This window comes from Acipenser ruthenus, chromosome 4 (genome assembly GCF_902713425.1).
Source record: "Acipenser ruthenus chromosome 4, fAciRut3.2 maternal haplotype, whole genome shotgun sequence".
In the NCBI taxonomy this organism is placed as follows: domain Eukaryota; kingdom Metazoa; phylum Chordata; class Actinopteri; order Acipenseriformes; family Acipenseridae; genus Acipenser; species Acipenser ruthenus.
In genome coordinates this window covers 96,761,472-96,833,560 of record NC_081192.1, presented here as the reverse complement: position 1 = coordinate 96,833,560, position 72,089 = coordinate 96,761,472, and the positions used below count along the sequence as shown (strand labels likewise).

General features: G+C 36.6%; 5 protein-coding genes across 5 annotated transcripts; 2 read left to right on the top strand and 3 right to left on the bottom strand.

Moving 5' to 3' along the window:
* Positions 1-3,070: 3,070 nt before the first annotated feature.
* LOC117399789 (uncharacterized) lies at positions 3,071-6,727 on the bottom strand. The gene is made up of 5 exons (XM_033999161.3): positions 6,443-6,727; positions 4,882-4,990; positions 4,501-4,620; positions 3,973-4,051; positions 3,071-3,892 (listed from the first exon to the last, which is right to left on the bottom strand). The coding sequence occupies exons 1-5, from the start codon at positions 6,535-6,537 to the stop codon at positions 3,801-3,803; spliced, it is 495 nt and encodes a 164-aa protein (XP_033855052.1). The 5' UTR covers positions 6,538-6,727; the 3' UTR covers positions 3,071-3,800.
* Positions 6,728-13,522: 6,795 nt separating this feature from the next.
* On the top strand, positions 13,523-18,662 carry LOC117400139 (metalloreductase STEAP1-like). The gene is made up of 5 exons (XM_033999596.3): positions 13,523-13,810; positions 14,780-14,897; positions 16,313-16,828; positions 17,312-17,476; positions 17,995-18,662. Exons 2-5 carry the CDS (start codon positions 14,805-14,807, stop codon positions 18,253-18,255), a joined length of 1,035 nt encoding a protein of 344 aa, XP_033855487.1. The 5' UTR covers positions 13,523-13,810; positions 14,780-14,804; the 3' UTR covers positions 18,256-18,662.
* Positions 18,663-19,789: 1,127 nt separating this feature from the next.
* LOC117399544 (metalloreductase STEAP2-like) lies at positions 19,790-33,790 on the top strand. Its single transcript, XM_033998806.3, has 5 exons — positions 19,790-20,152; positions 23,500-24,015; positions 26,062-26,589; positions 27,283-27,447; positions 32,692-33,790. Exons 2-5 carry the CDS (start codon positions 23,506-23,508, stop codon positions 32,974-32,976), a joined length of 1,488 nt encoding a protein of 495 aa, XP_033854697.3. The 5' UTR covers positions 19,790-20,152; positions 23,500-23,505; the 3' UTR covers positions 32,977-33,790.
* Positions 33,791-37,032: 3,242 nt separating this feature from the next.
* Positions 37,033-46,179, bottom strand: LOC117399660 (Y+L amino acid transporter 2-like). The gene is made up of 10 exons (XM_059023129.1): positions 45,990-46,179; positions 44,733-45,241; positions 40,369-40,494; positions 40,109-40,253; positions 39,756-39,879; positions 39,172-39,275; positions 38,924-39,020; positions 38,666-38,815; positions 38,093-38,276; positions 37,033-37,426 (listed from the first exon to the last, which is right to left on the bottom strand). Exons 2-10 carry the CDS (start codon positions 45,217-45,219, stop codon positions 37,332-37,334), a joined length of 1,512 nt encoding a protein of 503 aa, XP_058879112.1. The 5' UTR covers positions 45,220-45,241; positions 45,990-46,179; the 3' UTR covers positions 37,033-37,331.
* Positions 46,180-49,895: 3,716 nt separating this feature from the next.
* Positions 49,896-66,087, bottom strand: LOC117399479 (receptor-interacting serine/threonine-protein kinase 2-like). Its single transcript, XM_059023128.1, is given in 14 exon segments — positions 49,896-50,521; positions 51,308-51,517; positions 52,038-52,121; positions 53,810-53,915; positions 54,349-54,447; positions 54,912-54,997; positions 57,333-57,494; positions 58,554-58,603; positions 59,478-59,635; positions 61,430-61,585; positions 63,665-63,729; positions 63,732-63,817; positions 65,289-65,746; positions 65,850-66,087. Coding segments are annotated over 13 exon segments (1,806 nt in total). The 5' UTR covers positions 65,480-65,746; positions 65,850-66,087; the 3' UTR covers positions 49,896-50,168.
* Between the last annotated feature and the right edge of the window lie 6,002 nt (positions 66,088-72,089).

Here is a 72,089-nt window from a genome sequence, read left to right as displayed (position 1 = left end):
AATGCCAGTGTTATAAAAATTGGATTGTAAAAAGCAACAGGTTCTCTCGTGGTTCATGAGAGGCAGCCCTGTTTGTCCTTGAAAGCCTATATCCAATGTACCTTTCAGAATGATTTATTAGATGTTATTGTTGCAGTTTTCAATATTGTTCAATACCGACCTGCTGATTACCACTCTCCACTCTGCTTTACTTCTATCATGCGCTTTTATTTGCCAGCTCCTGAGGCTAAAACAGTTTAATTGGTTTAGAGAGGTGTTTGCACCCTTTTATCTACGGCAAATTTTATCAAATTAAAAATAACCCCAGAGCTAAAGGTAATCCCCAGTGTTTTTCCACAGAAGTACATTGTGCATCTCAACTATGATAGGACTAAAAAACCCTCCACAGCCCTGCTCTAAGTATTCAGCAAGTTCTTGCTGCTCAGATATAATAAGGAATTGTTATGTCTTGTGCACTCTGTAACAGGTTTTTCAATGTTTTCAGTACGTTTTACTTTATTGCTCATTCTGTCAGAGATAACATATCTATATACTGTACATCCTTGAAATGGATTGTCATATTTTAATTTCTCCATAATGCTTTATAGCTATACTAAACAATGAAGTATTGCAGTAGAAAACAAAGTCCATTTAATTTTGACATTTTCCAACTTGCAAAAATATCAGCACACAAAATATATGTAATATGATTTTATGCCTTTTGCAGATTTGAAAACATTGATAACTCATTTTATTTTATTAAACTTGTAAATTCCGTCCCAAAGCATTAATACTCGATAACTTCATATCTTATTTCACATACAACTGTAAAAATGAAAAAAAATGGCAGCAATCTGTAAGGTCCTATTTAATAAGTTAATTATAACATTGTTTGAACTCTCCACCAAGTTCCTTTATATGAATTCTTTTTTGCTGTGTTTCCGGTTCTGGCTTCTGAAACACATGACATAATGGAAGCATGGAATCCTCTTACAGGAACCCACACTGAGGTACAGCGAGGTGGTGAGATGCAGGATTCTGAAAAGTCCTACTGTGTGTTATTTTAAATTGTGTTCACAATCTTGCCTTTCATTTACATATCTATAAAATACCTTCAAACAAGGTTAAAACTATAATAAACTAGAAGACGACTTCTCAGATAAAATGAAATTAAATAAGGTATCATCTGAGGAACATTGCATAAACAATGTACTGGGCAGCAGTGTGGAGTAGTGGTTAGGGCTCTGGACTCTTGACCGGAGGGTTGTGGGTTCAATCCCCAGTGGAGGACACTGCTGTTGTACCCTTGAGCAAGGTACTTTACCTAGATTGCTCCAGCAAAAACCCAACTGTATAAATGGGTAATTGTATGTAAAATAATGTGATATCTGTATAATGTGAAATAATGTATAATGTGATATCTTGTAACAATTGTAAGTCGCCCTGGATAAGGGCGTCTGCTAAGAAATAAATAATAATAATAATAATAATAATAATAAACAATGCTGAGATGTCAACAGTGTTGGCACCTTTTCTGCTGGGTGCTTTGCATTCCCAACCGCCTTTGAGATCCTATAATAATGATCCGTTGGTGGTCCTAAAAAGTTGTTTAAAGTTACAGAAATGCCAGCACATGTGTCTTTTTTAATGGAGATTGAAACCTGCTTTTAACTGAGACGCATCTTAGGGATGCTGTGTAGGAAACGTCTCAAAGTGTGTGGGACTGGCATACCTTCTGTATATTTTTGCAGACTTTAACCTATCATATAAGATTTAGTTTTCACTATTTCCTGCATGAAAAATACAGGTTCCTCCATATACCTACATGAAGATCAACTGACAGACAGGCAGGTTCAAACACACCCAGATACTATACTCTAAATAGATAGTACTGTGATAAAGAACGTTCTTGCCAAGTTACATCACAATTTAATAAATGGTTATCTCTATATATGTAAAGCTACACAATGTGGCATACTGTATATACCTATATATATATATATATATATATATATATATATATATATATATATATATATATATATATATATATATATATATACTGTATATATAGTACTGACAGAAATTATGGAAACAAGACTAGTGGTAGGGATTTTATTGCGCACATTTCTTCACTCACACCCTTCACTAAATATCTTGGTATCTCAGAATAAACCATCATCTCCTCTTTGAAAGATATGCACAAGTATTTTAATGAGTGTAATAGTACCCCAAAATGTTCTGCTATTTTTATTAATTAGTGAGTGTTTCGAATTCTGCATTCTTCAGCTATCATGGATTAAATGCTGCTCACTTTACTTAGGTAGATCGGTGGTGTTCTTCTATTTTTACAGTTTCACATTGACTTACGAATGAAAGTTGTATCAGCACGGTGACACAGACAGCTCCTGGGTGAAGTCTCAATCCTAAAAGTAATGTTTATAGATGTGTTGTCTTCCTGGTTCGTTCTATAGGGAAATAGAGACTTATATCTCTGAATCGGGATTGTTTTCCCTTTTGTCTAAGGCTGGATTGTACACCTCCTCTTGCGGAACAATCTTTAGATATAAACATTGCTCCACACTAACACCAAACTGAATCATTGAAGAATATAATCAGTGTGCTACACCTTGATGGATGAGGCTTGCCTGAAGCATATATTTTTGTCTTAAGACCCCAGGTAGTCTCATTCGTGTTTCTCATCTCTTCTGCATTCTAGAAGTTACTATAAACCCTCACGACACATTTGAACCATTTTTATAACTAGAACTTAAGTAACATATCTGCAGGGGTCAGGTCGGTCAGGGTGTCCTCGGCTCACCGCGTACCAGCGACCCCTGTAGTCTGGCCAGGCACCTGCAGGCTTGCCTGGAAGCTGCCCAGAGGTGCATTGTCCTCTGACGCTGTAGCTCTGAGGTGGCTGCACGGTGAGCCTGCAGTGTGTAAAGAAGCAGGCGGCTGACGGCACACACTTCGGAGGACAGAGTGTAAAAATAATTGGACTTTCTAAATTGGGAGAAAATAATAAAGTAATTGGTCACTTCTAAATTAAAAAAAAAAAAAAAAAGTAAATAAAAAGCAAACACAGGTGTTATTTAAACATGTTTTATATTTGCCAAGCCCTTTCTTGCTTTAGTAAACAAACACAGAATCATCACAGCATGATATGATACAGCAGGTCTTGGTAGAGCTGAGCTCAAGTCAAGAAACACAATCTGTAACCTGACACATTTTTTTAAATCCAGTTTCACCATTAACACAAGACACCACAGCATATACATATTTTTTAGATGTCTTATACTTGGATTAACAAATACTACAAAGGTAATGTACAATCACCTATTTTTATTGTATAATGATACATACTGTTAGCACAGGTATTAGAAGATTATAGAACTGACATCAAGGTAATAATTGTTACATTTAAAACACAGTAACCCCAAACACCTCACAGCAACAATAAACTGATCACAAGGCTAGGGGAACATTGCTTTGTCAGCAGTTTGGGAAATAATATATTTGTTTGTGCTGCAGCTACCTTAAAAACATCCTGATTTTGGAATCACTGCTCTAAAAAATTAAGTTTTAAAAAATGGGTCTAAAAGAAAACAAGCATATCACGATCACATGGAAGAATATCATTACTTCTGAAATATTACTGACCGCCTCTTTCTTTTACTCATAACTCATTTCTGTAATGGCAGCAGTGTGCGATGCAGATATATTGTAAGGCAAAGAACTGGGCTGTGAATAGGTCTGAGTTATTTAAAAAGCTCTTCATACAATGTGTCACATGTTTAATTATCACTCACAAGTGAAACTCAGTAAATGGTGCAATTCGCTGTAGAGTGCTGAGTGCATATAAAATCGCTGGTCACTTCTTTGTATCCTGGGGATTGGTTTAAGCCACTTCCTGTCAAGAAAACAGAACAAACAAAAGTGAAACAAATGTTTGTGCGATCAATGTTACAGATAGAGGTTGATTTTTCGTACCTTCCACAAGGTTGAAGAGGTTGCAGTAGTTCGTACCATAATCCAAGATTGCATACCAGGCTTCAGAAACTGACAAAGCCTAGATTCCAAGAGACAGACACAGGGGGGAAAAAGTATTGTCTATGAAACCAAACAAACACACACACATATATATATAAGAGTGGCTCCTCGGGTGAAGGGTTGTCTTAAGGGTTCATTAAGCTACTTTGAAATGTAATTTAAAGTTGTCTGTAGATAAAACTATAGGTTGTGGTAAGAAATAAAAACAACAGTTACAGTAAAACATGGCATCAGATATGAATTAATTCAAATAAAACAAAAAACAAACGCAACAATTGGCAGTGATTGAGAGATTTAATCTTTCCTGTTCTGTAATTCCAGTCTGGTGTTATGTGTGGTCTATTTTTATTAAATGGTTCTGCAACACAGATCATATAGTTTGTTTGGACGTATTGGTTTGTTGTTTTAATATTTGCTATAGCCCAAGCAAACCACAACTACATAACAGATTGCTAAATAAACACTTACGACGACATGGCAATTGGTATTGGCCGGGTAGGGAAGCAGTCTGAAGGTGAGGTCATCAACATATTTCTTCACTGGAGTGGTGTGCTTTGCCTTTATGAAATGTACACCAGAAGACTCCAACTAAAGCAAATGAAACAAAGTTATCTGCACCACAATATTCTACATGTCAGAGCCCCTTTGCACTTCTGTGTCATATTACAAAGCCATGTCATTTTCAAACTTTTTCTGATCAGTATTTGTCAACCTTGCTACAGTGACTATAGCAGGATTTTATTTTTACATTCGCCCTGACCTAGACATGTGCTTTCTTTAAAATTACCCTTCCAACCCAAATACAGCAGGCATTGAAACATTTCTATCCGTTCAACATACTGCACTTACTTTGTACAGACATTTCTCTCCTCCATGAGCGCAGTTGTCTGCCGTGGTCCACTGTTTTATCTGGGTTACCAATGCGATAAAAACATCATGACAAGGGATTCCAAAGAACCTAGAACAGGAAAGATATCTTGTAAGTTTGATCTCATGGAACAGGACTGAGGCTTTTTTTTTTTTTTGCAGAGCATTATTTAGGATCCTTTCCTTGTAACTCAGCACCATCTAGTGGAAGTCTTTGTAAGCGTCAGCATTACACAGTAGCACAGCCTTTGACTGACCAGCATCATGGGGCCGACAGCAAGGATAATTGCCATTCATCATGCAACGGAATGAAGTGTTTCACCAGCAAGGAGAGTTATACAGGGTGTCTCAATATTACTGTGAGTCCACTAATACCACCCACAAGGACGATGATCAAATCACTGTAAAAGTATACTGTGTGATGACATTTTAAATTATGGTGGCGCTAACCTTACACAGTAGCTGTTTTTTAAGAAGCACAAAACAAACAACCACTGTGTAAACAATATGACCTTTTGTGGAAGTGTTAGTGTAATATTTGCAATTATCTTCATCACAGTGTTTGTAACTTGGTATTTCTTTAAAGCACATCTAGTTTTACAAAAAAAGATTTAACAGATGATAATTTGTCCTTTCTGAAAACTTAAATAAAGGCTTTGAAAGTATGAGATAAAAAACTTAGTAACAAATGAGTAAATATGACCCAGGGCCCAACTGTCAGTAAAGGAACTCCACAATGGACATGGTAGAGTTTAACTAAAAAAATCTAAATTGCTTTTCAGGGAGCAAAGCCACATCAACTACTCTCAGACTACCAGATTCAAACTTTGAGAACATTATACTGTAGTCACACCTAGTTTCAGGAAGAAGTCTAAATCGTGTCAGGAAAACTTACATGTAACTGGACTGGACTCTATTATTATTATTACCACAAAAGTTTGAATTGTGTTGCATACATTTGCATACATGTATGAAGCATATAATCAGATAACACTGTGGAATATACACTCTTAAAATATATAATTTTCCATACACACACACTACAGCTAAACTTCAAAATGTGGTAGTGACATGAAGCCAAATGCTTGTTTAACGCTAGTCTTTACGTCACCTGACCAGCAGTTACCTTGCACAACCTGTCAAACACTCAATATATAACACATTAGCTTTAAGGCTGCTGCTATTTAGAATATCATAGTTAAGGCACTGAAATGTTTAGAAACGTATGTTAAATAAAGTATGACGAAGCGATCCAAATGCATACTGTAAATATTTTCCAATTGGGTCCTAGTAGTAACATGACCGCAGTCCAATGCACCAATAACGTAACTTCCATCAAGTACAATACCACAATAGCAAAGTATAATATATAGATAGAAAACCCAACTAACACAACTAATATAATGTACAGTATATATATATATATATATATATATATATATATATATATATATATATATATATATATATATATATATTAGCTCAAAGAGCTAAAATATATTATTATTATTATTATTATTATTATTATTATTATTAATACTACCATTCAACTTTACACTGTGCATGAAGCGGTCCCGCTGTCGTGAAAGCAAAAGTCCCAAATATTATGGTGGTCAGCAAACACAGCCTGAAATGCATTTTGCTTTCTGTAATAATTCTTTCTCCCGGTTGTTTGAAAAAATATATAATAGTATGAATGTTGTCAAAGTTGTCAGTTTTGTTTTCCCGTGAAAGTTTAAACACGTCCTTGAAGCACAGATAAGCAAAACGATCACAGGACTTTCACATGCGTCACAGTGAGGAAGTAGCATCAAAACAATTATCTGACGGTACCTTCTGGAACTTGGAAGTGTTTTTAAAACAGAGGAGAGACCCCTTGTGGAAAAATAGAGAATTGCAGTGCTCTGTCACTACTGATAATAACTAAATACATTATATTAAAACATCAATCACCTTTTCAACGTTTATTTCACTGTGAAAACGTTGTCGTTACTTGATTAGATGATGCTGTAATGTTCTGGTTCGATCTAATACAGTTTTGTATTTTGAGTTTCAATCTATCACATAATGACGATCTTGCACAGAGAAATTAACGAGAAATTAAGAGAATCTATTTTCAAAATAATTAATTCAAAACAGTTTTGTGGCAAGCTCTGTATTTATTTAACACTGATTAAACAATTGGCTCTGGTATCAAGTCACATAAATACACTGTGTAAATACAGCACTTAAGTATATTTTATTTTGTCAAATGAAATATTTACAATACAAATACAACTAGGGTTGCCACCCCGCCGGTATTTTACCGGACTGTCCGGTATTTTTATGTACTTTGACCCCCTGTCCGTTTTTTTGGAAGATGTCCGGTAATTCTAAGCATTCTAATCTATTGGATATGTTCTTAAAAAAATGTGTTACAATAAACAATTTAATATAACATGTTGTGCTTGTATGAGTGAAATTCAAATACTATAACACAGCGGTGTGTAAATGCACCAGAAAGAATTGAGGTAACAACGTAAGCCACCAAAAAAGCTGTACCGTTATGTTTTTCTTGTGTGCTCACCGCTGTGTGTTATCTGGTATGAGCATGCGCGCTGCTGTTAAGTTTGACAGCCCTTTGAATGAAGAAGCGCGAAACTATTAAGTAGCATACTGTAACGTTAGTCACAATGGCAGAGACAAATGAAGAAGTAGATAATAGGAGGGGATGGGGCGTCCGGTATTTTCGTATCTCAAAGGTGGCAACCCTAAATACAACACACACACAAAAAATACATGATTGAGTCACACCTACAGCTACTGTTAATTTCCCTTGTAAAATCTTACTGTAGAGTGAGTATGCCACAGTAAAGGCATAGCAAAGAGCAGTAGAGCATAGTGAATGCATGCCAAAGCACAGACCATCCACTCTCTAGTATGCATGCTAAAGTGGTGTTCACAGAAATTGCATCACTTCAGACTTTCCCTCATCATTACCCGGTTTACATCAAAAATATGGTTCAAAGGTTTCCTGTTGCATACCATGGTCATGGTGAAAGCACAACCAATGTGTAATAAATCATTGTAAAACATTTTTTTACAGAAGTACATCATGGCTAAAACAGTGTATGTTGTGATATAGCAGTAGATACTACTGTATGTAGTATAGCAGAGGGATGGGGAACTGTAAATGTGATGTGGAAATGTATGCTGGTAAACCATTTCTAAGGACTCTTTTTCATATAACCAGTCTAATCTCACTGAAAGATGAGATGACAGTAATCCTGATGAAGCATCTGTTGGTTTTCTATAAATGTTCTTGCACTCTGTAAAGTTGCACAGTAATACTGTACCGGGGTATCTGGGATTTATCTGGCTTACTTGCCTGTGCTTTCAATATACATTTTCCTATCCTTTTACTGTGGTATTGAGGACAATAAAGTGCCATGTATGTTAATGGTGCATTAATGCTTCCCAATAAACCTAACAAACTCTGATAATCCTGGAATCAATACAAAATCCCTGAATACTGTCCAGATGACACCGAAGGTCAACACTGTCAAATATCCTTTCTTACTTGTTAAAATGATTATCAGTGGATTTAAATCAGATGAAATGTACTTTTAAAAATCTATGTTTTTTTTTACTGAAGTAAAGCTAGGCTTCTTTAAACTTCATAGTCAGTGTATATCTAAGTTAATTATCTGTAAAAGCAATAACATGCTGAACCATGAAGAATATAAGTAAATAGACAAAGCATGGTCATTCATGTGTATAAATAAAAAAACAAGCTTTGAGGTCAGAAAGGAAATGAGTGGAAATCTACTTAGTGCAGTGACTCTGCATTTTGTCTCTGTTTCCTTAATTGTTTAAGCAATACTAAAAATATCTTGTTGAAATAGAAACTTGTTTGGTGGTTGTCTAATTTCATTTTTAAATTGTTTAGTTTTAGATGATTTTTTGTTTAAAGTTGAGGATTTGTGTTTAAGCAAAAATTAACTTATTTTATCCAATGCATATCAGAGCATGTATAAAGCAACCCACTACTTCACCCCTCCCTCACCCCCCCAAAAGGAAAGTAAACACAGAAAATGAGGGCTAACTTTGTGTAAACTTATTTACTTGGCCCCCTTCGTGTATACAGGAAAAGTCCTCAGTGCTTTGGCAAAGCACAAGGCAGAGCTTAATGTTTTGTAATATTTCCAAATTTGCCTGTCAACAATAAACACCAGGAATCAAGGACTATATATATATATATATATATATATATATATATATATATATATATATATAGTATGTGTGTGTGTGTGTGATAAAATTAATCAAGAGAAGCATGTAATCATCTTGTGCTACAGACTGAATGTATAAATCAGGTAGATAAAAGGCAACGTTTACCGATTCAAATGTGTGGGTGTATTACTATAGTGTAATGTGACAATGCGACTTCTACACTATATAATTAACTGTTTTATTTGACTACGCCACCTTAGGAATTTCGCCCAAAAAAATAGTTTTATGAACACTTATAGTGAGCAAGGCCAGGTTCCCCAAATGCATACCCCTTTTAATTAAATGAAAATAAGCAGAGACATCAGCAAAACTAATAATTTAAAAAGTAATAATTTATTGTAGGGACAAATTATTTAAAAAATAAAGATTGCAGACAAATACTGTAAGGTATACAGGAATTTTACAGTGTAATACAACAATACGCCACCAGGAGGTCACCCGAACAGCCTAGATTCAAGGAGATAAAATTATAATAGTTTAAATCTCAGGTGCCACAAGAACTTGGTCATTAATGGTTGGGTATCAAGTGCCACAAGGCAGACAGGGGTTAACAGTGCAAATAAACTAAAACAAAATTAAACCACTCCAAAATAAGAAATACAAAATGTGCAAACAAACCGTGATAATGGAAAAGTGAAACAATAAAAAAAAACAGATTATCAAAATAAAACAACCATGGATAAATAAAAGAAAACACAACCACCGGTTCGCCGTGTTGCAGCAAGAGGCCCAGACCAATAGATACACAGTAGTAATACAAAATACCCCCTCCTCGCATATACCAATACAAAAAGATAAAAAGAACCGTATAGAAATAAAATCAAAAGAAACAGTAGCTGACAATTACTCCGTCTGCATTTACAAAGAACAACAATTACTCGTAATGCCAGCAACACAATAGTTAAACAGATTACCCCAAAGAGTTTCACTCATCCTACAACTTCACCACTATACATAATAGAATTCTTAACAATGTTACCTCGGGCAGCACAACGCTTACCCTACAAACACCTATATAAAATGTAAGTTGACATCGGAACATACCTTCCACACAAGTAAAACTCACTTTACAGTCAGCTAGCAACCCCAGCTTCCGGCAAAATGAATGCTGTTCTCGACCTAGCCAGGACGTCAGTTTATATGGGCTGCGAGTGACAAGCATTAATTAAACTAATTAGGGTGAGAATAAGTCTCACCTATTATAGTAAGATAACAAAAAAAGCTGTTGTCACAGAAGAACATTCCACAATACTTGGCAGCTGAGGATCTGCTGGACATGGGGATGGGATAAGATCTGCCACAATACAAATTGCAACTTCATGACATCTAATGCTTGTTCTGCATTTCCAATGATCTTTATTAACACAAAAGAGAACTTAAAACCACCAAGGAATGCTTTTTATAAAGCCAAGACTTTATTCACCAGTAGGCTGTCCTGTTTGCCAGCATATGCAAATAATTTTATTTTTAACCTTAAACAGATATTCTTGTTATCAGTGGGACAGAAACTAAACTGTTTATAATTCCAATACCTTGTACTTTATTTTATTGTGCACACCAACAAACTTGAATGTTTTACACATTTCTAGTGAACCACTTACCCAATTGTGACTAAACTTTCTAAGGACATTCTTAAGCAAACGTTATTGATAGTGTTAAGTTGACATTTTAGGGTCTGTATAGATCCAAGGACATTGCCAATGAAATTGATACGAGACTTAGAAGTACAGCCATCATGGTTACTGTTTAATTTCCAGTTTTATTGCAAAATAAATGTTGGGTTTGTCTGTTATCTGTTTTCTTTCCAACCACATTACAGTATGTTATAATGGGGATCATGCAATCAAACATCATTAATCTTTTTTATGTTCTGTGCTTTTCCCTACAGCTGTCCTACAAACTATTTGGAAATGATGCAAGTACCCTATTGGACAATAAGAGAAAGAATCAGTGGATGATCCAAATCAGAACAAACACCTGGTTGTCAAACTTCTGCATCAGCAGTGATACAGTATGTGCAGCACTGGCTACATGAGGCAGGTGTACCTCCAGAGGGCTGTGAAATGTTTAAGAAGATGTTTGCCGGGCCCAGTGAGTGAAGGTTACAATTTACTGATTATTTTAGGTTCAGTTCATCCACCATCCAGACTGGTCAAAAAGTCTTGGGCCCCATATCATGTCATAATAAATGACCTCATGGAACAGTCTAACTATAATTAATATGCTATAGTTTAATGAAATGCCAATACGAAAAGCACATCACATTATTCCCTGTAGCTTTCAATTCATGTATTTTTTAGTCTGCTTTTACATCTATTATCTCTTGTCCAGCATGCTTACTCTTTAGTGGGCTAATACAAAAAAAGTATAGGTAAACAAGCATTTTGACTCGGCTATATTCAGTGTAATCTTTTAGTAAAACTGCAAAATAACCATGGAAACCATGTTTAAAATAAAAAGGAGAGGGGAGGGCGTGGTAACATAACACATTGGAAAGCATAAAGGCGCTGCAAATAAAGTTTTAGATTTTTGATCAATTTTGTTTCCTCACATAAATAAACCTGCACCCCCATTTCCTAATTAAGTTTTGTTTTTGGATAAGTGTAAGATTGAACAATAACTGACTGCTAAGAGTTACAACTGACTACGCATTTTATAATAGCACTGTGCTGGGGGCATTTGAGGGCCACATATTTTATAATTTATGAATCAAAAATATATTTCAAACGTGTAGTAGGCAACTACAATTAGCCTGGTTTTGACTCGCAGCTACCTCCATAAATAAGAACATAAGAACATAAGAAAGTTTATAAATGAGTGGAGGCCATTCAGCCCATCTTGCTTGTTTGGTTGTTAGTAGCTTATTGATCCCAGAATCTCAGCAAGCAGCTTCTTGAAGGATCCCAGGGTGTCAGCTTCAACAACATTACTGGGAAGTTGGTTCCAGACCCTCACAATTCTCTGTGTAAAAAAGTGCCTCCTATTTTCTGTTCTGAATGCCCCTTATCTAATCTCCATTTGTGACCCCTGGTCCTTGTTTCTTTTTTCAGGTCAAGAAAGTCCCCTGGGTCGACGTTGTCTATACCTTTTAGGATTTTGAATGTTTGAATCAGATCACCGCGTAGTCTTCTTTGTTCAAGACTGAATAGATTCAAACCTTTTAGCCTGTCTGCATACGACATGCCTTTTAAACCCGGGATAATTCTGGTTGCTCTTCTTTGCACTCTTTCTAGAGCAGCAATATCCTTTTTGTAACGAGGTGACCAGAACTGAACACAATATTCTAGGTGAGGTCTTACTAATGCATTGTAAAGTTTTAACATTACTTCCCTTGATTTAAATTCAACACGTCTCACAATATATCCGAGCATCTTGTTGGCCTTTTTTATAAATTCCCCACATTGTCTAGATGAAGACATTTCTGAGCCAACATAAACTCCTAGGTCTTTTTCATAGATTCCTTCTTGAATTTCAGTATCTCCCATATGATATTTATAATGCACATTTTTATTGCCTGCATGCAGTACTTTACACTTCTCTCTATGTCATTTGCCATTTGTCTGCCCAGTTCTGAATGCTGTCTAGATCATTTTGAATGACCCTTGCTGCTGCAACAGTGTTTGCCACTCCTCCTAAATATACTCCAATAGTATGCATTCAGATCACGTGACTTACAGCAAAGGTGAGCAACTGTTTATCTTTATATTGAGAATATGTATGCAATTAACTTAAACAACTACAAAACAAGAAGCAAAATATTCTCAACGAAACAAAGGAAGGTCAGTATTATGCTCCCACGGTTTTTATAATAAGTAAAAAAATGGGTTTGAAATCAATGGTTGGAACCCCTTTAATTTCTTCTATTTAAATGAATTACAATATAGGCCTATGTTACAGGTTTCAGATGTGCGTCTGAATGGTCCCGTAACTCTAATAAAATAAAGGAGAGCATACACCGGTACGACCGGTTACTCTTCTGGCATCTGGTTTATTCTGAGCCAGAAAGCGCTTTACTCTATGAAGACTAACTGCTGCGCCCTCTACAGGACACTCTACAGAACAGCAACATGAGTGTTTTCAATTATGCATTTCAGGAAGAAACATGAACTGGAGGAACAGTAATAATAAACAAAAATACTTGACTTAAGGGATGGCTTACTTACGTAAGCATTAGACGTGTTTGCACATACTATTTTGTAGCCGCTACACCTACCGTACCACGTGTGGTTTATCCAGGTCATCAGGATTATCCCGGAATGCAAGTTGGCAGGGGGCGTACCCTTGCCAGGTAGTTAGTGGCACGACGCGGTGACAATGGGTGCGTTCACCGAGGTCATTCTGCGCAGATTCTGTGCACAATCTGACCAATGTAGACAATGGGTGCGTTCACGGAGATCATTCTTAGACGATCATTGGCTAAACTGGTCAGATTCTGCACAGAATCTGCGCAGAGTGATCTTTGTGAACGCCCCGACTGTTCTACGGCTCGGTCACAGAATAAGGGTGGGACAAAAGGTAAAGTTTTTGAAGGGAAGGGAACATCAAGTGTATGAAGGCTGCATTTGGAGATGCTGGGTGTTTGCTGCTTGTCATACATATTATATGTATAGCTTCGTTAAGACGAGGACGTTCTGTGCCTGTAAGTATTGTTACTTATTTGTATGTTTCTCTTTGTTTATTCAACTTTCTTTTTGTAGTTTTTCAACACAAAACGTTTGGTTCGAGAAGTGCTCAAACATTTGCTGAGGTGACCAGAGTGGGCTGCTATAAAGTCACTGCAAATGCTTTAAAACGAGTACTGAAAACACGTGGAGTAAAGTAGAACGCTTTTTCTTCTTCTTTTAAACAAGAAACATCTGCAGTTTATAGCTGTGTTTATTAAAGTTGTCATTGTAATGCCACGGCAATCCTGCAGTTCAGGTTTCTCTAATGTAGGTACTTTGCAGTTCCTCAATAATAATGTAGGATTTACCGGTTTCTTTCTTTTTTTTTTTTTTTTTACACAAGAATTAGGCATTGGTATGTGTTTTCCAAATAAGAATACTCTAAACTTTATCAAAATGAAAAGAGGACACTATATATATATATATATATATATATATATATATATATATATATATATATATATATATATATATACACACACATATCAGGACTCGAACCCTACATTTTTATCCTACAATCGCTGATTTACTGTGCTCCACATTGGTTGACTTTGTTTTTTTCAATGCTCATCTGCATACATGCCAACAGTCCCTATATGGTCGGGTGAGTCCCGATTTCCTAGCAAATGTCCCGCGTCCCGATGCATAAAACGAAAGTCCCGATGTTTACGCTTTGAGAAAAAATAATTTATTCTGCACAGTTGAGTTAATGAAAACCACACGCTGTGCTCCTCGTGCAGCTGGCACATCTGCTGATCACTAACTTACCGGTATACAAAGGTAAGAACGCTTCATTGTGTCTATGTTTACTGTCATGCTGGTCATATGGTGTTGAGTTGAGGGGAGATGCGTCTGTTATATGATAGAGTGTTTTTTTTTATTTGATTTTATTTTGGATAGTCAATGCTTTTTAGTAAATGTCTCATTGTTTTGTCTTTATCTAGGTGATCAAAGTGCCAGTACCAAGCAATGAATGCACATACAGATGACCTTTGCATTGAGGAATGTGATGACATTTTGAGAATGAAGTCCAAAAAAAGCTCCAGAGACCATATTCATTTGGTAAAGAGAAACAATAAACTGAACAGCCTTTAAAGCTGGTGGTAGAAGCAATGTCTTAAAGCGGATCTCACAACATTGCTCCTTTGTTTTTGTTTACTACACTAACTTTACAAAGCAGATTTGGAAGTTTTGTATAGAGCACAAACCTCACTTGCAAAAGGGTGTTCATTTCTCTTAATTTATGTGTGAGCTGTCATGCCATAAAAAGGAGAAGGCTGGCTAGAAAGACATGGGGCCCCCTTGATGGAGATGACACACTGGTACTAGATAAAATGTTTAATATCTGTACTTCAGTTCAGTTCATTTCACATGTCAAGGCTGTCAATATGACTTAGGCATAGAAATGAGAAACATTTTACTGTCAGTGAATAAAAGCCTACATTAGATTGCTCACAAAAATAATACTTAAATTGAACCCTGCCAAAAGATTGCACCTGCTTCTATTTAATAGATGATACAATAATTCCACACATCTGTATTGTATTTTAAGTCTCATGTGTGGAGTTCTGATAGAAATCCATGCTACTTTCAGCTAGTCTGTAGTACTTCCTAGGTTAATTCATCTCAGAAACGAAAAATTCTGTCCACCCCTTAAATGCTTACTTTCCTGTCATTTTCCAAACCAGCAACTTCCCCTAATGATGAGCATGCTTTACAGCCTTTACTCATCTTGTCAGTATCTTAACACATTTGAGGACAGGCTACTTTGTAATTTTTTTGAGCATTTTTTAACTGGCATCTATCTGTTATTTAAATGTTCTCTTTAACTATATTGTTATGGTAACCGCAAAAGTCTAAATGAAATGTATCAAATTACATAAATACAGCTTGTGTTCTGATTGTTCTCAAAGAAAAATGTATTTGGTACATAATGGGTTAAGAGTGTTAGATCATTTTGTTTGTATGCTGTAAAATGTTTTCCCTGAGTTTGTTTCACAAGGGGCATAGTTTCTGGATATGTCATGTTTTCAGGGACTAATTTAAACCACATGATGTTTGCTGTCCAGTTTCAGCCAATAAATAAGCCTGCCTGTAAACAAATATTATTTTTCAGACTAGACTGGTGAGACATATCCGGGATCTTTTAATTACTGGATTCTTTCACCACAGACTGTTACAAACCTCATGTCTACAGTGCAGTACATTCATTAGGACTGTGACTGCCAGGAATGAGTACATTTCTCAAGAGTAGGAAACAGAAAACTAGTTGAGAGAGAGATTAAAAAGATGGAGATTCATTTATATCAGTGACATGTTATTCTATGTAATGTTTTGATATGTTTTAATAGATTAGGTTTAAATGTTATTATTCGTTTCTGTTTTTTCTTTTTTTTACAAAAAATTATATTTGCCCTTCTGCATTTACCTTTTTTTAATTTGCCATAAGTCTGTTTTTGCCATTTGTTTTCTTGTAGGGGACTGGAATACAAGATTCTACATTGACAAACACAGCCTCGCAGTTTCTTGATCCACACACATTTGCTTTTGAAGACTTTGAATGTCCATCCAATGTCAACAAAGAAAACCTGGGTCTTTTTCCACAGTGGCATTTACCGCTGAAATTGTCAATTATACTTTCAGTAATTGTGTTTATATATACCTTTCTAAGAGACATTCTTCACCCATTCATATCTCTGAGCAAGAATGAATTCTATAAAATACCAATTTTGGTAATGAACAAGGTCCTGCCAGTGGTTGCCATCACCCTATTGGCTCTGGTTTATCTGCCAGGTATTTTGGCAGCGGTTCTGCAGTTACACCGAGGTACCAAATATAGCAGATTTCCAAACTGGTTACAGAGATGGATGTTGATGCGCAAACAGCTCGGTCTCCTCAGTTTCTTTTTTGCTTTGCTTCATGCAGTCTACAGTCTGTGTTATCCAATGAGAAGGTCATATCGTTACAAACTACTAAATTGGGCTTATCAACAGGTAGGAGGTTTTCATAACAAATTTACTTGTTATAGTCTATTTTCTGAAGCAGTTTTGCCTTTATGGAGAGAACCAACTTTTCAATACTAATGCAATTTGGTTTTCGAGAGCATCTGTCTGTATGGCATACTACCTTTTTACATGTGCATAAGGTAGATGTACTGTAGGTACAGTAAGTACCTATATCCAATTGCAAGAGAAAACACATTTCGGACTCAATTCGAAAAGAAAAAACTTACATTCATTAAAAAGTGTATGTTTAAAATTGTGTTGTAAAGTAATCCTAGTAAATACACTATAGTACTGCCAGTTATGTTGGCTATGCTATTTCCAAGGTTATGTGTTGTAAAAATAGGTTTGCCGGGAAAGACATTCTGAACCTACATTCCAGAAAGGCATGAAAGGCGTTTTTAAAAAGTCTATTTTTGGAATGTTTTTCCATGTCTATTCTTAGATTCACAGAATGTTTTTTTGTATATCCAGGTAATGCAGAACATAGAAAATGCATGGATTGAAGATGATGTGTGGAGAATGGAAATATACGTGTCTCTTGGTATTCTAAGCCTTGCAATTTTAGCCCTATTGGCCACAACCTCAATTCCTTCTGTCAGCAACTCCTTGAACTGGAGAGAATTTCAGTGTGTTCAGGTAATACATTCATTTAATCAAAGATGCAGCTTCAGGTGTGATGCATAAATAAAGGAACGTGCGGTGCTTGTATGGGACGTCAATCCACTTTCAACCCGTTACAAATGCACCTTTCTGTTGCCATGCTTTCACTATGATTTATTACCCTGTCCTATGCTTTTATTATGATAAACATTTATAAGGGAGAGTTTGGAGAGATTTCTTACGGGGGTGAGCTGTGTCTCCAGCTTACATTTATTACTTAACACAATGTTTTATTAAAAATATAATTGTAATTTATTACAGGCTTAACCATCTTAGCTTGCAAGACTTGCATTGTATATGTAACCAGTGGTGTTTATAGTTGGGTGTGGGTTACTGCGCAGTTCTGTGAAACAAAAATTGTGTGTGTGTGTGTGTTACATTCTGTCAGCCAGTTTTCCAGCACTTCTACACACAACTTAGTACATGCAGTAACCACCTAATAAAAAAATAACAATACATCTTAACACATGAATATTGTTTTCATATTGCTACAGAGCAAGATGGGGTATTGTGCGCTCCTGCTTGGCACAGCTCATGCCCTGGTGTATGCATGGAGAAAGTGGGCAGACCTGAAGTACTTTGTGTGGTACACCCCTCCATCGTTCATGATTGCAGTAGTTCTACCTATCGTTGTTCTGTTGTGTAAAACTGTACTGGTTCTTCCATGTCTTGACAAGAAGTTACGGAAGATTAGACATGGCAGGGAAGAAACGTCATCATCCAAAACAGAACCTGCAGAGAATGTCTTTCTATGAACTTTTTGCAAGCAGCAGCTATGCAAGATCAATTATTGTTTGATACATATACTATTTTGAAATAGCAAATGTATTTGGCTTTTTTATGTAATAATACATTCCATACTGTTACTGTCTTATGTGATTTTTATGGAACTATCTTGTATTTTCATGGTATGTGTGAATAATTATTTACGGTTTTTGAATTACATGATCTTTACAATAAGCTTTAATGGAATATGTGATTGCTTGTTACATGTGTAGAAATCAGTAAGTAAAAAATAAAATACAATAACAATAATCACTGTGTATGTAAAGTTTCAGACTTTTATTCTTGGGTTTTTGCTTGTCATGTGTTTAAGAAAGTCCACCTGGGTCTTTATTTGCAAAAATCTGTTCCCTTAAAGATGACTTCAAGTAAAGTACATGTAAAAATAACAACTATTAATGGATTTCATTTTTTTTTTAAATATTAAAATATATTTTGTAAAGCATGCATTTTCTAATTGTCCACAAACTTTTTACATTGCCTGTTGCCAAGATAATGCTTCATTCATCAACATGAAGTTTCCTTCTACCCACCCTCCCCCCCCCCACTTTAGACCCAGCCTTACAAACCACATCTTTTCCAACACAGTGAACCTTTGGTTGAAAATAATGTTATCTTTTAAATCATAACTAAACATATTAAGTGCATTTTATAATAATAAAGCTCCCCGACCTTAGAGGTCGAACTACATCAAGTCACAAGCACTTTGTCTTTATTCTAGTAGTCCCTTACGCAGGCCTGCCTCATGAATTATCTTGCCACAGAGCTTTTACTGGATGACACAACTTTCCTGGGTACCATTATATACATTCAGCAAACACTTATACCAGCACCAGCACCAGCACCAGCACCAGCACCAGCACCAATTCAAACTTCCTCACGCTTACTTGACTGGACTTTCAGTGGCCTTTTATACATTTACCAAATTGAATCATTAATTAATTAACTGGCCAACCAATCACAGGGCCAGTTTCCTCCATGCCAGTCACTTTCTCACATGTTTGGAATGAAGGGAGCCAGACCAATTTACATTCAGGGATAGGGAAGAGTGTCCATGCAACAAAATAAAGCAGTAACTCAGTCATAGTGCAACAAGGGGCACCTCGCCCTGTCACAGAAGTATTACTACCATTGTGCGGACAAAATTTGAGAAAATGTCCCACTTTGTTTTTAAGAACTAAATATAAATAAAAATAATACAAGTGCCAAAATATTTTGTTTGTTGTCGACTTTCACCCTGTGTGGAGTTTTGTCTGACGAGTCAGAAATAGTAAATAAAAATATAGTGAGAGTCAATTGAGAAGAGAGTCAATTGAGAAGTCCCCACAAATAGAGGAATGCAAACTTGTGCGTGTGTGTGTGTGTGTGTGTGTGTGTGTGTGTGTGTGTGTGTGTGTGTGTGTGTGTGTGTGTGTGTGTGTGTGTAATAAACGCAACCTAGACCTGTTAAGCAATTTGTTGAAAATGTAGAACAAGTCAATTTTATTAAATTCAGCTTTTCAAGAAAACAGTCAACTGTTAAATATTAAAGTTATAGTATATCACAAATATGCTTTTAAAAAACGAACATAATTTCAGTGTGACATTGTGGCCACTGCCCTGTCTAAGAGTAATCAAAGGCTAAATAGAACTTAGAAGGACAACAGTTTTTCTGGCATTCTGTTGAGAGTCTGTGGAACAGGCTCACGATACCTGTGTTGTGCAGTTCCCCGATCCCTGAGCTATTTGAACGTGGTCTGCCTGCCTGAGCTTACAGGGTTTGCGTGACGAGAAAATCAATCAATGGAGGCGGAGACAAACACACAGAAACATCGTGAAGAAAGCAGCGGCAGATGCAAGCTGAATGGTAGAAACCTTCATGTAAACAAGGTAAGGTTTAACCCTTGTACGTAAAAAACAAAATTGATTTCAATTTAAAATATAGATATTTATTCCTAGAATGACTTCCTAAAACGGTTTTTGCGACTTGATGATACATTAACATGCTATGTAGTCAGGTATTACCGATATCCTACTATGGATACTAATCAGATTTATATTATTCAGCAACCTTAAGCGGTTAGTTTTTCTCCATCGCTTTCACTGCGGGCAACATTGCGCGTTGTATTTCTGATGATGTATTTGTTTTTGTTTTTGTTTTTGTTGTGATATTTATTAATATTTTAAGATTCATTTTAACCTGTCTCGTAAACCTCCCTTTCCAATTTGTATTGATGTTTTTATTTCGGCAGTTATCAAGTAAAACAAACAAACAAACAAACAAACAAACAAACAAACAAACAAACAGATTTAGAAACAGCTTCAGACGTCATCTGGCAGTGAAGTAGAGAAAGAGATGACAATAAGAGACGTGGTGTTCTGTTGTGATCAAAACAATGTCATTTGTAAGAGATCTAAGCAGATGCCCTTCACTAATTTCCTGGACAAAAATGTATCAAGTCTTGCCAGGCAAACTAACATGTGTATGTATATCTGTGGTATGGAGGACTGTTGTGTTCATTTGACCTTCAATTTCTTTAATGAAATCACTATTATTATTATTTATTTCTTAGCAGACGCCCTTATCCAGGGTGACATAAATTTTTTACAAGATATCACATTATATATATATATATATATATATATATATATATATATATATATATATATATATATATATATATATATATATATTTCTTTACATACAATTACCCATTTATACAGTTGGGTTTTTACTGGAGCAATCTAGGTAAAGTACCTTGCTCAAGGGTACAGCAGCAGTGTCCCCCAAGTGGGATTGAACCCAGGACCCTCCAGTCAAGAGTCCAGAGCCCCTAACCACTACTCCACACTGCTGCTGTACCCTATGAAAATAAACAATATGCAGTTCTCCTTGTAAGTAACATTTTGAGTCAGGTTTCATGAGTAGTATTCAAAATTCAACCCAGTATCAGTCTGTCTCATACTCTGAATGTGTTCAGTCCCTTTCAGGCATATAATATGCTGTTGCTGATGCCACTTAATATAAAGTTATCCCGTAATGACAGGAACACATACAGTGCCTTGCGAAAGTATTCGGCCCCCTTGAACTTTGCGACCTTTTGCCACATTTCAGGCTTCAAACATAAAGATATGAAACTGTAATTTTTTGTGAAGAATCAACAACAAGTGGGACACAATCATGAAGTGGAACGAAATTTATTGGATATTTCAAACTTTTTTAACAAATAAAAAACTGAAAAATTGGGCGTGCAAAATTATTCAGCCCCTTTACTTTCAGTGCAGCAAACTCTCTCCAGAAGTTCAGTGAGGATCTCTGAATGATCCAATGTTGACCTAAATGACTAATGATGATAAATAGAATCCACCTGTGTGTGATCAAGTCTCCGTATAAATGCACCTGCACTGTGATAGTCTCAGAGGTCCGTTTAAAGCGCAGAGAGCATCATGAAGAACAAGGAACAGACCAGGCAGGTCCGAGATACTGTTGTGGAGAAGTTTAAAGCTGGATTTGGATACAAAAAGATTTCCCAAGCTTTAAACATCCCAAGGAGCACTGTGCAAGCGATAATATTGAAATGGAAGGAGTATCAGACCACTGCAAATCTACCAAGACCTGGCCGTCCCTCTAAACTTTCAGCTCATACAAGGAGAAGACTGATCAGAGATGCAGCCAAGAGGCCCATGATCACTCTGGATGAACTGCAGAGATCTACAGCTGAGGTGGGAGACTCTGTCCATAGGACAACAATCAGTCGTATACTGCACAAATCTGGCCTTTATGGAAGAGTGGCAAGAAGAAAGCCATTTCTTAAAGATATCCATAAAAAGTGTCGTTTACAGTTTGCCACAAGCCACCTGGGAGACACACCAAACATGTGGAAGAAGGTGCTCTGGTCAGATGAAACCAAAATCGAACTTTTGGGCAACAATGCAAAACGTTATGTTTGGCGTAAAAGCAACACAGCTCATCACCCTGAACACACCATCCCCACTGTCAAACATGGTGGTGGCAGCATCATGGTTTGGGCCTGCTTTTCTTCAGCAGGGACAGGGAAGATGGTTAAAATTGATGGGAAGATGGATGGAGCCAAATACAGGACCATTCTGGAAGAAAACCTGATGGAGTCTGCAAAAGACCTGAGACTGGGACGGAGATTTGTCTTCCAACAAGACAATGATCCAAAACATAAAGCAAAATCTACAATGGAATGGTTCACAAATAAACATATCCAGGTGTTAGAATGGCCAAGTCAAAGTCCAGACCTGAATCCAATCGAGAATCTGTGGAAAGAACTGAAAACTGCTGTTCACAAATGCTCTCCATCCAACCTCACTGAGCTCGAGCTGTTTTGCAAGGAGGAATGGGCAAAAATTTCAGTCTCTCGATGTGCAAAACTGATAGAGACATACCCCAAGCGACTTACAGCTGTAATCGCAGCAAAAGGTGGCGCTACAAAGTATTAATTTAAGGGGGCTGAATAATTTTGCACGCCCAATTTTTCAGTTTTTTATTTGTTAAAAAAGTTTGAAATATCCAATAAATTTCGTTCCACTTCATGATTGTGTCCCACTTGTTGTTGATTCTTCACAAAAAATTACAGTTTCATGTCTTTATGTTTGAAGCCTGAAATGTGGCAAAAGGTCGCAAAGTTCAAGGGGGCCGAATACTTTCGCAAGGCACTGTATGTCATAATTAGAGTGACAGTCACTGTAGACCAATGCACTGCATTAAAATAAGAATATATATGACAGCTTACAGTTTTAATAATTTTGTAGAATTGTTTGAATGTGGGTCAGGGACACCCTTTAAAAAGGATGCATGGGTAGTGCAAATAAGATGTCTACTGGTAACACATTTTGTTATGGGTAGGCTTGGTGGTCCAGTGGTTAAAGAAAAGGGCTCTGCCACCGACTCGCCATGTGTGACCCTGAGCAAGTCACTTAACCTCCTTGTGCTCCGTCCTTCGGATGAGATGTAAAACCGAGGTCCTATTGTAAGTGACTCTGCAGCAGCAGTTTTTGATGCATAGTTCGCCCCCTCTGTAAGTCGCTTTGGATAAAAGTGTCTGCTAAATGACTCATTAATAATAATGGTCTTTATTAGCTCTAAAGGGATACTGTATATTCTTTTTGAAGGGGGCATTTTCCTGTCATTTATTTCAGTCTGAATGCCGGTGTTGTAATGTGTAATATATTAACCATTTAAAAACAGTAGTTTGGTTTTGGTCTCTTAGGAATAAATGGAAACAGGAGCAGCAATGGAAACCATTACCATGATGGGAAGTCCAAGGAACAGCAAGGAGATGTTCTTACCAAACGGCATGAATGGTGTCAAAGAAGGAAACAAATCTACCATAGGGATTATAGGAAGCGGGGACTTTGCCAAATGCTTGTCTCTCAGGCTCCTGAGGTGTGGGTACCATGTTGTGGTTGGGAGCCGGAGCCCCAAGAGGGCTGCTGAATTCTTTCCGCATGTAGTTGATGTTACCCACCACGAAGATGCAGTGGCCAAAGCTAATATTCTTTTTGTCGCCATACACCGAGAACATTATGCTTCATTATGGGACCTCAAGCACCTATTAGTGGGCAAAATCCTTGTGGATGTGAGTAACAATACTCGGATGAACCAGTATCCAGAATCCAATGCAGAATACCTGGCTTCCCTTTTTCCTGATTCGTTTGTGGTTAAAGGATTCAACGTTATCTCAGCCTGGGCAATGCAATCCGGGCCAAAGGATGCCAGCAGACAGGTAAAGACTGGAGGGGCACTGTGATGTATTTGATCTAATCCCATTGTAATGTGGAAATGCAACAGTGGGTTTCTTCAGGGTGATACGCTGATGTTATTATGGTATCCCAGTGGTTTTTTTAATCCCTTTGTTACTCTATATATGCATTATTTTCACAGCAATTGGTGAACAAAAAAGTGAACGTCCTTTTATAAGTCTCAGTGCTGCACTTTCAGTAGTCATGTGAGGGAACATAGTAAGTACAACGTTGAAAACACTAGGGTCAAAGGAAAAGCAGAAACTGGTCACTGAGAACAGCAATAACATGCTGCAGTTGTTTCTAGGTGTTAGCGGTCTTGCAAAACTAAAAAGAACTGACTGTTTAGTTTGTATGGCTCTCCCTGAATGTTACATGTGCAACCTTTTGTCCCCTGCTGGATGCTGAACTAAAACTGTGGGTTTCTCTAGCAGAATACTGTCCAAATTTGACCAGTGTAGCCTGTAGTCACAAAAGCTTTCTTGTTTGTTTCAAAACACTGCCTCAGCACACATAAAAAATATACTCTGACCTTTCCAGTTCAGTTATTTATTTCAACCAAGTTCTTATCCAACCAGGCCCCAAAGCAGTTAATTATTTTAAAGTGCAAGTTTCACAAATATGAGCCTTTGAGCTTTGCCATTCTTAGCACTGGTGGCTTGCAGTATGCTGTCAAAATGAGAATAAGTAATAATGTGTTAAATCTATTTTTAAGGTAATGTGATATCATCTTTTGTTATATGCCTTATTAGAACAAGGTGAGATTGAGCTGTACAGGTTTCAGATGGAAACAGCATCATAAAGGATTGTGTTTGCAGAAGAAATTTATTTTGTGATTTGAATACAGTAAAAACAAAACAAAGGTTGGTAACGAGAAAAGGCTGTTTTGGCACAGCAAGCAATGCGAATGAATATTGTCTTGCAAGTAGCCATTAGCAACAGTTAAACTTTAAGTTCAGTTAGTTACAGTGATGTAACAACATAGGTCAACATACAGTACACTGAGTCAGAGAGACATCCTTGTCTGCAAGCATAATGTCACGCTAGGCTCATGAGCATTGCTTTCAAATTGAGAAAACATGAGCAACTTATATTTTATTATTATTTATTTCATAGCAGACGCCCTTATCCAGGGCAACTTACAATTGTTACAAGATATCACATTATTTCACATTATACAGATATCACATTATTATTTTTTTACATACAATTACGCATTTATACAGTTGGGTTTTTACTAGAGCAATCTAGGTAAAGTACCTTGCTCAAGGGTGCAGCAGCAGTGTCCCCCACCTGGGATTGAACCAACGACCCTCCGGTCAAGAGTCCTGAGCTCTAACCACTACTCCACACTACCAGATATTTCCCATTAACACATTGTACATGCCACAACATTAAGTGATGGAATTTATGAATTTCTCAATTATATAATTAACATTGTAATATCAGATTACGATCCACTATATACCGTCATTATAATTATAGGCTAACGCCAGCACTGATGGATAATCCATAAATACCAGTACTGATGTTTAATGCAAAGCTTATATTGATTCTGTTGATGTCTGTGCAAGGAAAGATATTATACATACAAGAGAATGGCCCAGAATGTTTTGATATCATTATAATTATTAGTGTTTGATAGATTTTTTGTTAAATGAACAATGCTGTAATAATAATACAAATGTTAATGCTGGGCCAAACTTGTTTTTTTTTTATCATTTTTCACATTCTTTCAAAATTGAAACTAATATTAAAATATTCTTTCAGTTTAAATGCTATTACTTTTAAAAAGAATGTCTCTGAAGTAACTTAAACCAAGTACCCCATCAAATGATCTGAAAGAAAGCCAGAAACACTGTACAGCATAGTGTTATTTCAAATGTTATTTATACATTTGGTTTCTGTTGCATTATATCTTATAATGTAATAGGAACGAATAACAACACAATAACAAATAGTTCTTCACCACCTCTGTGGCCCTTCATTAAATAATAACAATGTCATTTATAACTGCATTTCATTGACAGGTGTACATCTGCAGCAATTTGGTGGAAGCCCGCCATCAAGTCCTAGAAGTGGCCCGTCAGCTAAACTTCATCCCTGTTGACCTGGGGACCTTGTCTTCTGCCAGAGAAATAGAAAACATACCTCTTCAGCTGTTCACCCTTTGGAAGGGACCCGTGCTTGTATCTGTCAGCCTTTCAATCTTGTTTTTCATCTATTCGTTCATCAGAGATATTATACACCCCTACGTTAAGAATCAGCAGAGCAACTTCTATAAGATCCCCATAGAGATTGTCAATAAGACCCTGCCCATCGTCGCAATAACACTTCTGTCGCTGGTATATCTGGCAGGTCTGCTAGCTGCAGCTCACCAGATTTATTACGGAACTAAATACAGACACTTTCCTCACTGGCTGGATGGGTGGCTGCAGTGCAGGAAGCAGCTGGGGCTGCTCAGTGTCTTCTTTGCTTCGGTTCATGTTCTCTACAGTATCTGTTTACCAATGAGGAGATCTGAGCGCTATCTCTTCCTCAACATGGCATTTCAACAGGTATCCCATAAAAACGTTTTACAGACAACCTCTTCATTTTAATGTTAGTTTAGATTTGAATAGTAACAGCCTTAATTTAAATAAGTCAACATTGGCCTAATCTTACAATCTGATTGGATATCAAGCATTCCAATGTGTATATGAGTACACTCAGACAGTTTGTATGTGTCATTTAGCCAGTATAGTAACATGTCAGTGAGGCTGAATTGGCAAGGACTGTGCTGCAGCAACCTCTACATGCCAGGTGCCTGGTAAGCTCAAGCCCCATCCCACCTTATGTGTGTTGCAGTTTGGAGCAAACCCTCCTGCATTGTAATGTAGACTGAGAACTTGGTGTAACATATTTTTAAAGTGATATAGCAATTGTATATCTTTGCATAACTTCAGACCTTGTTGTATGCTGTTATTTAATTGTAACATTTATCAACTGTTATCTCTAATTACAGCATTGGTCTATATCTGGACCTCTCCCTGTGTACATCTTTCTACATAATGTACATAGGACAGCAATACTGATGACTGTTTATTAAAAACAGAAAAAACTGAATGCATAAGTAATCCTAGATAAACAAACAAAAAAACTGTTATTATATAATTCAATGGAAGAAAATGGTTCTTTAAAAGGGCTGGATGGGCCAAAGAACCATGTCATTCAAACATTACTGTTAATGTATTAACAAGCTTTCATTGTAGGTTCATGCCAACGTTGATAACTCTTGGAACGAGGAAGAGGTATGGAGAGTAGAAATGTACATATCCTTTGGAATCATGAGTCTTGGACTGCTCTCGCTGTTGGCTGTTACATCTATTCCTTCAGTTAACAGCGCTCTTAACTGGAGAGAATTCAGCTTCATTCAGGTAAGTGGCAGTCAATAATCTTTCATCTATAACTTTAAACACTCGGCTGGTTTCACAGACCCCAATTATCACTCATCTTGGACTAACTAATGCTATTTTAGGTAAAGTAGTCCAAGACTGGTGCTAATCATACATTCTGAGGTACCGTACAACTTAAAAAAAAAAAAAAAAAAAAAAAAAAAAAATTTGAATAAGTCTGACCCCCTCTCATGGTGCAGTCAGATAAATACTTTTCTACATTGGAGTGCTTACATGTAATACACACTTCAAGCAATTTTATTAAGATTTGATATTCTTAACTCTACAATTAACAGTAACATACAGACGTGCTCAAATTTGTTGGTACCCTTACAGCTCATTGAAATAATGCTTCATTCTTCCTGCAAAGTGATGAAATTAAAAGCTATTTTATCATGTATACTTGCATGGCTTTGGTATGTCATAGAATAAAGCAAAGAAGCTGTGAAAAGAGATAAATTATTGCTTATTCTACAAAGATATTCTAAAATGGCCTGGACACATTTGTTGGTACCCCTTAGAAAAGATAATAAATAATTGGATTATAGTGATATTTCAAACTAAATAGTTTCTTTAATTAGTATCACACATGTCTCCAATCTTGTAATCAGTCATTCAGCCTATTTAAATGGAGAAAATTAGTCACTGTGCTGTTTGGTATCATTGTGTGGACCAGAGAAAGCAAAGGAGAGAGTTGTCTGAGGAGATCAGAAAGAAAATAATAGACAAGCATGGTAAAGGTAAAGGCTACAAGACAATCTCCAAGCAGCTTGATGTTCCTGTGACAACAGTCGCAAATATTATTAAGAAGTTTAAAGTCCATGGAACTGTAGCCAACCTCCCTGGGCGCGGCCACAAGAGGAAAATCGACCCCAGAATGAAAAGAAGGATAGTGCGAATGGTAGAAAAAGAACCAAGGATAACTGCCAAAGAGATACAAGCTGAACTCCAAGGTGAAGGTACGTCAGTTTCTGATCGCACCATCCGTCGCTTTTTGAGCAAAAGTGGGCTCCATGGAAGAAGACCCAGGAGGACTCCACTTTTGAAAGAAAAACATAAAAAAGCCAGACTGGAATTTGCTAAAATGCATATTGACAAGCCACAATCCTTCTGGGAGAATGTTCTTTGGACAGATGAGTCAAAACTGGAGCTTTTTGGCAAGTCACATCAGCTCTATGTTCACAGACGAAAAAATGAAGCTTTCAAAGAAAAGAACACCATACCTACAGTGAAACATGGAGGAGGCTCGGTTATGTTTTGGGGCTGCTTTGCTGCGCCTGGCACATGGTGCCTTGAATCTGTGCAGGGCACAATGAAATCTCAAGACTATCAAGGCATTCTGGAGCGAAACGTACTGCCCAGTGTCAGAAAGCTCTGTCTCAGTCGCAGGTCATGGGTCCTCCAACAGGATAATGACCCAAAACACACAGCTATAAGCACCCAAGAATGGATAAGAACAAAACATTGGACTATTCTGAAGTGGCCTTCTATGAGTCCTGATCTGAATCCTATCGAACATCTATGGAAAGAGCTGAAACTTGCAGTCTGGAGAAGGCACCTATCAAACCTGAGACAGCTGGAGCAGTTTGCTCAGGAAGAGTGGGCCAAACTACCTGTTAACAGGTGCAGAAGTCTCATTGAGAGCTACAGAAAACGTTTGATTGCAGTGATTGCCTCTAAAGGTTGTGCAACAAAATATTAGGTTAGCGGTCCCATCATTTTTGTCCATGCCATTTTCATTTGTTTTATTATTTACAATATTATGTTGAATAAAAAATCAAAAGCAAAGTCTGATTTCTATTAAATATGGAATAAACAATGGTGGATGCCAATTACTTTTGTCAGTTTCAAGTTATTTCAGAGAAAATTGTGCATTCTTTGTTTTTTGTGGAGGGGTACCAACAAATTTGAGCACGTCTGTATAACAACCTACTTTCTACTGCCTCCCTTCATCCTTTTTTGAAAACATTTTTTTGTACATTGTATGGCCTTACAGGGGAAAAGTACTTGGTACCTGGCCAGACCTTTATTGTCAATTAACCCAACAAAATGTACAATGGACCCTTGTTAGACTTCTTTTGAAATTGGTTGGGCCTGATGAACCTTTTAGTTAACAACATGGTTTCTCATTAGAGACTTACTGTACAATAATGCATCTGTGTAATTGTGCTATAGTTATTCCAATGCTTACATTTGAATAGTGTAGCACAGAGGACCCAGAAGATCTTACCAAACATTGGCTGAGCTCTTTTGTTGTCTTCTTGAAGTTCATTATTCATTGGTTTGCATTATATTTATAACAGCCAGTTTATCAGCATGTGCTTTCATATGGAGTTTAGATAAAATATCCATCTGTATGTGAAACACGTTAGGCATCCCAGTGTTTATAGTTAAAATATGAATCTATTGTCCTTGGGTGATAGATTGAAGCTGACAGGCTATAAATACCTTTTCACGGTCCAGTGACCAAGGAATATACAATAGTCAGTTTTCTAGGTCGTTTCTGAGGCCTTCCTATAGTTAAATACCAGACAATGACCTTCACATTTGCATATAAACCAAATATATATACAGTGGCTCTCAAAAGTATTCACCCCTCTTGGACTTTTCCACATTTTATTGTGTTACAACATGGAATCAAAATGGATTTAATTAGGAGTTTTTGCCACTGATCAACACAAAAAAAGTCCATAATGTCAAAGTGAAAAATAAAATCTACAAATTGTTCTAAATTAATTACAAATACAAAACAGAAAATAATTGATTGCATAAGTATTCACCCCCTTGAGTCAATATTTAGTAGAGGCACCTTTGCAGCAATTACAGCCATGAATCTATTTGGATAAGTCTCTACCAGCTTTGCACATCTGGACACTGCAATTTTTGCCCATTCTTCTTTGCAAAATTGCTCAAGCTCCATCAAGTTGGATGGGGACCTTTGGTGAACAGAAATTTTCAACTCTTTCCACATATTCTCAATTGGATTGAGGTCCGGGCTTTGACTGGGCCACTCCTGGACATTGACCTTTTTGTTTTTAAGCCACACCAGTGTGGCATTGGCTATATGTTTGCGCCAAACATAGCGCTTAGCGTTGAGGCCAAAAAGCTCTATTTTGGTCTCATCAGACCATAAAATCTTCTTCCACTTGGTCTCAGAGTCTCCCACATGCCTTCTGGCAAACTCTATCCGAGATTTGATGTGTTTTTTTCAACAATGGCTTTCTTTTTGCCACTCTCCCATAAAGGCCAGTTTTGTGAAGCACCCGGGCTATTGTTGCCATATGCACAGTGTCTCCCAGCTCATCCATGGAAGACTGTAACTCCTTTAGAGTTGCCATGGGCCTCTTGGTGGCCTCCCTGACTAGTGCCCTTCTCGCCCGGATACTCAGTTTTTGAGGACGGCCTGTTCTAGACAGATTCACAGTTGTGCCATATTCTCTCCATTTCTTAATAATGGACTTTACTGTGCTCCGGGGGATATTCAATGCCTTGGAAATGTTCTTATATCCTACCCCTGATTGGTGCTTTTGAAGAACCTTATTCCGGATTTGCTTTGAATGTTCATTCATCTTCATGATGTAGTTTTTGTTAGGAAATGTACTAACCAACAGTGGGACCTCCCAGAGACAGGTGTATTTAACCTGAAATCATGTGAAACACCTTAATTGCACACAGGTGTGACTTCTAAAGACAATTGGTTGCACCAGAGCTTATTTAGGTGTGTCATAGCAAAGGGGGTGAATACTTATGCAATCAATTATTTTCTGTTTTATATTTGTAATTAATTTAGAACAAGTTGTAGATTTTATTTTTCACTTTGACATTATGGACTTTTTTTGTGTTGATCAGTGGCAAAAACTCCTAATTAAATCAAATTTGATTCCATGTTGTAACACAATAAAATGTGGAAAAGTCCAAGGGGGGTGAATTCTTTTGAGAGCCACTGTAAGCATGTAAATAAATAGATTTCAGAAGAATTTGACAAGGTGTTCTCTAGATAAATTAGAAATACATAAGTGAGGTATACAGTCAGTTAGACAGACACAGACTCCTCCAAATAACTGAAGATGGAGAAGTTTATTAGCAAGTTTCGTCACAGTGGGACAAGCTGTTCTGCAGACATAGGTAAAACAATGTCACATTCAGTTTGACAGGCACACACAGCTTCTATTTAGCCCCAGATTATGATATGACCAACAACTTGTATTAAAGAACATCAAATGAAGTTATTGTGTTAATATGTGGTGCACACCTGTATTCTACAAGCAATTTCAATTTGTTGTCCATTCAAAATTAACATACAATTGAAACCTTTGGCCGTGTCAATGATACAGACCACATGCTTTGACATACAGCACTGTCTTTACAGTTGGTACACAGCGGTACAAATTTCATTAGCAGTGTTATCTCTTAAAAATGAACCGTTTAACATTGTTTGAACTTATATCAATGATACAGACCACACACTTTAAGAGGGTGTCTTTACTGCTACATTGGTTTAACCTCTGGACAGCCTCTTTTTCACATCGATTTTACTTCATAAAAACTGAAAACTCCAGTTCAGAAGTTTTTTTTTTAAATATATCATTATCTATACCTATTATAATTTATGTTGGCTGTCATAAGAACATAAGAAAGTTTGCAAATGAGAGGAGGCCATTCGGCCCATCTTGCTTGTCTGTGTTTTATGCTATGCATCCTTGCCACCCCTGATGTACATGATTTAAAAGGCTGGACAGATCAATAATCATTGGGAACCCAGGAACAATTTACATTTACTGACTTCCCATACAAGATGATGTGGTCTTTTAAGTGTTCAATGTGCCATAAGCATTTACAGACAATATTAAGATTCAAGTGATTGTTGCTGACAAAATAATTCCATAAATCATACCTGCTGTGCACTTCCATTTGGTATAAAGGTCTAAAGTGTTGAAATCAATACATGTTCCAGTAAACATTCATTTACATTTCTTTTGAATCCCTGCTTGAAGATAGTGTTGCACTACCTTGGTCATTTCACCTAGAGGGTGAAATTGTCCCAGCCTCTTCAACAGCTTCTTCCCTGTCAGATGCTTCCCTTATTGACTTGACATGCTTTCAGCCAGTAACATGCTTTGACCCAGACAACACCAATGAGGTGAAATGTCACATCCTAGCAATCTTCTGCTGTGTTATTAATTATATGTAAACATTTTTACATTTGTTTCTTGTATTTCTTCACAGTCTACACTGGGGTACGTAGCTCTTCTCATAACTACATTCCATGTGTTAATCTATGGCTGGAAGCGAGCCTTTGACCAAGAATACTACAAGTTCTATATGCCACCAAACTTTGTCATAGCTCTGGTGTTGCCTGTAACAGTTATAGTGGGTAAGATTGTCCTGCTGCTTCCCTGTATGAGCGGTCGACTCAGACGAATCCAAAGAGGCTGGGAGAACATCCAGTATAGAAGTGAGGTTACAGGAGCAGCCTCCCAGGTCTCACCAGAGCGCATTACTATCATGTAAGAACAGTAGAGTCTGAATTACAGTGCTCCATAAAGTAACTGAACATGATGAGTTGAAATAAACCTGACAGAAATCCTGTATGCCACACTCAAAGACAAATGAACAATGTCAGGGTATTACTAATCTTCATTTTAACGTAGTTCCTTAAAAAATGTAACACCGTTTTTACATTTGAGTATAGTTCTAATATTTCATATTTCTTTTTGGTCAAATCTTGCCCTCAGTAGTACACAGTAACTCTTGTTTGTAAATGTTGAAGATTGCCCTTGCCATAGCCTACGTGTTAAACAGCAGCAAGGCTGCTGAAATGAAATGCTGACTATTTCCACAGAGGTTCCATTTCTCAGTGTAATGCGAGGACGGGTTCTCTGTGGAACACTGAAGTGGACTGTTCTGTGTAAATATATCAGTATACTCGGAAGCTATTTGACAAACATTAAACTGTGCTTCCTGACCAACCCGCTTTTAACTCGTATTTAGCTGAGAAATTGTACTGAGTGATTTGTAAAGTCTGAAATCCAGAGTCTAATTAACTGAGTTGGGGTTTTGCTTTGTTCAAAGTCTGTTTTCATGAAAAGTTAGATATTCATAAAAGTGTTCTACACTATTGTTGAAGAAACCAAACTCAGTCTAGAACAGTTAAAACTTTATTTCTTAAAAGATTTGTGCTGAAACCCAGTTTCACTTATTATATTGTGTAATCAGAAACAACCCAGTAGCAGAATAACTGTTTTATTATTTTCCATATCAATGATATGGTCATTTGCTTATATAATATATATATATATATATATATATATATATATATATATATATATATATATATATATATATATATATATATATATATATATATTTAAACATAGGAACCTGGGACCCCCTATTACATGTACAGTACTGTTACCTGTTCTAGTTTTAGCCCAGCATTCCCTTCTACATGCTTAAATTAATTACAATTTTGCAGTAGCATAAAACACACATTTTGCATCAGCAATTATATGATTTCCAAGAGTCATACACAGTAAATGGTATTTGTTCAGTAGTCTGTGGTAATTTTTTTGGATGTTGTTTTTACTTCTGTAAATTCTGTGTATGACTGTGTTGGTTGTACTGTGCCAAAAATCATGTTGCCATATAGAACTATACGTGCATTCCTGTCCTGTGTCAAAATAAAAGATTCTTGTACCATATATAAGTACCTCGTTAATTACAATAATGGTATCATTTTCTGCTTCAGCTCCAGCATTGCATCCGATAGCTACTGCTGCTGTATCTAGACAGATAATTAGGTTATCACCTGTCTCAAAGTGAGGTAGCCTAATTTTCTTAAGAAACATTACACACAGCACAACCATAATAAGAATACAGGTTAATTGCACATGATTTATTAAATTAACCACACTGATGTGCACCTGCATGTATATTTATCAATTTGAGAATATCCTGCTCGCGATTTGTTAACATCAGGAAAAGTAGGATCCAGACTCTGATTGTTTGTGAGCGAGGTCTTTGAGGTCTCAGTATGAGCAGGAAACACCACACACACACACATACAGTAAAACACTTTTCTACTGTCTCACTCCACAAGCCAAATCATCTTTAAACTCAGATAACTGAAAACAAGGTAAAAAAAAACAACCATATGAGACACTGCGAATAACATGCTGTGAGAGTGTTGACAGGAAAAAGTATCATCACTGGAAGCTTGACTCGTCAGCCTGAAGTGGCCAGCTGATCCCCAACTGATACTATTCTGAGAGCAGCCTTCAGCGTGCAGAAGATGGAGGAGGCCAGCTTCGTGGTCAAGAATGCGTCGTTTCAAATCATCAATAAACATGATCAGAATTTAAAGGCAAGTTCTAAAGCAGCACTGATCTTTACATAATGCAGTCTTGCTCACACATAAAAGGTAGTCATTTGAAGTTTTTAGAAAGTCAGAAAACTTCAAATGATTTCATTTTTGGTACCTTCAGTGGGTGAGGAGGCAAGACCTGATTGGTGTTATGCCCAGGTAGGGCCTGTGCATCAGTTAGTTCACAGATATTAAATCGGCTATTAATTTATTTTGTGTTATGTGGGCTGTTTTAGATGTACCCTCAAGAGTTTTAGCTCAACACTAGTGGAATGTTGTGGTTGTGAAAAACAAACAAAAAAATTAATTGCAAGCCAGAATCATGTTCAAATGTTCTACATCTATCAGAGTCCCTGAAGAAATACATTGGAGAAATATATATATACACACACATATACACACCCATATATATATATATATATATATATATATATATATATATATATATATATATATACACGCACACACACCGAGCATCAAAAGAAACTTACCACTTATATTTGGATAAAATTCACTAGATGTGATCGAAAAATGACAAACTCTGTTTTAGAGCAGGTGCAGTGACTTTTCATTGTGCCAATTAACAATTGACATCACCAAGATTCTGCAAAATGATCTGTTGATCTTGGGCAGGTGTTGTGACTCTGTCTCCCAGTTCGTGGCCTGTCATTGACAGAGAGTAGGTCTGGTTATACTGTCTCGCCAGGTTTGAAATTGCTGGCTGTGAGCATCCATGACGGCGAGCCACAGTACGCTGCCCTAGTCCAGCCGCCAACATGCCGATAGCACGAAGGCGCTGCTATCTTGACAGACGTGGCATATTGTTTTTTTTTTTGCTTTTATTCAAGCTTGCAGTTCAGCAGCTGAAATCACTTAATATCCAGTGTCCAATCAACTGTCTCACTAATTAGGTGATTAAGTGCATACGCTTCAGTCAGTCACTCAAACGTGTCATGGTCAAGGATGAATGATCGAGTGATTAAAAAGAAACCAAAAACATTTCGTCAATGTCCATCATTTATATACCTTATTTTTTTTCCCGAAAATATTAGTGTTCACTAAAGAAACTTATAGTGATAAAGTTTATTTTGATGCTCAGTATATATATATATATATATATATATATATATATATATATATATATATATATATATATATATATATATCAAAGCTGTATTGTGTGTGATTGAGTGGCTTGCTGCTGATACATGAAAATAAGTTTTCAAAGATACAGAAGTTCTTCCAAATTACTCCAGAACTGAGAGAGTGCAATAATAATTCTAGGGTGTGTCTCATTTTAGGGGAAAGCAGACTCGTGCAGAGGAAGAACATATAGGAAAGGCAAGTGAACCAAACAGCAACAAAAAATAAGAAAACAATTATATTAAGTAGGCCTATTAAGAAAAGTTTGGAAACATCATGAAAACCAGATAGTTTTCAGTAATTAAAATGTAATATTGTAGGCGGGTGTATTTCCACCTACCACGATGCTGTTTAAATATGAAAATGATATGTTTATATAATAACAGAGAAACTATTCTTAAGGAACTTTAAATTACCCTTCATAATGAGTTAGCGAAAAAAAAAAAACATGTAATTAAGCTTTCAGCTCCCCCTTGTGGTGACAGTTTAAACTTTTTTTTTCGGTGCCATTTCTCTACTCCAGAACAGTAATTAGGCTGCCACGTTTTTAAAAAGGGGAAAATATAGATTTGAAAGATTATTGCAAAAAAAAAAAGAAAATAAAAAACAGTGTTTATTGGGCTTTCCCATGGAAACTGACCTTGTCTGTTTAGCTTCCCAACACTGTCAACCTCCAGACAGCAATGCCCAGTAATTAGGCTTCTGTTAGGTCCTTTAGTTTGCCCTCAGGAAGTCATTTCCATGTTTGGCCTTCATTTTTTTTTTTTTTTTTTTTTTACCTCACATGACCTTTCACCTGCAAGGCCTCTTTTACACATGACCAAGCTTCGAATGCACACAAACACACAGGCATCTGTTTACAGTAGGTGTGCAGCATGGCACATTAGTAGAGTAACATAGTTTCCAAAAATGTAAACTTATATTAAGATATACTGTAGATTAATAAATAATAGAGCAACATGATGGCATCACATTAAATACCTTGTTTACAGGGATGTGTCTGAGAAACCAGGATGGTTTATACTGTACATTCTATATCTATCTATCACAAAAATAACCAGTTACTGCAACAATTTCCTTTTACTGACACACTATTTATACACAATGAAAATGGCACACAAACAGTATTTCATCTGTTACCACAGCACTACAATGCACAACAATTAAAAACAAATTTAAGTTTGACTGATATGTTCCTAGAAAAGAGATCAGTCTGAAATATTATGGATGTGGTCAAACAGATGCTGTTAGATGCTACTTTGTTTTTGATGCAAAGCAGAGCAATCAATAAGGTTAGCATCCACCAATAAATAAACATATTACACAGAGGCCCCTGCAGGTCGTGCTGTGAGTGACCTTTTTACTTGGCTTTATTCTCACTCAGTTTCTCAGGGTCAATATCCAACTCAGTCAGACAGCATTTGCACAGGATCTGTGTGTATCTTGTAACAGTTTCTAAAAAATAAAACATCAAACAGTAAGAACAAGGGAATGCAAGCATTAAAGCTCGGGCTGTATTTTTTCAATGGTTAAAAAAAACTGCTTATTTACAGCATTTCAAGGTTTAAAAATAGTTATTTCAAGATATTTCAAAATAATAAAATCTAAAAATAATAACACACGCGTGTAATGCCCCTTTCTTGTAGTGGACAGAGCGATCTTTAGCAGAAATATTTCTGATCTTTGATGCAGCTGATCTTTTTCGTTGAAAACATTTTAAAGAAATCTATGCAGTGTGTTCAATAATTTACCAGCAGCAAACTAAACCGGCTGCCAGGTTCCTCATGCAAATGTTTGCTGTATTTATTTTTAAGTGATAAAAAATATGTATATTTAGACTATTCTGACAGAAATGGCAATCTTCACGGGGAACTACATATTGCACGGCAATAGGTATATTTCAAGGAAATCGTGATAACCGTGAAAAAAATACAACTTTAATTAAAGCCCCCAGTAACTGTAAGTCAGGCAATTCTGAATGACCCTATTCAAAATATATTGGGGTGTACTTTCAGAAATGCTGGGTCGTTAAGATGTACAACATCTACAACACCAAATGATCCCCTTCTCCAGTCAGTGGAAATACTACATTGAGCAGGTATTCAGACAGCACCCACTTACCGCCTATACACCGAATAGTTCTCGGCCTCTTTTCTGCAGGTAAATAGACTCCTAAGAAATAAACAGGGACTCCAGAGAGAGCTATTCCCACTCCAATCAGAGAGTTGATGGTGTCACCGTACAGGGGAACAACCACCAGGAACAGGGAGCATATGCAATAAATCACAGGAAATATAAGGTTCAGCTGCAGATGGGGGAGAAGAAACACAGATTAAAGATGATTCCTCAGTTCACAAGAGACTGGAACCTCTTTCTGGGGTGCCAGAAGTTACCTAGACTACTGTACAAAGCCTAACATGCATACTGTACTCACAATTAACACACCTCAAAGCTCTTTTTGTACAGTATATGACAAGTGGATTCTCTCTGCTAGTCACTTTTATTTGGAAAGACCAAAATACACAATAGCTTTAAACTAGAGAACGCATCAAGTGTGCTTGTGGACAACCGTCTCTCTTGATGGTATAAAAACCTTGGATTTTATCCACTAGAAGATTAGTATACCCTGCAATTATTACTTAAATATATAAGGATAAGTATTATAACAAGAGGTACTAAATTCATGTTTCTTACCTTGATGGGTCTTGGTCTGTCAGGCTGAGTAAACCGCAAATATATTAACCCTGCGATGGACAAGCCCATAAATAGCCAATAGCTGAAGCTGTAGTAGTTAATCAGAAGAAACACATCTTCCACACAGAGGTACACCAAAGCCATAAACCCCTGGAAACACACAAAATATCCATGTTGAGCTTTGCAGGGACAGTTCATATGGGTCGGCAAAAACTGAAGTTTCAAAGCACAAACAATCTGGACTGAATGTGCACTTACATTAAAAAGAAGTGCAGGAACAGGTGTGAAGCGTTCAACATGAATCAGGCTTAAACTATCAGGAAGATGTCCTTCTCGTGCCCCAACATAGAACAGTCTACAAAACAGAAGATAAACTCTTAAGAACTTACGTTAATGCCTTATTAGTGTTGTATTATCAGTACTCTCTAAGGTAAACAGGCCCCATATTGTAACTAAATAACTGAATTAAAAATATTGTTTTATTACAGTATGTGCTTTTTAAATACCTGGAGGCTGCGATAATTGATGCATTTAATCCACCATAGCAAGACATGGCCACAGAAATAGGGATGATCCATTTTGCATACCCAAGGACCTCATTACCAAATGTCTGCAGTCAAAGGAACAGTGTTGTTAGCGTAAACCTTAAGCAATCGCGTTTTCAATAATACACTGTTTAAAAAAGGAACTGGGATATTTTATAGGAAATGAAAGGTAGTGAATTTCCAGAGAGGAATGAAACAGGCACTGTTACTACTAGCAAGTACCAACTTGGTCGTGATTAGAGCTATGAGTTTGGTGTATATGAAGCAGGTTCTTGTGAGTTTTATACTTTTAAAATAATATTATTCCTTCGAAATCCCTTGATAAAAAATTGCCCATAATCATGTAGTCTACAGGATTCATTTTTGCGTCTTTTACATTTGTCTAGTCAATAAAATATGCAAAATGGGTTTCAAAGAGTTTTGTTTTGTTCAGTGATTAAATACATTTGCAGTTTATTTTATATCGTTTTCATGTATTCTGGTAAATGTCATAAATCTGTTGCTGTAGCTTTCATGATTAAAATAAAGTGATTTCAGAGGCTTACCACGGCAACCGCATCACTGGCCAAAACAGAGGGCATGTTCAGCACAGCATAGTAAGCCACATTGGTAAGTAGGTAGATGATAGTTACAATGGGCATGGATATTGCAATGGCAAGGGGAAGGTTCCTGAGGAAAGAGAAGGTGACATATTTTAGGCTTTCCCCTGAAGGTAAAACAATTATTGCAGAATAGGGGTGATTCTCAAAGTTTAAATTTCCACCACATATATAATAAGAAAAGGGCACCCATATATAAATAGCTTAGAAAATACACCAAAGTCCTTCAAGTTAAATTCCCGGTTAGTTTTTTTCTCCCCTCCACTTTATAATCCCACCCCTTGAGTGTTATTAAATACCTCTCTGGTTTCTGGATTTCCTCAGTCACAAAATTGAGGGTATCCCACCCAGAATAGGAGAAGAGGGCGGAGTAAAGAGCGAGCGCTATGTTACCAGCCTGCATGGATGAACCTTCGAAGGGAGACTCAAAGTTTTGTGTGTGTCCTGCCAAGAGAGAGATAAAAAAAAAAAACATATTAAAGAGAAATGTTTAACCAGGCATGGTTTACTATTCTCTTAGTGTTGACCATTATGGTTGATTATAATTTTATTGTCTTACCTTGGCTTATTTTCACAAGCCCCACAGATATAATCATGATTAGGGCTAAGAGTTTGGTATATGTGAAGAGATCCTGTACTAGGGTGCCCCACTTCACATAGGCACAGTTTATAAAGGTGAGAGTACCTGATTGAGAAAAACAAAAACAGAGACAACCTGTAAGTGAAACAGTTGCTACAATAAAAAATAAAATAAAAAACAAAACTTGTTACGCCGTCTGAGTTTTATGAGCTCAGCTATTTCCACTCCTGTAATGGCATTTTATTTTCCAAATTATGCTTTTTTTTTTTCTCAGAAATTCACTATTGAAGCCCACCCTTAATTACCCAAAAACCCAAAACATAAATACAAAAAAATAAACATCTTAAATGCCTACAGTGGTCTCTTTCACATCAGCCTGTATATTTTCCAATCTTCATCTGGACAAAACCCATGCTGTGAGAAGAGGGCACTGCAGTCTCCATATAGAGCTAAACACAACTGAATCACACAGTGTGTGATGCCTGTGAAAGGTTTACTTCATGTCAGCAATAGCCCAAAGACATGTCAGGAGTATTAATGACGAGAATTATAATGCATACTTCTGTATAGGACCAGGGCTGCTGACTTGGGTAAAGGGATTGAGTACCTGCCTTGAATATTCTGGAATTCAAAAAACAAGATAACTCAATTTCCCCAATTGGAAGCACAAAATACTGACGTTTTACAAGGAGCCATCACAAGAGGAATGAGCTCATTTGGAGAGAAGACGTTTCTGTAGCTATCTACTGCTAACTTCCCTCAAGGAAAACAACTCCTCCAGATCAGCTGTCATTTCACCTGGGAAATTGTCCCCACCCCTTTAGTGCCTTCTTTCCTGTTGGTAACTGTAGCAGGGCGATTGCCCTGCACGTGTGTATTTAGTGTGGATATAATTTGTATGGGGAAATGGGTTTGTGTGTCGTTTTGGAGTTGATTTGTTTAATTGAATTATTGTTTTACAGACGGGCGCTCGATTGAGACTTGCTGCCTGCTAGGCTTGGTTGAGGGGAAGGGCAGCAGGTGATTGGCTGTGCTGGACCTCAATCAGCAGGTGGGCGGGTCTTGACCGAGTGTCCGTCAGTTCAAAAGCATTCGCGGGAGTTCGAGGCGACTGCAACGCCATTGCAGAGGGGAGCGGCGTATACTCGGGAGGAGAGGGTCCGCGCTGCAGGAACGACAGCTACGCAACCCTGAGACTGTAAGCGGTGCTTGTGAAGGCAATGCCCAGCCAAGGCCGTATGAAGCAGCACGAGTCGTTGTATGAATCCCAGCTCATGAGTAGGTTAGTTAGGGGATTGTGATCCCATGTGATGTATAGCGAGGGTTACGTAGTGTAGCCAGTTCCTGGAGCGCTCGCCCTCTGGTGCACCTTTTATTTGTAGTTTTTGTACTGTGTTTTATTTTGCCTTTTGTACATCTTGCTGTATGTGTCCTCTGTGCGTTACCATGGCTGGTAACGTCACATGACCACCTTTACTTTCATTTCTGTTTGTATTAATAAATCCTGCGCGCCTGTGCCGGCATTTCAAATCCACCCACCCAAAGTCTCTCTGTGTTGCTTGAACAGCGGTGGTCCACGCATGTGACGTAAGACCCTGTCACAGTAACCAATTAGCTGCTTCCCCTAATGACAGACATGCTTGCAGCCAGCAAAATGCCTAAATACACTGCCGAGGTGAAAAGACCTAGGAAGGAAGATTAACATACACATATTTCCTTGAAGACAAAGCAAACACACTGCAAACTTTCTTTTACCTTGTTTAATACCAGATTTAAATTTAACATAACGCCTGCGTTGTCATCCTTTCTTTCAAAACTGCAGATTTGAGACCTAGTATAGAGTACGGTAAATGAAAGTGCATGACAGGAAAGATTTAAGGAAGTATTTTGTTAGCTTCACCCACGTGAATGCAATAGTTGTACGTGACAGATAAACTAAGCCACGTGGGTGGATAGACAGAGCACTGTGCCATGAATGCCAAGGCAGCAGATGGTCACTAGATGAATATATTAAGTGCAACGTAATACTTTTTAGTATATACACTACCTTTGACAATATTATTGGGAGAGATTAATAAATGCAGAACTGTGAGCTGGACATTTATAGCTCATTTAGACTCATTAGACGACATGCGTACTAAATATACTGGTATCCCTGAATAGAATCCCCTGCTTATAAAATATATTCCTAAATAAGTAAGCTTTCTCACAAGAGCAGTGGTAAGCCAAAGTGTAATCTATTTACTAGTAATGACAAATAGCTGGGGGAGAGGCATTTCCTGCCACACAGACTGCTTGCTTTTTAAAATATCTTAGTAACCCTGAACAGATGATAGCATACATCCAAAATTGACAGCATATTTTAAATTAGCAAGATGTCCCATAAATGCAGTGACAACCCCAGATGCTATCCAATTACTACCAATGCAGAATGACTGGGTTAGATATATCAAAAAGGGCCAATCTATTAGTGAATATTAAGATTTATAGTAAGCAAGTGGTCTAAGTTTGATAAAAGGGCATTAAGTTCCACAGTTGTGTATCTTCCCCAGTACTCGTGGAGGTAAGGTATTCCATGCTCCAGTCTGCAGGGTGTGTTCTAAATTTGACACAAACACATTCTCTGGTGGAGGGCTGGAATTTCTGACAGGCAGCTTAGATTACCACACATAATAAAATAGATTATAGCAAGACTATGGAAAAGCAAAATACTGTACTGGTACTGTACAGAAAGGCTGTTTAGAAAACTGACCGTTTACGATTAGTGCTGTAGAAACCTGCTACTGTATGGCACGTAGAGACCCTAAAAAAATGGGCTTCAAGATTCTAGGCATACCGTTTTCGTGCCAACACCTGCTTGGATGCCTTGCTCAGCATTGCCAACCACTACTCTGCATCCATTACCGGACAAACATGGGCAGCATTATCAATCTTTACTATTAATCTTTTTTGTGTTGAAATTATTGGTACGCGATAACATAAGAGTTTATTACCATTTATACGATTCTAGCAGGCGTTCTAGTTGGCAGATACTCATGCGTTTCTGGCTGTACAGTGTGTCCTCACAGACTGTAAATCCTGGCAGGGGTTCAGATGCCAATGCCAGGGCTAAGAAAAATACTCAGCTTGTTCTCTTAATAAAAAATAGAATATCATTACAAAACTGAAACGAGAGAAGCTTTTTATAAAAACAAACAGCTCTCCACACATTGGTTTCTGTTTAATTTTAAATGCACTCTACTAGGATTAACAAATACCATAAGATAACTTACAACATCATTACCAAATTTGCAGTATGTGACATGACAACTAATTGTCAGCTGTATATTTTAAAGCAGAAATGAACAGCATTTTTAAATACTTATCTAGGTTATGGTCTGTATTGCTGGTACATTTGACATTTGTGATGGTAGAAAAAGATTCTGTTCAAACAAGCCTGACATGAACAATACAGAAAATGTGTTAATATTGAAATGTACCGGTACAGCCAAACCGCAACTGGATTCATATAGATATAAAGAACAGGTGTTTAAGTCTTTAAAATAGACCCCACAGATGAAAACATGTTAAGAAAAACATAAGGGACTAAAACAGGCAAGAAAAGCTAGCTATTCAGTCAGCTAGTTATATCTGCAGACCAAGAAACTGCATTAAGGAAGCCCATAACAGTAAATAAACTATTTGTATTTAATATTGGAAGGGTTGTGTCACATAGGATTATGAGTAAAACATCACAGCAGTGCTGTATTTGGTGTTCCTTTATGGAGAAATAACAAAGTCATGGGAGAGCAGTGTTTTGTTGCTGTTTTGTTGCTGTTTTATGTAAATTAGAGAAAACTCTAAAAGCCACATAAAATAGCACTCTCCCTTGAATTTAACATAACAAAACTATAGCTCTGAAAGTGTTGATTTCATAACAGTGCTATACATCACGTCACATTTAAATCAATTATCGTTTTAAGACGTTCTGAGATGAAGGTATGACAGCAAAACAAACTAAAGATAAATAAGCTTTCAGGTGTGACGATTCTGAAAGAGAGCGCTAAAGTGACAACAGTGATTGAGACGGCTATCTTGAACCTACACATCCTGAAGTCTCTGTGTGTTTTTTTACGATGAGACAGAGTGCACTTTCTTGAAGATCAGGCCTACGTGACTATTCTAAACCATAGTTACTTACAATAAGTCTGTGGGATCAACATACAATAGGATACGTCTTTATTATGTACCAAATCATAGTTTGTGGTAAACAGTAGAAGAAAAAGTAGTTTTAGATGCAACCCATTCTGACAAAAATAATTCAGAAGGGGGAAGGATACAGAATACAAATGCATGATACTTACAAAGACATGCAGCAGCAATCAAGCGGACAGCTTCATTAGGAGGTTCACAATTTGGGAAGATGGCCTGGACGACGTAGTTGCCAAAGGTAATTGCTATGACTGCCTGTGTTGAGGGTTCAATAATGAGAAGGGAAGACCAAAGTCTGATGAAGGCTATAAAGCTACCAAAGGCCTCCAAGATATAGGCATAACTGGCCCCTGATTTGGTGATGGTCGTCCCGAGCTCAGCATAACAAAGGGCCCCAAACACTGAGAAGATGCCTCCAAAAGCCCAGATAACTAGGGACAGCCCATAAGAGCCGCTGTACATCAGAACTCCCTTTGGAGAGACAAATATCCCTGAGCCAATCATGTTTCCCACTATTAGACAGACGCCATTGAGTAAAGTAATTTCCCTTTTCATCTGCATTTTGTCTTCAGAGCCTTTCAGCGTCTCATTAGGCGTGTTGCCATCTTTGGAGCAATAGGTAGTGTCTACCGGAGCCATTTTTATAACAGCTTCTTGATTCCTATAGACATATTTGGAAAGAAAGCATCATTGAATTAACAACGAATAATACCGTACTTGAGGTATCAATGATGCCTATTTTGATATGCAAGTATGTAAACAATATTGCTCTGAAATCTGTGTTCTATATAAGTTAATATGTACAGTCGACCCAGTCTCTTATGGTATAATCTGAGCTTCATGTTTTACTTATAAAAAAATAACAAAATAGTTACTTCTGTTGTCCATGTCTACATTTTTGTCAGTTGGTATTCTACCATGCACAAGCTGCCACTTACTGTATGTTCCTAAATCTGCCTATTGATTGGCTGAGAGTGTCTTCAGGATTTATAATTTCTTAGTATGCTTTCTTGGTTAGATTTCAGTAATGGTGTATTTCTGAAAATGTAAAGTCTATTTTTTGCTTACATTTTATTAACAGGCTTAAGTAAGTGTCTCTTTCTAGAGCCAAAATATCCATCATTATTTATAGGCATTGTTTTTGTCAATGAATTAGATGCAATTTTCTTATATCCTTGGTATTAGTGGCAGCACATTATCATGCTCAAATAAGTAACTTTAGAATAAGCAAACAAATGCATAGAATATTGAAGACCACATCATTTAAAAATAACAAAATAATTAACTAAAAGCTTGGTTTGAAATTGTATGCTTACATCTTGGGTAGAAAATTGAACATATTTTAAAATCATTTATTCATTTTAAATATCTGGAATAAACAATTCTAGTAAAATATAAAAAGAGCTTACCTGTAAAAAACTGGTTTATGTGGCTACATAAAGCGAAATCTTAAGGTTCTATCTCCTCCTGGAAACCAGAGTCAAACACTGTGCATGTTTTTTTGCGAAAGCCAGAATCATAACATAAAACTTGCACAACAGCTGACTTAAGATATATGGGCCATGTGTGTCTTGCTTACAGTTAGTCTGTCCCACAGCACTGGGGTACATGGATACAGACTTGTTTGTTAACAGAAATAGAGTCTAGTGTGCCTTCTATTTTGGTAGCTGTAAACAAGGAAATTGGTATCCTGTACACCGATATTGGTTTAAGAAGAACTTCTCACCACAAGGGGATGTAATTCACCTTTTGAACAGATTAAAATATTTAAATAGAACAATACAGTATTTGTTAGTCTTCAGCCTTTTTGCATACATCAATATAATCACCTAAAGTTGTATTGCTTGGCAAAACCAACACACACAACTAGCACTTCATTACAGTCAAATTGTCATGAGGTTTCTCGTGTGTGAAGTGGCAAAACTGACAACAGTTTATGATGCAACACACATAGTGTTTTCGAATCTCAGTAAACAAATACTCCTCTGGCTTGGACTTTCTATATTTATTCAGAGGATCCCATTTGTAGATTCAGATGTTGATTTAGAATTTTTAAATGGTTAAATGACAAGTTTTTCTTCCTCTTAATATTACTGGAGACGTATAAAACAAACAGGCATGTGTCAAGACAGCTGCCACTTGCATATTAAAAAATACAAAACACTATTATCAAAACAAACTTATCAAGTTGTCATTTCAGCTGCTGAATGCTACCGACACTTTCCAGGGATCGACATATATGCAGATGGCAGTGAATCAACAGGAATTAGCCTATACAGAGGTTTTAACCTGAATGTAATTGACAAGAGCAGACTGTTGTGCGAACAAGGAAGTAGAGCAGAGGTCTGATATGTGGTTGGCAATGTTTAGGCCGGGGTAGTGCAACTAATGCATTTTTGGGGGATAGTTGAACTTTTGTATTATTAACATTTTTTTTTTTTACTAATTAAACCTGCATTGAGATTCATTTGTTACTCTTGGTGTTTTGCAAACAGGTGTTAAATGTTCATATCATCATGATTCCTTCTTGTCAACTCAACTCTAGCCAGCTGTTATTTTCATACAGTTTTTCCATATTTCACTCAAATTTAAAAAGTCAGAGATTGTATTCGAGTTACACTTACATGTAAAATAAAACAGGACCCAATGTTACTCTGAGCTGCTCACAAAGACGTCTACTGGATTTACTTACAGCAGATAGACTAGCATGACAACAATCTTTTATCCCACACCCTTTTCCTCACAGTTACCACCCTATAGTATGGTACTGCATAACGTTACAAACAATTACTTCAAAAGACTTGATATAGTCCTCACAGCAAGCTCAGTGCTTTTCTTCCAAGTTGTACAGTATGCTGTTTGTTGTATAAATGCAGTGTGATTGATACTGTTTATGACCTTCTCGTAATCTTAGGGGGCTGGCATTTTAAATTTAAAACATAAAATAAAATAAGTAAATAAATACATGTCTTGACAATTAGCAGCATTTACTAGTTTGAAGTTAAAACTTTGTGTTTATTTCAACATTCATTTGCATCTTGAAACAAACAAATATATTCTTACACGTCACCTTCAGTGCACCAGCTCTCATTCTTAGTTATTAAATCCCCAGGATATGCCCTAGGCTTCGTTGTTAGTACTTATACATACAATATTACATGCTGTAGAGGCTTACTGATCACACACACTACAATTCAGGGCAAAGCAGTGTACCCTAGTATTAAATTAACTTGACACACACAAGAACATTTCTAGAATCTCTTACATTTGAAGTGCACCGTTTAAGATGTATTTTTATAGTTTGTTTATTTCCCCCCTCCAATGTACTGGGAGTACAGCAGGTGCAGTAAAAGCACAACTGAGAGGTACACAATATGTACATAAAGTTTGTATTTAATTTTATTTTGCACCGACTGCTCGAAAAATCCTGAAAAAATGAAGTTTGCCACACTGTGTATCCAGTCTTGAATATGCCACGTTGATAACAACGACCATGATATGACACAAATTACTTCTACAAACTGTATTATTCAGCAGCACAGGTTAGCACGACACAGCACAGAATATATCAGGATATTCAGATACGAAAACACAGCCAAAATACACACGGCACTGAATCTCCTCATGTAACTTCCTCGTGTCCAACTTTTTCACAACCTTGAAAAAGCATTTTTGGAACTATAGGATACATGTATATTGACAAGTGCTTTATTGTGGAAGCAGTTTCTAAAGGTAGAAGTGGAAGTAATGCTTGCAGCAAAAGTGCTGCATAAGGTAAAAGAAAACTCCTTAAAATAAAAAACAAACAAACCTGCATTTCATTTTTCCGATTCAAGACTTTAATAACTTGATTTGTTGGATTGTTTTCATACGTCTAGAACTATCCACAGAGTCATAATATAAAAAAGTCCCAGTGAAAGTCTTAACCAATTAGGAATGAACCATCAATGGTCTACAATCTTGATACTGAAAGGAAACACTAAATTTAAAGTGATCACCATATTCGATATTAAAAAGTCTTGATAAAAACCATGGTAATCAGCTGGGAAACCAGCTACTGCAGCTGCCAGCAACAACAACAAAACCACATTAAAAATGTATTTCTGAATGTTTCTTTTTCTTCAAACATTTTTCCAGAAAGCAGCAAGATGTAATTTAATGAAACAAGTGAAAAAAACGTTTTTAAAAAGCATTAGAAAAAAATAAATATACCTTTGAAAATGAGCCATCATTCCAATAGGGTTTTTTTTTTTTTTTTTTACCAAGATAAAAGAAAAAAAAAATGGAGCCTACTTTTAAGCAGGTATCGCAGCAGAGCATTTGCATGTTAAAATAAGAAACAAGTTTCAGTGACACTTATATTGCATTTTAAAACATCCATTTCTAGATATTCATTAAGGTTTAAAAAAACAAATGCTGTAGGAATATTTAATTTTTAAAACGGACCTCTTAACTTTTCCTAGGTTATTATTATTCTATGAAATCTTTTGTTCTCAGTTTTGGCTACAGATAGGCCTAGCTCTGTTTAGGAACAGATTCAGCTACAGTAGAAAAATAGTTACAAACACCATACTTATGAACTGACCACTCAGCCGAACGGCCAGTTTGAGCTGGAAGTTTGCAATCACTCAACCATGCCCACAATGCAACCAGAAACCAGTTTAGAAAAGTGCAACGTTAACCTACTGAAATGGTAAGGACTGGGAAACGCAAATGTGTTACACTTTCAATTGAAAGATAACATTTCAAATATTTTTTTAAAAACTTGACATTGGCATCATACTCGGCAATGGGAATACCGTATCGGGAAATTGTCATCCAAGTTAAAAAAAAAAAAAAAAATGGGCAAGAAAAAAAAATCCAACAGTTAGCAAAGCAGTAAAAACAGAGATGCATCATACGCATATCTGAAAATGATGATGTTTTGTTAAAGCTCTCCATAAACGTTATGCTGGTTATGGAGAAGGCAAAACAACTGTGACAACAAATGCATCCAGACAGAGGTGAGGCAGACTTCAAAGCAAGTACGAACAATTTTACCAACATTTTAAAAGCAAAGATTTTTTTAAAGCCAAAGGACTCTAATTGACTGAGCAAGCTGCACAAATGTGTTTAAAAAAAATTGAAACAAACACTATCTTAACCCAGCTGTTCCTTTTTAAGTCTGTGTTTTTGCTACAGTTACACTTTGAATAGCAAGCTAAATGTTGCATTTTTCTACGTAGTACGATTTTAAAGACTTTAAAACCATAACAATAGGAGTATTGCATTACTGTGCTGTATCCTTGTATTATTTACCAGATTAAGGCTGTAGATAGAAGGTGTACACATTTATTAAAACCATCGAAAACTAATCTTCAGAGCTGCGGACATTTCAGGCTTACATCAAATAAAGTTTGGCAGAATAAGAGTTTGGTCTTTACTTTCATTATAACAGAATCCTGTATAACAAGGTCCAATTCTCAGTCTCTTCAAGATCACTGAGTTTCAATACTTAAATACACTTCCACTTCCATAGAATTATTGAGAACACATTCTTTTGAAGAAGGCAATCCAACGTCATATGCATTGAAAAACAGGTTGAAACGTTACAAGTTTTTCCGGTTCTCGAAGGTCAATGAAGATGCACCGAAAGCGGAAGGTGACACGTCTGGGTAAGGCTGTAGTCCCTTTTGCTTGTTATCCTTTATTTTCTGAACAATGATTCTTGCAAAGTCCTCTCCCTGACTGTCACAAGTATCTAGCAGCTTCCTGACTTTAGCAGTCCTTGTTGACTGGGTGGTAATGAGTTCGTAGTCCTCTCTCATTAGGAGCTCTCTGGAGAGAAGTGCATCCAGAGACTGGTTAATACAAGCCTCAGTCATCTGTGTAACAACATCCTCTCTTCTGGCTTGGATCCACTGATGCGCTACTCCTGGCTGTGCATACTCTGGAATAAAAACTAAAACAAAAGGGAACATACCTTATTACCTTCTCACTTTCTTTCATATAAGGGAAGTAAGCATTTTTTTTTTTTTAATGACAACTGCAAACCTGTTTTTAAATCCCTTTTACATCTCACAACTCACAGAATTCCATTGCCACACACCTGTCTTTAATATAAATCTGCATACTGGTCAAGCAAATCGGACATGGCATTTGGTGAATCAAAAATTTCAAAGACCACCGACTCACGTGGCATTGAAAAATCCCACACAAACATGATCTAAGCACTTTAAGGAACAAGCCATACACAGCATTAGGATAAGAGCATTCCAGGATCGATTACTGAATTTGAAAGTACAGACATTCTAGTAAAAGCAAAAACCTCTTGAAAAGCTATCTTAAACTGACAACTTTTGGAAACGATCCTCTGTCCCTGCTTCATATTACTGAGGTTTGCAAATGTTGAGCAAGGTTTTCTTGACTGCAAACATAGCATTTTATAGAAGGATTCATTTCCAGTTAAACCGGTTCAAAAGTATTTTTTAAACAATATGGGTATTTTTTTTCCTGCTTTTAAACTTATGAAAATTATGATTTAGATCAGCTGACATTTTGATCATTATAAAGACCCGATGGTCCAGTAGTATTGTGGTTTCATGTATTTTGATAATTGGTATTTGCTTTATTTTGCTGCTAAACCTTGACGGAACATAGTGCACATCATAACATTTGCCTCTTCAAATTCATCCTCGAGTTGAATATCGTAGTGTATTATCAGTATAAATCATTTAGATTGATATACCTGTGGGACTGGGTTGCAAAGTCATTTTACTAAGCTGAGCTGCACATTGAGACTCAGGGACAGATGGTTTGCAAGGAATGTTGAAGCCTGACTGTGTTCTGGCAGTTTGGTAACTCTGCTGATTAGGCATGTTATCCTCAAAACTCTGGGCAATCAAAGTCATGGGCGGGGCAGTCGGGATATTTGATAGAGGATTCAGATGGATGAGTCCTATAAAAGAGAAAATGTATTAAACCAATAGATAAATTTAAATTCTAAAATGATCGCCAACTGAAGACTAAAACACTAAAACCTATAACACACACTTGGCACTAAACAAGCTATTCTGTTAAATTTACAGTAACAAAGTTACAGTAACACTTATTTCTAAATTTAAAAAATAATGGTTCAAACTTGCAGTAAACTCCCATGGTGTTAATTAAGGGCTTCAGTGTGTTGTGGTGTGTGTTTTTTATTTATTTATTTATTTATTAAAATAGTTTATATATTCTGTTAACTGTTATTGTTTTTGTCTCTGGCACACCAAGTATCTGATTTTGAAGAACCTCATAAAGCAAAGTCCTTCATATTTGATACACCGATGACATGAGATGCAACGTTTGTCTTAGAAAAGAACATCAGAGTTTATGGTTGATTGTTACTAATTAAACTACTTGAAAATACCTCTTGTACAATTTACAAAATGTGGTCCCTACTAAAACAATAAAACAATATTGTAAAAGTTCACTACCTGATTGCACTGGTATGTTATAATTACAATTATCTTTAAAATCCATCTTTTTTGAATACGAATCATTTGAAGACTCTTGCAAATCTGTTAATGAGAAAAAAAAGAGGGTGAGAAGGTAATTATCGAGCAACTTTTAAAATGTATATATCATAACAAAATCAAAAGTTCAGTGTGTGACCTAAGTGTGTGTGTGTATATGTGTATGTGTGTATATATATATATATATATATATATATATATATAAAAGCAAGAGAGAAACTATTTAAATAGCACTTCTGTATATGTGTCAATAATATAATTGTACTGTAAGTAGTGAGAAAACAGAACAAATACTTAACATAGCTGAACTGCTAAAGTATACTGTCCGTAACCATTCAAACTAACCACAGCATTTCTATATGCCTGAATTAAGGTTACACCTTGCTGAATAAGCCATGCCAGGACGTTTGTGGTGAAACGGTGCTTACAACAACTGCAGCTAGTCCTCTAAATGTGCGTAAACTTCATTGTTTTTAACAAAATGTAAGTCACAATTAGGGCTGCTATGATTAAATCGAAAATCAATTTTTCGATCGATTCCATTCCTCATTATATACAAATCGATATAAATACTGGATAATCAATTAAATAATTACATCTTTTAACGTGCATGGTTAATAACATTATTTAAGTTTATCAACGAAACTGCACTGAACGCCCTCCCTTGCTATTTACAGTATTTCTGCCAGACAAGTAGTGGGCGTGCTCTTCTTTTCCTGCTCGTGTTAACCAGCATCTGATTTGCTGGTCCCATCCTACCAATGCTTTGTAAGTACGCCCCTCTGTGTATTCAATGTAAACAAAAAAGCGTGCAGCCTTGAATCCAGAGCAGAATGACAGGCTTGTATTCCTGGCAAACAGCCTGTAAACAAATTGTGCACATTGAAGAAAACTGACTTACATAGTTTGTGCTTCTTTAGAGTTTCAAAATGAACTGCTATATAATGAAGATTTAACAATATTCAATAACGTTAAAACATTTTTTTTTTTTAAATGATCAGCGACATTAAATGCAATTTTGGAGTAACGATCAACTTGACCTATAGTGGATATGCACGTTGAGGTAAGTAAATCAATATTCTTCTTCTTCTTCGGATTTCCGCATTGTGTGTTTCCCAGATAGTGAAGGTTACGTGGTACAATATTAACAAGTTGCAATGCGTGATGTTGCAGCTGTCACTGAATAAAAAATGTCATAAACTCGTGTCTAGTTTATATAGATTACATTCCAAAGTACTGTAATCTGTTTGGAATAAATATTTTAGTAACACTCCTGTAGTATGTTAAACTTGCTACCAAGGCGTAATTAACCCTCACATTCAATTGTTGTGCACAAGCTTTTACTTATAACAGCAATGACATTAAAATAAATCACGTCGTGGGGAGAGGAATGGCGCGAAAATGTATGTGAGCAATACAATCATCGATATTTATTCAAACGATTCGATTTTGTGTGCCCAATTAATCGATTGATATTTGGAGGCTGACAGCCATAGTCACAATGTAGCTAACGCAGAAAGCAAAAAAAATTAAATAAAAATAACAACTGGCTTTGTAATGTACAATATATTGAAACCTATAGGATTGCTCAACTATCCTCATAAAAAAATCTAAATCTGGCATTTGCGATCAACTGTGGTAACATAAGTTGCCTGTGTATCAAAGTTGATTTTAGGATACAGCATTCAATGATGTGTGCCACAGAGGGGTTTGCTTATATAGTAAAAACTTGCCTCTGGAAGGAACAATGTTAGAAGGAGGAGCACAGCTGACTGTCAGGAACTGGGGCTGTGAAAAGCCAGCTTCTTCTGAACAGGACCAGGAGGCAGAGCTGCTGTCCTAAAACACACAACATGAGGAACTTTGTAACAGCATGTATGACACAATAACACATGCCCTTCAGAAAGTTCAGCAAGACATTTGAGATGGTCTTAAAGCAGCTGTATACTTTACTAGGACGACTCCAGAGGCTCACACGCTATTCTCTCTACTCTCTCTCGAACGCACACAGGATCCCGTGCAGGGTTTTAATACCCGCTGCACAGGAAGTGAACTTATTTTTAAAGGCTTGGTTATTATTCCTTTAAGTACATCATAATGAATGTAAGTATGCCTGTTTTTATATGATATAATGGACTGTGGTTCAGCCACAGCTTAACTAGATTACTGTGGTATGCTCACCAAGCTCATTGTGTTCTTGCTACAATAACGTGATAAGAACAGAACAGGAACCTGGTAGCAACATTTATATATTACACACATATTGTCTTACCTGCCAAGGAGGGACGTTTTTCATTACATTCAGAGTTTTCTGTCCTTTTTGACACTTCTCAAAAGTTGAACTTGATGAATAACGTGATCCACTGACTAACTGAAAACAGACAAAGAGGTTTTAGTTATTCTTTGCCCGATGTAGACAGTCACAGGTGTATATGGCTTGGCATTATTTAGTTTGCGCGTGTCTATTTTCTGTCTTGATCCAGTGTAGAGGGTGAAGGTGCCACACTGTAGAGCAGACGTCACCTTCGTGTTGCTCCACACCTTCCCCATTCTTACTTTAAATGGACAGAGAACTCTATATGCTGTGCCTTCCTGATAATTAAAACGAAAGACAACAGTATCTGTAAGGGACACTGTCCTGCACACACGAGAAGTCTGCCTTATAGTGTTGTACCCTGGGATATGTTTTAAAGTTGAAAAGAGGAGAATAGAAAGGGTTTAACCAAATATAAATAAATATTCCACTACACCTTAAGAAAAACAAGAATATATATATATATATATACATATATATATATATATATATATATTTGCAATACAAACACTGATTCTTACTTTGGATTTCTTTACTTCCAGCACTGCTTCAAGCACATCTATTTCATCAAACCTTCGTACCATAGGTTCCAGTTCGATTAAACACTCTTCAAAAAACAAAACAAAAAAAGAAACGGTTATTCTAGTATTTCAGCCGTTATTACAATGCATTGTACCAGTACAGTATATTTATTATTATTATTATTATTATTATTATTATTATTATTATTATTATTATTATTATTATTATTTGTTTATTTAGCAGACGCCTTTATCCAAGGCGACTTACAGAGACTAGGGTGTGTGAACTATGCATCAGCTGCAGAGTCACTTACAACTACGTCTCACCCGAAAGACTGAGCACAAGGAGGTGAAGTGACTCAGTGAGTCAGTGGCTGAGGTGGGATTTGAACCGGGGACCTCCTGGTTACAAGCCCTTTTCTTTAACCACTGGACCACACAGCCTCCTATTTAAGCTTTCTCCTTTTTGGCGTTTACTTTTCAGGGCCTCACATAATACCGTAATAAATCGCTCACCATTTGACAGGGGTTCTTCTTTTGAACACAATGAAACATGTTAATTACACGACTTTCAGTATGAGTTGTTTCTGACCAGGTGAGCTGAGATTATGGAAATGCTAGTATCCACAGTAAAAAATAGGTATATATCTGGTATGATTCAATCAATCAGTCTTTATTTTGGTATAGTGCCTTTCATGAGGGCCGCACAAAGCGTTTTACATGAAGAAAAAAACTAAAGAAAAAATAAATAAAGTAATAACAGTAATTGTAATAACAAGAATAGTTAAAAGTATTTAAAATAAATAAAATTCAAATAATGCTAAAAAGTAAAATAGTAAAATATGCCATATAGAGACGAGAGAATATCATTTTAGATAACTGGATATGCCAGACTATAAAAATGTGTTTTTATATCGAGATTTAAAAACATTAATCAAAGGAGCTTCCCTTACAGTACTGTTCCATAATTTCGATGCAATATAGCTGAAGCATCTACCACCTGATTTTTTTTCTGAATAATGGGTATAGAAACTAACCTAGCATCCTCAGATCAGAGTGACCGATTGGGGACGTATGATGTTAATAGATCTTTAAGGTAAGAAGGAGCAAGACCATTTAGAGCCTTGAAGGTTAATAACAACACCTTAAAATCTATCCTAAATCGGACAGGAAGCCAGTGCAGAGATGCCAGCACAGGAGTGATATGATCTCGTCCCAGTTAAAACTCTTGCAACAGCATTTTGTACAAGTTGCAGACAAGACATCACATTGCTACCAATACCAATTAAAACACCATTACAATAACCAGTTCTTGATGATGCAAAAGCATGCACCAAATTGCTCAGCATCCTGTCTGGAAAAATACCTCTCGATCTGGAATTGTTTCTTAAATGAAAAAAATACATTTTTGGAACATTTTTAATGTGTGCCTCAAATGAGAGGTCTGGGTCAAACATGACACCTAAGTTTTTTTTTTTATTATTATTTCTGCTCTAAAATCTGTACAAAGACTGTCAAGTACAAAGATTGACACCCATGTTTTATTTGCTGTGATTTTCATTAGCTTGGAAATCTCCACTAGCCACATTGGTTAAGCTGCTTTGAAATAATTGCACTAAGTAGCAAAGCCCCTGTAACTTGGTACACAGTTAACAGTTTCATGACGTTGGCCCAAAAATAAATGTTACACTGAAAAGTAAGTGATTTATTACAGTATTTTGTGAGGTGCAAGCCTACAGTAAGTATAGTAACCAAGAACATTTTTAAATAAAGTGTATTAATGAATACTACTGTAAATCAATGCTATACCTAGAACTAGATTTTGAATTCCACAGCAGAGCCATCAGAGGGTTGTTCAGGTATAAAGAGCCTGGATACTTAGTTCCTCTGTACTCACAGCAGAAGGACATGCGAAGAATGTCAAAGCTTACACTTTCAGGTCGCACCGAGCTAATTTTGCGAAAACTTAACAGTGCTACAACACCTAATGCTCTTGCTAGCAAGCACCTTCTAGGCACAATTCCAAGACGAATGATCAACAGATTAGCGGAACGATTCCTTCAGATCGGAAGTGTAGCAGATTTCAAGAGAATCAGATGTCCCATATCTGTCGATGCGAGTCCGTAACGGTCAATAAGAAAAACAAAATAGCACAGGTGACTGGTATTAGCCGGTCAAGTGCATTGACAATTCTTCATCGTAGTACGTTTCATTCATAACGAATTTACCACTGTACAAACATTAGCAGTAGCACATACCGCATGCCTGAAGTGATTATTTGAATGGATGAAAGAACAGACAGTCAGTGTGGCAGATAACATCAGCTTCTTAGATGAGGCCATTTTTACCTGACCGGTGACTGGTGACCCTATGGTGGCCAAATGGTGCATATATACGTACATATCAAAATCAAAAACGTACTTATGAAGGAGAGGCGTACATCTGGATTTGTTGCCCAGCCACTGGTCATAAGCTCTATCAAGGTGTCTCTGCTGGGGATGTCAAACGGCAGACTGTCTTCGCTGGTATCTGGACGACTTCCTCTCAAAACACTAAACATGATCTGCATGGGGTTTGTAGCTTCTGTAAAAAATTAAAACACCATTGTAAGAGATAAAAAGTTTTCACTGAACCTGTGCCGGTGCATATATCATGAAAATGTAATTTTAAAAATAACTAGGAGAATGGTTTTGGGGGGTGGGGGGGTTGCATTACTGGCAGTATTTAACAATGTCATGGGGAAGGATGGTTTTACATAAACAGTGACTGTTTAAGGTATCTCCTGCTGTACTACGGACACAATCTGATGACATATACAATATATCATTACAAAGTAAATGTGTTTGTAGATGAGAAATCAGTACAGGGAGGGGGTCAGGGGTAATAGAAATAAAATAATATCAAGTACAGCAGTTATATGGAAAGAAAGGTGTAAGAAATATAAATGAGCAAAACAATATGTAACATATGCTAAAACCACACAAAAGTACTTAAGGATCCAAAACATTGAAAAGATGTAAGATTGTGTTTGTTCGTTTCAGATTGAGAGCAGTCCACTCCTGCTGGACACAATTCACATTGTATCAGGCAGGTCAATGTAATCAAGTCATCACGTGGCTGACTGCTGAAAGTGATTGCATTTATTAGAGCTTGAATCAGTAAGCTGCTTATGCAGTTCAATCACAATGTCAAACTGCAGCAAATAAACAGATGCAACCTTATATATTCATACTATAAATGTGATGCAGATTAATAAATTCAACTCTGATCGGAAAATTAACTTCCAAATTTGCAATCTCTGCTGGAACAGGGTTGGATCTTAAAGCCGATTGTTTCAAAGCCACCGCAAATGACGCGCAACAGCATAAAAGCAGGCCCTTCATTATATTCTAACAACGCTGTTACTTTGTAAGTTACTTTATACCCTTAACTGAACCAGCTAAACCAAGAGAGGCCCTTTCATCTCAAGAACTTCCCAGTGAACTCTTTCGAGTGTTTACGGTCAGTCGGTATGTCATTTATTTTTTGTTTCAGTTTGATGTACCTGGTACATTTGGGAATTGGGTAAGTACGTTTAGATGACGTACCTGTTACGTGTTGTGGCACTGAAGGCATGAAATACAAAATGCTATATGATATTACCTTCAAATGGTATCTTTCTTGATAGGGCTTCCCACATAATTATTGAATAGCTGTAATAAAAAAAAAACAATTACAAAAATCAGATTTTACATTTTAGTCACAAATCACAGCAATTTTATTTAATTTCTCTCCATTTTTTTATGTTTTATTATATTATGTGTTCTATGTAAGATCCTCTATTGTTGTGTATGCTTACTAACTATTCCAGCAACCAAAGTAGTCCCATTAAAACAGAAGCCAAAAGTAACGACTACAGCATTGAAGTCTGTTCTCCATAAATGGCCCATAGAGTTTTCAATTTTAAATCATGAGCAATAAATGTCTTGATTAGGAAGCACATGCCAACCAAGTAACATATTATGTTACCCACAAACAAGCAGCCAATTTGTAGGAAAGGCTATACAATGGGTATGCTAATCATGAACTAGCAAGAGTGAACATTCACTTGGATCACATTTTATGCCAGACCTTATCATTTGATTTTCATCAAGATTAAAATGAGTAAGTAGGCTAACGGTGCTACAATAGCTTTTCTATATACAGCTCTGAAATGATATATTTAATAATGTATTCTAATACAATTTAATCTTTATTCTTCACTATCCATATGGGCAAGTGCAGTGTTGTAAAGGAAGTATTTGATTCAATCGTTACATGACCAGCAACACTGTAAAGATTATCAGTTTATCCAGGTGGTGGGCAGGAGCGAGCCACTTTCTCAGGCTCAGCCAAGTCAACACCACACAGTTCCAACTGTAGTCAATTACTACATGTAAAACGGTTACTATTTCATAAATATTCATAACGGTTCTCTTGATGTTTTTATGTTAGTTGTTTCAAAACATTCATGTTTATTCAAGTGTAGTCATACAACCAAAAAAACAAAGCCCCTGTAAATAAATGTGTGCTCAAGGCAGTGTGTACCTGTACATGTCGTGCTTCACATCTGCCCTTCTGTTTTTGGAAGGCTCATACTCTTCTGGAGGCATGTAGATAACTGTCCCTCCCATTTCAGGTGGCTTGGAGCCAGATGCTTTACTAATAGACAGCTGACGCCATTTCGAAAGTCCAAAATCTGCTATCTGAAATCAAAAGATTTATACTTGGAAGTAATAATATGATCTAAAACTAGACTTTAGTTGTTCATTTAACATGGCGGGAGAACAAGGCTGGGATATGAGAAAGTTCCATACCGAGTATAGTGTGATAATTAAGGTTTAGCCAAGTCAAATGTTTATGATATCACAGAATGTATGTCATATTGACAGGCAGCAAGACAACGTACGTCCTAAATGAACTTGCCTGGGACCAAAACTTTAAAATACAAAAATAAAAAATAAAACAAATGACAAAATCTGTCAAAACCACATCATTCTAGTTTTCTACTGAAGAAGTGACAAAGCACTCAACTATTATTATTATTATTACTATTATTCATCAGGCTGGAATAACTGGTAACAGATTTTGTCCACCAGTTACACATACACACGTAATAGAACAGCCATGCATGGTTAACGGTGGAAATTGTAAGGGGATTTCCAGTAGCACTCCAGATGAAACCAAGGGCTTAGTTGGTGAAGAATACGAGCAGAGCTGAACCAGGCCTCACTACAAACACAGAATATGTTTTACACCAGTCACCACACAATATATTCTTTACTTTATTTTGGAACAATAAATAATGGAAATGGTAATGCCCCAAGTGTAAACTGCAATTGCAGAGATTCCTCCTTAAACACAGAAATAGCTACACTCCAAACTATAATCTCACTTTCTTCATGGGAATGATACCTTTCTCTCATTTTCAGTAGACTCCCAGTACATAAAATACAGTACAACACTGGCTGTTTTTCACGGACACATTAGATTAGTTCCTGTTTAAAAAGACTTGCTTCCCATTTCTAAATTTAAGAGTAGCTGTGGCTGAGCTTTTTTCACTACCATTTTGAATAAATAATTGCGCAAGATGAACCAGTAAAAGATAAATTATAGGCTATTTAACTACTACAGAAAAGTAAAAAGTTACATTTAAAATTGAATGTCTTAATTTGAAGACCAATTTTACAAGACAAAATTAAAGATGTATTTTTTTTTTTTTTTTTTTAATTGTCTCATTCTACCTAAACATTATATAAAGTTCAAATCATATTTATTGAAGCTTCAGGTATCAGATACACGCACAAAGGTACCCACCGGACTGAAGACAGCAAGGTTTATTCAATTGATCTAAATCCTGCCATGGAAATAATTTCAAGGTTATAAAAACATCAAACATCTGACAATGTATGCAAGTCTCTCAAGTGTTGTTGAAGCTGACACCCTGGGATCCTTCAAGAAGTTGCTTGTTGAGATTCTGGGATCAATAAGCTACTAACAACCTAATGAGCAAGATGGGCAGAATGGCCTCCTCTCGTTTGTAAACTTTCTTATGTTCTTAAGTACATTTCTGTAAAGGATAAGGGGATTTAGGATCTGCCAGCATTTAGATCAATTGATATAACCAAGAACCTCACCATGCATGAAACTTGGCCATATGTCTGAAATGTATGAAACTTTCCAATGATTTAATTTACTGTTTTCCTAAAAGGTCAACACTTTTAATCTGAGAAATAATAATAAGGAAACCCATTTATTTGTTTATTTTAAAGCCCAGAGAGCCATGTTTAACCAGTAAAATTCCAGTCCTCTGTTGCGAGCTTCAAGTGTACTTGGTTGACTGGTCAGTTTGCAAGTGTGGTGGTTCTAACCTGGAGGTTATACTGTACTGCATCTCAAACTTACTTTAATTGTTGATTGCACAGATATCTAGTTTTTTTGTTTTGTTTTGCAGTGTGTACTCTATGTAAACTCCACAGAATCTCTGAACATTAGCATACCTTCACATGGAATTCAGCATCAAGAAGGATGTTCTGAGTCTTCAGGTCGTGATGTAACAAAGGTGGTGTCATATTATGGAGAAAATTCACTCCTAATGCAATTTCATAGAGGATACGAAGTCTCAATGACCAGGCAAGTCTTGGGTAGATTTCTCTCTGTGACAGAAAACATGCAAAATACTCATCAACAGTCCATGCTGAAACTGCATGGCGAAATTGTCTGAAACTTATCAAGCTAGGCTTGGGGGGGGGGGGGGGGGGGTTGTTAAATTTATTTAAAACAATGGTGGATCTAAATATTGCCACAGTTGACAAAACAAAGTAGAGCTCTTTGAACACAGATCTTGTAAAAATCAAATAATTGTGCTTCAAAGTGTTAACATATTTCTGTCAGCAACAATATGTAAAATTGCAAAAAAGGGTTATATTTTAATGATATGCAGTGTATCAGATGTTGACAGTATGAATTTGTACGTAAATGGATCCAGACAGCCTTTGACATGAATGTTGATTTTGTTTTTCATTATTACTTAAAAAAAAAAAGAAAAGACAGAGACACACTGCCATAGAATGTTTTATCCAAGTCATTTCATATTCAAAGTGTACTCTACCATCAAAAACACTTGACATGGGCTTAATACCACTGCTTCATACCTACTGCTAGATAGCTGAGTGCAGAGACAGAAGATCAGTTATGCTAAGAGTATTACGAGTATTAAGAGTATTGTGTTTTTGTTGCAATCACAAGTTAAGGCATGACCTTAAGTGCCTTCCAGTAAGTGAGTGCTGGTGTACCGCCTTGCATGACTCAAACTTTAACAAAGAAGTTTCTTAGAAGATAATTTGAAAGCAGCTTGATTCAGCAAAAGAACCCAATGGCTAATACTGTACCAGGGTACAAAGGATTGACAAAAATGAGAAATAAGCACCACGTTGTGCTGTGCCTTCCACCGATTTACCACCTTGTCAGAATCTGTGTGACAGTTTCTAAATTAACAAGTGGAAAAATAGGTCAGTCTGTTTGGGATTTCTATGTATAAAATTGTTTTAAAAAAACAGACAATCAACACAGTCGCTCTTGGTCCCATTTAATGTAGCTGTCAGAAAACTTTAGCATTTTAAAAAGAATCCAGCACAAACTGACAAATAGTGATCGCTACATAAAGTTGCCAGTGCTGCTTCAGATTTTGGAAGCGAGTCAATCTGATTCTGTTTCTGTCTGCCATATGATACAGGTACGTCACTCCAAAAATGCCTCAAGGTTTTCAGGACTGGTCCAACTTGTAAAGGAAATGTCTGAATATTAAATGGATATCCAAACATGAAAATTCCATGTTCGTTAACTATAAACAGTTAATGTTTTTTTTGTGTGGAAAAAACACCAAATTAAATCTCTCTCTCTCTCTCTCTCTCTCTCTCTCTCTCTTCTCTCTCTCTCTCTCTCTCTCTCTCTCTCTCTCTCCTCTCTCTCTCTCCTCTCTCTCTCTTCTCTCTCTCTCTCTCTCTCTCTCTCTCTCTCTCTCTCTCTCTCTCTCTCCTCTCTCTCTCTCTCTCTCTCTCCTCTCTCTCTCTCTCTCTCTCTCATACACATGCCAAAAATTATGTCATGGTATATTAAGGGGATTATTCACACTTTCCTTATTTTTATTTGCTTATTTTAGCGGACTCCTTTATCCAAGTAAACTAGGGTGTGTGAACTATGCATCAGCTGCAAAGAATCAGTGAGGGAGCCAGATCGAACCGGGGACCTCCTGCTTACATGCCCTTTTCTTTAACCACCAGACCACACTCCCTCCTATTATCCCTATTTACTATTTCTGCACTCCTGGATATTTGGCATATTTACTAAGGCACCAGCACAGTTGATCTATGAGATGTCTCAGAGCAAGCCTTAATGACATTTCTGTTATGACGCATTAGCACTCAAACAGTGAGCTTGTCAGAGAAATCCTAAAGAAACTGAAATGACACCACAGAAATAGAAAAATAACAAAACACCAGTACCAAGCATCCCCCAACACAGCTGTGAATTTATAACTGCATCTAACAGTAAGATGCAAAAGTAGCTTTAACCCGACATATGACACCAGTGTGTACAGAATATATGGAATAGGAATTAGCAATTCAATGTTTCATTGCAATTTATAAAATGTAACGTGACAGGTGGACGGAGAGACAGACCCCCCCCCCAATATTAAATTATCAAACTAAATAAATACATAATAAAATAAATACCTCATGTAGTAGCTGGTCCAACGATCCATTGCTCATGTATTCTGTCACAATGCAGAAGAATTCAGTTCATTGCAGACACCAAAAATCTGGATAATATAGTTAAACCTGGCTTTATGGAGTACCTCTGCTTCCTTTAAAAGACTGTTTCTTTCCCTGTGCAAAGATAAAAGATCACATTTGAACTACCTTATCTACATTACACAAACAAATACGTACTATGCCACGTATGTACTTCAAAAACAACATTTAACACAATGACTGTAATTTCTTAGTAGGTTGGCAATATAATGTGGACAACTTTTGTTGCAGGTCAAAACTTTGATTGAAGTCCATGAATGGAGTATTAAAACACCAAACAGAGTACTGTATGTATTGCATTCCTGTGGTCTTTGCTTTAGAAGCAGCATCACAGATTTGACCTGTTGTCACTCTCTCTGGAAAGATAATGCTTTAGAGGTATGCTTGAAAGAAGGTGTGAGATGACTTACACTGTGCCTGCGTTTTATTGAAATTTTAACAGTATACAAGTAGTGACTAGAAATGACACGCGTTGCACAAGGGTATAGCACTAGCTCACATTCTTTCTTTTTAATTGGTTAAGTACAATGTGAATGGCATTACTTCAGTTGAAATCATCAAGATAAGATGTTCAGTACATAGTACATCGTGTGCTGACACTAGGGTATACTGGGGTCAGTTCCTTTATATACTGCAGTCTGATTTAACACTGCTGCTCCCTACTTCCAATAGCAGTCCAACCAGCGAGGTATGCACTACATGATTATGCAATGCCTGTCACAAAAGTCAAAGGGGAAATCACAGGAACCTGCATCATATGACAGAGTGAGTGAGTGTGTGTATGGCGGGGGGTGGGGCTGGGTTTGTTCAGGATTTACATGAACTTGTTTTACGAGCTTGTTCTCTACCAGTACTTAATACATGTGTATTGTTTTATTTTTATTGCTAAGTGCTTAAAAGCAGAGAGTGTATTAAAGGAGATTTTTGGCCAGCCAACAAACTCTGAACATGATTTATTTCGTTTATTAATAGGACTGCTCAAAAACTGAGAAAATATGTTAGTCAATTAAGCGTAGGGCAAGGATGATACTGATTTTATTTGAATCATCTATACAGGGGCATTTAAACGGCAGTTTTCACATCCCCTGACTAGCACTAGTCTTGGACTACCCAATGTTAACTTAGGTAAGGTTATCCTGAGCCAGACCTGATCTGACCCCAGATAACAGCTGATCGAGACCTTGTATTGTGTTTGCAGTTCACTACATATCATTCATTTTGTGTTAACAGACAGCATTAAACTTCTCTTTCAAATTTTAATACAGAATAAACACATTGCATTGAAACATGTTTTGAAAAAAAACATGCAATTAAAGTAATTTAAAACAATACGTTTGGCCTTTTTCGAGCGCAGACCATGTTTGTTAAGTAACATGTAATCATGTATTTATTGTCATTGATTTTGCCGCTACATTGTCACAATAGATAAATACAAGGCCATGTAAACATGTGCATTCAGCAGTGATGCCTATGGGGCAGCCAATTCCCAACTAATGCTGACAGATGGCAGATGGAAAGGAAATAATTGTGCAATCAATGCACCTACCTTTCTCCAACAGGACAGTCTAACTTGAGGCACTTGATCGCTACTGTAGTCCTCCAGTCAGAATGCTGAGCTCGGAACACTGTGCCAAACCCTCCCCTGCTCAAGTAGTGCAAGTCAGTGAGCTTCTGATAGGGGATAACAGGGAGGGTGCTGGTAAGGCTGCATAAATTTACACAACCAGAATGCTCCATTTGACCCTCCAAGAAATGAAACGTATACGCAAAAGAGGAGTTTAAAACAGTAAGTTAGCTTGTTATATCATATGTAAGGCTTCAGATGTAGTTTCACTTCAGTGAAAACGTAAAAATATGGTCCACCGGATGTTAGGTAAAAATAAAAACCTCAACCCCGTTTCCAGTGTCATTAAAATATAATCACATCCTGAGTCGGATTCCATTTTCAGCCGTCATTATGAATCCAAACCTTCTCTAGTCCAGTCAAGTTTCTGTCATAATCACCTGCAAAAAATAAAGGCACATATACGTGAATAAAGATGAGCCGCTTACAGAGCTGCTGCTAAGAACTGCACAAATGCAAAACGCACAAGCTCAACAAGCTCACCATGCTTTCCTTAAACTTTAATGTATTCGCTGAAAACACGCCTGTACCCTAATTACTCTCATCACATAATGCAACAGAGTACTGTAATTAAAACAAATATTGTAGTGTAGAAGATTACTTCAGCAGGGCTGCAGGGTTTTTCCCAACAATCAGCTTCCGGGTCTGACGTAAATGTTGCTCCATCAGACTGGTTTGAACAAACACCGCCTATTCCGGGAAAAAGGGCCGCGCCATGGCCTGAAGAAGCATCACCAATTAATACATTACGTTTTGCGATTAATAATAATAATAATAATAATAATAATAATAATAATAATAATAATAATAATAATAATAACAACAACATATAACATTCTAGTTTTATATTTATGGTTGTATTTACTCAACCAAATATTTCTCACTTGCTATAATTTCAGTCTTAATTATTATATTTCCTAGTTTGTAGTCTTAAGTGTTCTTCAGTAAGCATATATTTCAATGAATTCCACCTAACGGCAGTTGTAGGACACAACGTGGTTCTAATATTTTTCATACTTTTTTTTTATTTTTTAAACGCAGTAGTCTACAGAAACACAGACTTATATTTTGTAAAACAATTTTGTGACCACAAAAGTATCTGGAAAGGTTTTAGTTGGGTTTCGTAATTTATGTTTTGCTGTTATACAACATAGGGTGTATTTCTTTTTTTACACTCCATAACTGCCATACTTTACTGTATTGTCACTCATGGTGCAATGTATATCATGTTATATCAATCATCTTTTTTCCCTGAAAGGTACCTATTTTTGTCAATTTATATTATGTGTGTGTGTGTGTGTTTTTCTTTTTTAACTATGATCTAAATATTAATAAATATTTGTAAATATCCATTGACTGGATTTTTAACTCCCCCTTATTAAGTTGTGCTGAAGATGCCTCTTCATTAAGTTAAATACCCCAGTTTAAAGATTAAGTAGCAGGGTTCCGAAAACTATTGTTTAAATGTCCCCAGGTGTTGCTACAACCATTTAAATAACATACCTGTAATTTTTTTCATTGTTGACATTCTGACAGCTTTTTACACATAACTTTAAAGTCAAAGCTCATTTCAAAATGGCCACTCTAGTGCAGTGATACTACTAGTGTAAGGATTATTGCCCACACTGTCAAACAGGTAACACAGAAATAACGATCCATGATGTGCAGTGGAGCGGCCATTTTGAAAAGAGCTTTGAAACAGGCTTTAAAGTTATAAGTGTAAAAAGTTGTAAGGATGTTAACAACAAAAAGAGAAATTACAGGTATATTATTTAAACAGTTGTAGAAACGCGTGGAGATGTATAACACTATATTATCAGAACTCCGCTACTTACTCTTTAAGAGACATGCAATATGAAAAAAAACATTTAACTTGGAACTACAGAAAGGGGTATTATAGAATATTTTGTTGTTAATCACTGGAGATGCACACTGAGATTGATCACCCTGATATCAACAAAACCTGCTGGACACCAGCTGCATTGTGTGTAGAGCTGCTGCTATAAAAGGGCAGTGGGGTGTGCTTAATAACATGGCCAGGTCTAGTGAATGTATGAAACTTTTTTTCTTTTTTACTTTTCTTATCAAAGTTTACCATAATAAAACAATAGCAGAGTGTAATTAAGTGGCGTGAAAATGTGGTAAAGCATCGTAAAGCCCAGATAAGTAAGGTAAAGCATACAGTAATAAAGGCAAACTGTAGTAAACTGTGGTTAATGCATAGAATAACCTTGGGGAAAAGCATGGGCAAACTGCAAAATTACTGTGCAAATTTACTATGGTAAACTTTTGTGAGGGTGTCAATGGTCTTTTAAAAAATATTATACAGCAGAGGTGCCCAATCTGAGGCCCATGGGCCACAAAGGACAACCTTCGGACCTTTCATATAAACAAACCCTACAGGCATTCTTTATAGGGAGGCGAAACAAGGAAGCAAATGGGTTCAACTTAATTTTTTGTTTGCAAGAAAAAGGAAAATAATTTTAGAGTAACTACTAATAAAAAGCATTGATTTTGGCCTCTGCAATAAATATAAAATATAAAATGTGTAGATTGTTATAACCAAGCCATGTCATAAGGAGGTCACAAGGCTCTCAAGGGTGTTTGATGACCACACAGATTGGCCAAGGTTAGCTGTTGTGAGAGGATTCTGTCCACACGATATACTGTATGAAAGCGGTTCCAGGCAGAAGTTGTTTTAAATTTTTAAAAAAGTCCTTCACCTACAGTTTAATACAGTGTCCTTGATATTCAACTGCAACACAGTCGATATAAAGACACTAAATAGGTGCATGCATACAAATAAAAATAAAAAAGTTTAGGACATTTCAGGCAGTATTAATGAGCATTAAACAAAGTTGCAAACAAATGCCTTCTGTGTTCTGTACTTTATTGCACCTATATAGAATGGAAATTCCTGGTGTAGGATGAAGGAAAGGGCATTTAAGCAGAAGCTATTAAAGGAACATTGTAAAATACTTAGTTAAAAGGCTGGAAAATCCCAAGCAGTTTCAGCAATGTTAACTGCACTTAAAAACAGGAAGACACAAGCAGTTGGCTTCATGTTTTACATCCGCCACCTTGTGGTACATTGTTTTTACAGCCTGCTACATAACCAAACCAACTCTATAGACTGTGTTGGCCCCATATAGTTTTGTATAAGGTTTATTTATTTGGGTGCTTGTAACACATCAGCTAAACCTATTAACAAAGCAGAGAGAAATCTTCAAATTAAACAACATATTTAATGTATTGTAGCATAGAGAATACATAACCCCCACTCTTTCTCTGGAACCTGCCTTGGTGGTCCAGTGATTGTTACCAGGAGGTTCCCGGTTCAATCCCAGCCGCGACTCATTGTGTGTGACTCTGAGCGAATCACTTAACTTCCTTGTGCTTCGTCCTTCAGATGAGATGTAAAACCGAGGTCCTATTGTAAGTGACTGCAGCAGCAGTTATATCATAATCTTGGGGTACATGGGTCTGGCTGTCTATATATGACACTTTCATTTTCTATAACTGCTAATTCAATTGTGGTGAAACTTCTTACTACAAGTTTAATATATACTTTTCACTGTGAGATTATTACAGATTACAATTAAATACTAAACACCATTTTGAAATGTACACTTAGAAAACATGGCGTTTAAAGAATATTTGAATATTTTAAACCTTCTCATAATAAAAATGATAGTAGAATGATCTTATGTGTAGTAGGAGTAAAATATATCTGCATAGTGCAGAAATTCATGTTACAGAATATCACATTACAGTTAAGAGCAGTTATAAAGTACAATAAAATCAGTAGAAAATAAGATCAAATAGTCATATATGGTCATTGCTCGAAAACTAACCTCACTGTGGTCAATGCAATATTTTAGATAGTAACTACAGAACCACAAGTCACAGCAGGGTAGGGAAAGAGGGAACTGCAAATGCAAAGGCTTAATTAAATGTACAGTTTACAGTATGCAAATCAAAGAGCATACACAAGAACATAAGAACATAAGACATTTGTTAGAACATATAAGAATATAAGAACATAAGAACTTTTAGAATTTTGAATGTTTGAATCAGATCACCGCGTATGTGCAGGCATCCTATAATACCTTGCAATAGATGTTTAAATTGGTGACCCTCAGTGATGTTCCAACCCATTCCTGCACCGCATTGCACAGCAGATACTCACTGATGGAAGCACAAAGAGCATTAAGTATTTGCCAGTGATTTAATTTACACCTTGTAGATTGATGCACTAATGTAAAGTGTGATCCACATGTCTACACTTTAATTTATCTCTGACATGTAAGGGTAAACGTGTCCATTTAATTAAACAACTACAGTACAGCAAATTATACCAAATGCTGGGCAGCTCATGACACATACTATAAAGAAAATACATTGCTTTTTTCTTAATTAACCTTTCTGGTTTCACTTGCAAGAATGAGAGGCAACAAGAGCTCCCACATTACTGCTTGCATGATATCCATTCATTGACAATCTTCTGCCGAAACCTTTGAATGCTTGGTTTGATCTTGGCCATTACAGCTTGGTTTCCAAAGTGAAATAATTACCCAGGGTAATTATTGACAACATTACAAGACGGTTTTCATTTCTTTGTGGCATTAAACCAAATTATAACAACTGGAGGTTTGTGGGTAGAGGTTAAGGCATCCTGCTGTCTAAATCTGTTCTGATAATTGTCTCCTCTTTAAATATATACACAACATTTTAATTAAAGGCCCGTCCTACAGGTGCAATGGTACAGTATAGTGTTGTAACAAGACCAAGGGGCTTCATCAAAGGCAGGAAACTAAGTGGTTTGAGCCTACACTAATAGGGTCCATAGTCTCAACATTTGCTCCAGCAAGACATTTTTAAAATGTAATATGGAGGCACCTCGCTGCTTACAGTCTTATTACCTACCCTATACATATATCATTCACCTTTTTTTCTTTTTCAAATACATTTAAGTGGTTGCTACATCAACTGTCAACAGTTATCAACTGTTATATCATGCAGCTGTTTCATTTTGGTTAAGCTCAGGCTTAAAAGCTTTAAAAACCCATGTTCTAGCCTATTAGCTGCAGTATCGTTTTCAATGTTCATCTTACTACACTATAGAGCAGGCCCAACCCTCACCTTGCTCTGTAGCAATTATAATCCTCCATGCTTTCTAAACTGTAGTGACCCTTTCCATTTAGATCCCAGCTATCTGCAGACTAACATGGAGAAGAGGGATGTAGTGTAGTGTTATACTAGCAGTGATATTTAAGAGTTTAGATAACTCATTAGAAAGGCAATGGGGGAATTTAAACTTATTAAGGGCTGAGCGCAGCTATGCATCTGACAGGTATCCTGATTAGGTTCTGCACCACTCTACAAGGAACTAAAACAATTCCAATGAGGATTTATTTTCTATATAACACATTGTGGCTTATTGGCCTGTGGAATAATATGACTGTGTGTACGTTTTATAAATTTCTTCAACATATTCTTTTTGTTGTAATTTGACTGCTAATATTTAGGATGGCTCTGTCACTGGGGGAAAAAAATCACAAACACTGCCACCTATTTCATAGAATTATCTTAATGTACATTTTTTAAATTAAATATCTTACCTTGTTTTGATTCTTTCTATTTTTTTAACTAAAGATTCATTTAAATTATAGTTGCATAGCTTTATCTATTATAGTTTCTTGCCAGTGTAACCAACTGTAAGTTGTGAGATAAGTAAAAATGAACATTGGGAATTATTAACTAAAATACAATACAGTACACATTTATTTTATATAGTGCCCTTCACTGCATGGTATCCCAGAGTGCTGTACAAAATTACAAATAAAACAAAACAAGCTCATATGTTCAATACACTCCAGTTACAACTAATTATATAAAAGCACATTCAAAAAAAGTATGTTTTCAATTTAGACTTAAAAGAATCCAATGCTTCAACCTGCCTAATGTCAACCAGAATAGTTACACGAACGAGGAGCACAACAGCAAAAAGCAAAAATGTAAATGCTTAGGATTTCTTCATGTTTTGCAGCCTTTAATGTTATTTCCATTTAGTGTTACTATGTGGGTCATGTAATTGTTTTGTTGAACGTGACAAAACTACCAAAACATTTGGCACCTAATAAAGTAGCCACAATAAGTGATTAAGTTATTGAGAAGAGATATCGTGGGTTGTCTGCATATCCGTAGATCTGTACAACTGTATGTCACACTTACATTTGTCCATATATCTAGAGAACCGCTTGTCATGCAACTTGATGTTAACCATATTTAGCAATAGGTATTGATGGTATCAGATTCTGGGGGTATATGGAGGTGTCTATATGTCACACTTACATTTTTGCATATATGTCTGGAGAACCACTTATCAAATTGCTATTAAACATTTAATTGCTAATTCTTATTCTGTACATACTGTTGATAGATGTTATGTTTATGAGCTTTGTTATCATACCAATAGATCTCATTTTAAATCTATAGCTGTGGCAGGGAATGCATGTTACTGACATACTTGTTAAGTTACTTTTATTAATATACAGCTATTAAACATATTTTCAAATATTACACATGCAACTAGCCCAGGGGAACTGGAACACCACCACAGTCTCTCGAGTGAAATTTCAGTCACTCATGATTAGACTGCATACAGAACTGGGCAATTAAAGGCGATTGGCCTCCTTTTTAAAAAAAAACACTACTGGGCCA

Bases quoted from the DNA above. Each gene is read 5' to 3' on its own strand.
- LOC117399789 (XM_033999161.3), bottom strand. From the start codon at position 6,537: ATGCATTTCAGGCTGTGTTTGCTGACCACCATAATATTTGGGACTTTT. The intron at 4,991-6,442 runs GTAGTATTAATA...TTCCTGTTCTAG, and splicing joins GCACAGTGTAAAGTTGAATG to GTTCTTTGGAATCCCTTGTC. The intron at 4,621-4,881 runs GTAAGTGCAGTA...CATTTGCTTTAG, and splicing joins GAGAGAAATGTCTGTACAAA to TTGGAGTCTTCTGGTGTACA.
- LOC117399544 (XM_033998806.3), top strand. From the start codon at position 23,506: ATGGAAACAGGAGCAGCAATGGAAACCATTACCATGATGGGAAGTCCA. The intron at 24,016-26,061 runs GTAAAGACTGGA...TTTCATTGACAG, and splicing joins CAAAGGATGCCAGCAGACAG to GTGTACATCTGCAGCAATTT. The intron at 27,448-32,691 runs GTAAGTGGCAGT...ATTTCTTCACAG, and splicing joins GAGAATTCAGCTTCATTCAG to TCTACACTGGGGTACGTAGC.
- LOC117400139 (XM_033999596.3), top strand. From the start codon at position 14,805: ATGAATGCACATACAGATGACCTTTGCATTGAGGAATGTGATGACATT. The intron at 14,898-16,312 runs GTAAAGAGAAAC...GTTTTCTTGTAG, and splicing joins CCAGAGACCATATTCATTTG to GGGACTGGAATACAAGATTC. The intron at 17,477-17,994 runs GTAATACATTCA...ATATTGCTACAG, and splicing joins GAGAATTTCAGTGTGTTCAG to AGCAAGATGGGGTATTGTGC.
- LOC117399660 (XM_059023129.1), bottom strand. From the start codon at position 45,219: ATGGCTCCGGTAGACACTACCTATTGCTCCAAAGATGGCAACACGCCT. The intron at 39,021-39,171 runs GTATTTAAAAAG...TCTGTTTTGTAG, and splicing joins TCAATTATCGCAGCCTCCAG to ACTGTTCTATGTTGGGGCAC. The intron at 37,427-38,092 runs GTAAGTGGGTGC...TTTATTTTTTAG, and splicing joins AACTATTCGGTGTATAGGCG to AAACTGTTACAAGATACACA.